Source organism: Argopecten irradians, chromosome 12 (genome assembly GCF_041381155.1).
Source record: "Argopecten irradians isolate NY chromosome 12, Ai_NY, whole genome shotgun sequence".
NCBI classification, from domain to species: Eukaryota; Metazoa; Mollusca; class Bivalvia; order Pectinida; family Pectinidae; genus Argopecten; species Argopecten irradians.
The window spans coordinates 5,533,408-5,594,355 of record NC_091145.1 but is presented as its reverse complement, the minus strand read 5'-3'; the positions used below and the strand labels follow the sequence as shown (position 1 = coordinate 5,594,355).

The window sequence follows — 60,948 nt, the reverse complement described above, 5'->3', positions numbered from 1 at the left end:
ATGTGCAATGGCGGACAGCAAGCGAGATTGGACATTTCACATACATTTCACTACAGTGGACATTTCTGGCATATCACAGTAAAACCAACTAATCTAATTCCATTAGAACTGGTTTGTTTCCGTTATATATGCAAATTTAATTGTACTCTTAGTCTTAATTGTCCCTTTAAAAGCTAATTGACTTGATGATAATGGAAATAAAAAAAAAGAGTTTAGCAGTTGTTGAAAAAAAAAACATATCACACATGGCAATAACTGGAAATGTCAAAATAAGATTTGAAGTATTGAAGAGTCGAATGTTTTAAAAATAGAATGCATTATATTTGTATATTGGAAGTGAATTTATTGTAAGAATTAAGAGTAACAGTACCACAAAAAGACTATAGGTCAACATACTTTCTACCATTCAAGGGTGTTTGCCAAGGTGACGCAATTGGTCCAACACTGTTAAATGTTGTGTTATGGATTAAATGGTTCCATTTCCCAAATCTCAAACCCATTAATAAGGGGAAATGTAGACAACCATTGTGATCCAATCTTATTTCCTCTACGGAAAGTTACCTTTGTCAAATAATAAATCTCAAATCCACCTTAATTGCTTAAATAGAGGGATATATATCATACAATTCATTTAATTTCAATATTACGTCATCTTTTGTTATCAACATTTTAGTCTTTTTTTAATAAGTTTTCATTTTCCTTCAATGAAAATCTATCCACAGAAACCATTTGCGTTGTAGTGCACGCCCAGACTTTAGATTGAAATACAAGTAATTAACCTTCTATCATCGTCTTGTCACGTTTATTTTAATCAATAGACCATTATTGAGGGAGACATTAACTCAGGAACACACTTCTATGTCCCGGACAAACCTCAAATGTCAAATACATATCAATGAAATGTCAATTTCATGATAAATTCACTTCCGTCTTATTGTTCAGCGGCGATGGAACAGTCCCCCATTATAAGTGAAATTACATGTATATTATATACATAGACGGGCTTACCACAATTCTCATGTATTATTCCTAAAATATACTTTAAATGTGTACCTGTGGCTGTACTTAGTGGCTCATCAAGGTCACATGTGCGATGTAGAAAATATAATTAATTACTTCGAATAAATAAACCACTGGTACACAGAGGGTATCCCTATCTAGAAGCTGTTCACATGAAACGTTCATATTAATTTGCAATATTCTGTTTGGAATACACTTAAAATTTTGAATATTCATGACTTATTCCCGGTATGATTTGTATAATGTTTAACGAGTTAGTTTATAAATTCATTTAATTTTTATTTTTTGTTTAGTTGAGCTAAATTGAAAAAAAAAACCTTCTCATGATAATTACTGTAATTATGACTCTTTTTAAATGCATTGTATACACTGATTTTGGAAATAAGTTTTTCTTATTTCTAGTAGATATATACAAATGCAGTTTTTTCACGTCCATATACTTACCTATGCTTACATTATGACAAACTAAAGGACATATTTACGGCCAATTCCCATCTAAACATAAACATATACAGAACTATACATAGACAGGTACTAGACGCACCAGTATTTTATTTCTCTATTGTTTTAGACACAGGGGGAGATCGTTACAACCCTAATACACCGGAAGTGCATCACTACTGTATGAACTAGGCATTATAAGTCATTTTTATGTGTTTATTATTTTGATTGATACGTCTGTACCGATCTCTCGTATTCATTTATAAACCTGATATATCTACAGGTATACAAGTGTGTATTATATTCACCTGTACATATACCTGTCGCAGGTGAGACGGGCTGGAGCCAGTTACACTATAATCTATGTACCTTATTTCCATATATGTTGTTACGTAATGTTATTTCTATGATCATTCACTTTATATCCCTCATAATTACCCACCACATAACGCATTCGTCACGAACAAACGCCACAATGTCACTTGTGAGTCCAGTATAAGCCCGTAGTTTTATATCTATTTTCTTTTATAATTTCTATATAATCACAAGGACTTATAAATCCTTGATAATCATGATTGTGAAATAAAGTACCAGAAACATGTAGATTATATAATATATTATGTTTCTAGCAATACGCAAAGAGATAATATGGTACATCTAATATTGGAAACATTAAGGAAGCAAAAAGGGAATGAAATTAATCTGCAATTGGTTTGAAATTATGGCCCAGACAAAACTAGTAAAACCAAGAGAAAACATGCGTAATAAACAGTGATTTGTGATCCGAAAAACGACTGGAAACTTGAAAAGTGGGGATTAATTGCATCTCTCTGGCATAAACTTTTAAATGTTTTAAATACACTTTTCACACCATGGCCGCGCGTTAATGTTTACCAATTTCATTTCGAAATAAATTACATACTAAACATTACCTATGTGTTATTCACGTATACACATTGGTTTTTCGTCTTTTAAAAAAGTAATATGTTTATTTCACGATTTTCACGCCACGATCTGAAAATAAAATGAAAAACACAATTTAAAACACACAAAGTATTTGATTTTACCAAAGGAAGTGAAATTATATAACATAGTTAAGATGAAAACGTATCATTGATTACAAGTACAAGGAGGTAATTAGTATATAACAACTGATTTGACTAAGAACACATAATTCAGCAGTCTGGAAAACTCGTAATCCGGACGGTTTAGGCTGGAACGAAGGTATCCGGATTATCGAGGGTTGACTGTACTTCATGTTTCATGGATACTTAATGCTTATATCAAACCGAAACTGCTTTTAATTAAAAAGAGTAAATATAAAGTATACTTTCTAAATCTCTGGCTAGATATACAGCAACATAATTCATCATCATACACTGTATGTAATAAATACAATCAACACTTTCTGAACAGCTTTAAAACATGATGGGTCATGATTAAAGGGAAGTGACTCCGACTGAAAATATCTACTAGATATTCCAGAGTTATTCCCCTTGCTGTCAACATCGACTTAGCGTGTACAGCGTTACGTGCTATCATTTCTGTGTAATACGACTGAATTATGGGTTCTTCTTTACGGATCCGCTAAAATAAAGATAATCAAGTTATAAAAAAGGATATAAGATGTAGGTTATTCTTACCGACTTCGCAAACTTTCATCTAAAAGAGATATTTGATTGCCTTCTCAACATATATTTGCATCCCTGGAGTATCGAATATGCATGCGTAATGTACAGAACACTTGAAACTATCACCCAAACTTCAGACTGGTCAAAACTACCTAATTGTACATCCGAAGGCTGGTGTTTGCAAGGGTGATACCATAGGTCCATTTCTGTAAAAGCAAAAATGTAGCTTTAAATATCGATAATGAAATTAATAGTTCATTTCAGTCAGTGTACATCCGGAAAGTGGTTTGTATAATTTGTTAAAGAAAAGAAAGAAGAAAAAATAGATAAAGAAAGAAAGACAGAAATGTATAATGTATGAAAGTCCCCCTGTGAGGGGTATATATTTAGAAGGCTGACCCCGAGGCCCCAACCTTGGTAGCCTTCCAATGTATAAATGTTCTGTGGTATAAAAAATATGCGTATGTACGTGAGAAATGTTTTTGTGTTTATAACAGTCTTATAAAACACTGAAGTTCTTCAAAACTCACGATGTCCATGGTCGTTTGATTAAGAAAGTTATTTTTAGGAAGGTGGATGTTAGTAACAACAGATGTGAGAAAGTCAAAGTTTATGGCATGTTTATAAAACAGTGACGTCTTAACAGGTAAATGACACATGTTAGATTTCACCTGAAGTAGTGATGTTCTGAATGAGAAAGTTATTTAAGTGATATGTTTTTGAGGTGAAAATAAGACCGATCACCGAATCACGGGTGCTACCTGACATCTGTCCACTTGATGTAGTGCTAATTAATGTTGGTTTTTCAACAGCTGAGGTAATTTAGGTACGGCGCTGCGTGTGTGAATGTCTGTATGTTTTGGGGGGCTGCGGTTTAACCGTGTCGTGTCTCCTTGTGATAATGGGGATTATCCTTTTAAAGTGTTACCTCACTGAATCATGCCGCCAAATGAACCCTGATTTAAGTTTGACCCCATCATTTTTGGTAAGTTGTATTACATAAATGATAGTGTTCATTGTCACCAGATTTGTCAGTCGTGTATCTATTTTCGACTACCGTTTTTATAGTTTAGGTTCACGCAAAACTCTGAACTGTAATTTGTTCTAACTGTTCAATCAAACACGATTAAAAGAAAATCATTATCAATTTAATGCCACAAACCATCTCCTTCTTTTTCTTAATCAAATGACAATATCTTAATGGACACTTTGATTTGCGAAGAACGCTGGACAATATTTTAAAACTGTTATACTCGAGTCAGGAGGGGGGGGGGGGGCAAGGTGATGCAAACATGTCTTTTTGCCCGCCATTTTTGCCGACTGAAATGTACTAAAAATGCACATTTGAATGAAAAAAGGATCCTCCTGCACATTTTTCGTACTTCATTTTAGAAAATTTTCCGCTGAGCGGCACATTTCCTAAAACGTTCAAGCACGTAATGTTCAAACCTTTAATAATAAAAATTCAATTTACAAAAACTAAACTAAAATGCCTATCTGTCTATCAAGGGATTCTACTATTTCAAAAAATGTCTCTTAAAAGATTGGTTTTATATGTCTTAGCAAGACAATTAATTCAAAATTATTTTGAGTTACACAATAATGACATGACGACATTCACAATTATCATTTCTAAATACAGGTAATTTTAAATCGAAAAATTGCAATGTTAAGAACTCTTTAAAATCATAAAATACATCGTAAAACTCATCTCATTCTAAATCGTAATATTGTTTAACATTTTAATATTTAATATAATAATTTACAAAACATTGAGTATCTTTGCACCCTCCCTCCCATTACGTTTCATCTTCCTAAGCCACTGCGTCACGAAGCCTGGTTGGATCCCATCCTGAACTCATCAGGTATTATCCATTCCCCGAGAAGTTCCGGATGGGTTGGATCCATGTACACCATAGAAACCCTGCATCCGGCCAGAACGAATATTCTATGCTTTCTGGCCGTCTATAGACGATACCATTATCTACCTAGACGACTTTTGAGCTACAATATTGCACCCAATATCCGACAATAGGAAGAACATTCAAAGTAAATGTTAATATGCTGGACCACGAAAACATTACAGACAAAGCAACGAAGCCAACCCTGATACGTACTAACCTAAAAGGACAGATGAGTCTGGGTTGACGTCAACAAAGTGTGCAGAGCAGATTCAATACACATTCAAATTTAATGCAATTTATTCAGAGAAGATTTTATCGCAGCAAGCTTTATTTTGATATTTTTGCCATTAAGAACATAAAAAACTGAAATTTTTGCAGCCATTTGGAGCGTAACCACCACTTTAATGCGCACACGATCCAAACAACTGATCACAGATTGAAGTTTGTCCCCATTTTCTTGTTAGTTGTATGGGAAAATGTCATTGTCAACAGATTTTTTCATCATTTTTTCATCTAAGTATATTGGTACGAACACATTCATTGATGATCTCATTATTAACTATCGTTTTATAAACCGATTCTTATCAATGCTTTTTACAGCTTATTAAGTTTATGAGAAAATATGACACTGAGAATTATCATTGTAACTTGGTGCTAAACTGGGTCACAAAGCAAAGGGTTACAATGTAATGGATTACAATGTAATGGTTTACAATAAAAGCAATGGGTTACAATGTAATGGATTACAATGTAATGGTTACAATAAAAGCAATGGGTTACAATGTAATGAGTTACAATGTAATGAGTAACAAGTAAGGGTTACAAGTAATTGGTTACAATGTAATGGTTACAATGTAATGGGTTACAATGTAATGAGTTACAATGTAACGGGTTACAATGTAATTGGTTACAATGTAATGGGTTACAATGTAATGGGTTACAATGTAATGGGTTACAATGTAATTGGTTACAATGTAATGGGTTACAATGTAATGGGTTACAATGTAATGGGTTACAAAGTAATGGTTACAATGTAATGGGTTACAAAGTAATGGGTTACAATGTAATGGGTTACAATGTAATGTAATTTACAATGTAATGGGTTACAATGTAATGGGTTACAAAGTAATGGTTACAATGTAATGGGTTACAATGTAATGGGTTACAATGTAATGGGTAATGGTTACAATGTAACATGGGTTACACAATGTAATGGTTACATGTAATGGTTACAATGTAATGGTTACAAGTAATGGTTACAATGTAATGGTTACAAAGTAATAAGGGTTACAATGTAATGGGTTAATAATGACAATAATGGTAATGGGTTACAAAGTAATGGGTTACAAAGTAATGGGTTACAAAGTAATGGTTACAAAGTAATGGTACAAGTAATGGTTACAAAGTAATGGGTTACAAAGTAATGGGTTACAAAGTAATGGGTTACAATGTAATGGGTTACAATGTAATGGGTTACAATGTAATTGGTTACAATGTAATGGGTTACAATGTAATGGGTTACAATGTAATTGGTTACAATGTAATGGGTTACGATGTAATGAGTAACAAAGTAACGGGTTACAATGTAATGGGTTACAAAGTAATGGGTTACAAAGTAATGGTTACAAAGTAATGGGTTACAATGTAATGGGTTACAAAGTAATGGGTTACAAAGTAATGGGTTACAATGTAATGGGTTACAATGTAATGGTTACAAAGTAATGGGTTACAAAGTAATGGGTTACAAAGTAATGGGTTACAATAAAAGTAATGGGTTACAATGTAATGGGTTACAAAGTAATGGTTACAAAGTAATGGGTTACAAAGTAATGGGTTACAAAGTAATGGTTACAAAGTAATGGGTTACAAAGTAATGGGTTACAAAGTAATGGTTACAAAGTAATGGTTACAAAGTAATGGGTTACAAAAGTAATGGGTTACAAAGTAATGGTTACAAAGTAATGGTTACAAAGTAATGGGTTACAAAGTAATGGGTTACAAAGTAATGGTTACAAAGTAATGGTTACAAAGTAATGGTTACAATGTAATGGGTTACAAAGTAATGGGTTACAAAGTAATGGGTTACAAAGTAATGGTTACAAAGTAATGGGTTACAAAGTAATGGGTTACAAAGTAATGGTTACAAAGTAATGGTTACAAAGTAATGGGTTACAAAGTAATGGTTACAAAGTAATGGGTTACAAAGTAATGGGTTACAAAGTAATGGTTACAAAAGTAATGGGTTACAAAGTAATGGGTTACAAAGTAATGGTTACAAAGTAATGGTTACAAAGTAATGGGTTACGATGTAATGGGTTACAAAGTAATGGGTTACAAAGTAATTGGTTACAATGTAATGGGTTACAATGTAATGAGTAACAAAGTAATGGTTACAAAGTAATGGGTTACAAAGTAATGGTTACAAAGTAATGGTTACAAAGTAATGGTTACAAAGTAAATGGGTTACAAAGTAATGGTTACAAAGTAATGGTTACAAAGTAATGGTTACAAAGTAATGGGTTACAAAGGTTACAAAGTAATGGTTTACAAAGTAATGGTTACAAAGTAATGGTTACAAAGTAATGGTTACAAAGTAATGGTTACAAAGTAATGGTTACAAAGTAATGGGTTACAAAAGTAATGGTTTACAAAGTAATGGTTACAAAGTAATGGTTACAAAGTAATGGTTACAAAGTAATGGTTACAGTTACAAAGTAATGGTTACAAAGTAATGGGTTACAAAGTAATGGGTTACAAAGTAATGGGTTACAAAGTAATGGTTACAAAGTAGGTTACAAAGGTTACAAAGTAATGTTACAAAGTAATGGTTACAAAGTAATGGGTTACAAAGTAATGGTTACAAAGTAATGGTTACAAAGTAATGGTTACAAAGTAATGGTTACAAAGTAATGGTTACAAAGTAATGGTTACAAAGTAATGGTTACAAAGTAATGGTTACAAAGTAATGGTTACAAAGTAATGGGTTACAAAGTAATGGTTACAAAATGTTAATGGTTACAACAAAGTAATGGTTACAAAGTAATGGTTACAAAGTAATGGTTACAAAGTAATGGTTACAAAGTAATGGTTACAAAAGTAATGGTTACAAAGTAACAAGTAATGGTTACAAAGTAATGGGTTACAAAGTAATGGTTACAAAGTAATGGTTACAAAGTAATGGTTACAAAGTAATGGTTACAAAGTAATGGTTACAAAGTAATGGGTTACAAAGTAATGGTTACAAAGTAATGGTTACAAAGTAATGGTTACAAAGTAATGGGTTACAAAGTAATGGTTACAAAGTAATGGGTTACAAAGTAATGGGTTACAAAGTAATGGGTTACAAAGTAATGGTTACAAAGTAAATGGTTACAAAGTAATGGTTACAAAGTAATGGGTTACAAAGTAATGGTTACAAAGTAATGGGTTACAAAGTAATGGGTTACAAAGTAATGGTTACAAAGTAAATGGGTTACAAAGTAAGGTTACAAAGTAATGGTTACAAAGTAATGGGTTACAAGTAATGTTACAAAGTAATGGTTACAAAGTAATGGTTACAAAGTTACAAAGTAATGGGTTACAAAGTAATGGTTACAAAGTAATGGGTTACAAAGTAATGGTTACAAAGTAATGGTTACAAAGTAATGGTTACAAAGTAATGGTTACAAAGTAATGGTTACAAAGTAATGGGTTACAAAGTAATGGTTACAAAGTAATGGGTTACAAAGTAATGGTTTACAAAGTAATGGTTACAAAGTAATGGTTACAAAGTAATGGTTACAAAGTAATGGGTTACAAAGTAATGGTTACAAAGTAATGGTTACAAAGTATACAAAGTAATGGTTACAAAGTAATGGGTTACAAAGTAATGGGTTACAAAGTAATGGGTTACAAAGTAATGGGTTACAAAGTAATGGTTACAAAGTAATGGTTACAAATAAATGGTTACAAAAGTAATGGGTTACAAAGTAATGGTTACAAAGTAATGGTTACAAAGTAATGGGTTACAAAGTAATGGGTTACAATGTAATGGGTTACAATAAAAGTAATGGGTTACAAAGTAATGGGTTACAAAGTAATGGGTTACAAAGTAATGGTTACAAAGTAATGGGTTACAATAAAAGTAATGGGTTACGATGTAATGGGTTACAAAGTAATGGGTTACAAAGTAATGGTTACAAAGTAATGGTTACAAAGTAATGGGTTACAAAGTAATGGTTACAAAGTAATGGTTACAAAGTAATGGTTACAAAGTAATGGTTACAAAGTAATGGTTACAAAAGTAATGGGTTACAAAATGGTTACAAGTAATGGGTACAATGTAATGGGTTACAAAGTAATGGGTTACAATGTAATGGGTTAGAAATTAACAATTTCGTTGTTTTGTCGTATAGCGCAATGAACCTTTAATAATCAACGATAATTTTAAAATTATGATGAGAGAAACCGTTTTCGTATTTTGCACAACATTTTACTTCTTGTCCAGGTTAGCTAGACAATTACAAACATTGTACTCAGTAATATGATTTGAAAAACACCCAAAGATTTGAGTGCACAAAAATGTTTACGCTAACAGTAAAATCGCTTTCCATGCCGGTCAGGTGTCTTATTAATTAAAAATGATTGATGACCCATGACCTTATGCAAAATGCACTGAAGGACAGCCTGTTTTCATAAAAAATATTGAAGAGATCGCAAATGACCATTACAAGGACATCAACAACTAAGGAATTCATACATGATAAACAGTAGATTATCGTAGCTGGAGAAATGCCAGGCTCTACCCATCACAACTAGACTGTGAAGTAAAAGTCAAAATGTACGCATGAGTGATTACAAAAGTCTCTGTACGGGAACTGACTACCAGTAATATTTCATGGTCCAGAATTCATCTTTCTCACAGGGAAACCAGCGCAAACGGGTTATGTGACATGTTAGGGGTGAAAAAAATAATGGATTCCGTTTATCATAATAGTGTAAATGGGGAATGTGATGGAAATAGTAAATATCAGGTTGGATTGGACAAGGAAACCACCCCTCTTGCAATGGATAATACCCGTTCAAGTGATCTCCCGACCAACACCGATGTGGAAGACGCGACAGAGAACTTCCGAAATTCACAACAGGATACCAAATTGGCCGAGGTACTTCCGACTGGGACGACAGACGAGGATGTCGACGATTCAAGCTTGCCGCCCAAAATAACGATTGAGGATACGACAACTCCACTGGTCTACAGAATCAAAGACAACCCACCAATTTATCTTACCATTGTGTTTGCAATCCAGGTCGGTATGGAATTTCTCGATCTATATTATATATGGGCTGGCATCAGTCTGATTTATCAGAGTTATGTCCCTTCGTTTCACTCCGTTAGTACTGAAGGAAAAAAAAAAAAAACAAAGGGAGATAACTCACATCATAACGATATATCATGGGAGTTTTTTTTATAATTAATAGAATCATGCTGTGTGTCTTACAAAATTGTTTTCCTAGTGTCAACTCCTTCCCTTGCTTCATCAATCCATATTGTTCAATTAATTATTAAGATATGAGTAATATAAATTGCCAGGAAGTTGTCAGATACTTCTGCTGTTGTTTATACACCTCCAGTTTTACTATCGCCAGCAATCAGAAACCTCTTTTGTTAACTTTTTGAAATTTGTAATCGGCTTCATCATGCAATTCTACTTCTTTCATGCAATGCGCTCAACGGTCATCTCGCTGCTATCATCATAACTTTTTAGTCATATCATCATTCTTTGTAAAACGCATTTTAATTGGCTCAAAACTCACTCCATGCTTTTTCCCAGTCACTTCAGAATTTTAATGGATTTATACTACAGCTAACGATTTCCAATGAAAATATTGTTTGTAAGAACTTTATTTATCAAAACAGAATGGAACCAAACGTAACTATCCTACACAGTTTTGCAAGTTAAAACTACAACATCAACATTAAACATATCGTAATAAAGTAAATTAAAACATCATTATTACACACATTATAACACACATTATTACACACATTATTAGACAAAATAATCCAGAATGTCAAGGTAACAAAATCTACCCCTGGCCAACATCAGCATCAATAACATTGTTGTACAAATATACCACAACATCAGCATCAATGTACAAATATACCACAACATCAGCATCAAAAACATTGTTGTACAAATATACCACAACATCAGCATCAATAACAATGTTGTACAAATATACCACAACATCAGCATCAGCATCAATGTTGTACAAATATACCACAACATCAGCATCATAACAATGTTGTATGAAATACCACAACATCAGCATCAATAACAATGTTGTATAAATACCACAACTCCGCATAACAATGTTGTAACATCAGCATCAATAACTTGTTGTACAAATATACCACAACGTCAGCATCAATAACAATGTTGTACATACAAACATCAGCATCAATAACATTGTTGTACAAATATACCACAACATCACATAAAAACATTGTTTGTACAAATATACCAAAACATCACAAATCAGCATCAATAACATTGTTGTACAAATATACCACAACATCAGCATCAATAACATTGTTGTACAAATATACACAACATCAGCATCAATAACATTGTTGTACAAATATACCACAACATCAGCATCAATAACATTGTTGTACAAATATACCACAACATCAGCATCAATAACATTGTTGTACAAATATACCAAACCACACAACATCATCAATAACATTGTTTGTACAAATATACCACAACATCAGCATCAATAACATTGTTGTACAAATATACCACAACATCAGCATCAATAACATTGTTGTACAAATATACCACAACATCAGCATCAATAACATTGTTGTACAAATATACCACAACATCAGCATCAATAACATTGTTGTACAAATATACCACAACATCAGCATCAATAACATTGTTGTACAAATATACCACAACATCAGCATCAATAACATTGTTGTACAAATATACCACAACATCAGCATCAATAACATTGTTGTACAAATATACCACAACATCAGCATCAATAACATTGTTGTACAAATATACCACAACATCAGCATCAATAACATTGTTGTACAAATATACCAAACATCAGCATCAATACATCACAAATAACCACAATCATTTGTTGTACAAATATACCACAACATCAGCATCAATAAACATTGTTGTACAAATATACCACAAACATCAGCATCAATAACATTGTTGTACAAATATACCACAACATCAGCATCAATAACATTGTTGTACAAATATACCACAACATCAGCATCAATAACATTGTTGTACAAATATCAAAAAACATCCAGCATCAATAACATTGTTGTACAAATATACCACAACATCAGCATCAATAACATTGTTGTACAAATATACCACAACATCAGCATCAATAACATTGTTGTACAAATATACCACAACATCAGCATCAATAACATTGTTGTACAAATATACCACAACATCAGCATCAATAACATTGTTGTACAAATATACCACAACATCAGCATCAATAACATTGTTGTACAAATATACCACAACATCAGCATCAATAACATTGTTGTACAAATATACCACAACATCAGCATCAATAACATTGTTGTACAAATATACCACAACATCAGCATCAATAACATTGTTGTACAAATATACCACAACATCAGCATCAATAACATTGTTGTACAAATATACCACAACATCAGCATCAATAACATTGTTGTACAAATATACCACAACATCAGCATCAATAACATTGTTGTACAAATATACCACAACATCAGCATCAATAACATTGTTGTACAAATATACCACAACATCAGCATCAATAACATTGTTGTACAAATATACCAAAACATCAGCATCAATAACATTGTTGTACAAATATACCACAACATCAGCATCAATAACATTGTTGTACAAATATACCAAAACATCAGCATCAATAACATTGTTGTGTACAAATATACAACAACATCAGCGTCAATAACATTGTTGTACAAATATACCACAACATCAGCATCAATAACATTGTTGTACAAATATACCACAACATCAGCATCAATAACATTGTTGTACAAATATACCACAACATCAGCATCAATAACATTGTTGTACAAATATACCAAAACATCAGCATCAATGTACAAATATACCACAACATCAGCATCAATAACATTGTTGTATAAATTCACCACACTAATAGCGTACAGACAAAATATACAATAACATCAACATAATTAACAGAGAAGGACTTATCAAACATGATATGGTTGCAGCAAGCTCTCCTATCCTTTGCGACCCAGTTGATTATATCCCTCCTGGTGGCCCAGGCGGTTCATGGGGAAGACAATGCCGAATTCCGCGGACACCTACTCGGCTCAACAATGTTTATGTGTGGCTTCTCAACCATGGCCATGTCATTGTTTGGTTCCAGGTAAGTCGAGCATTATTTTAACTTTTGATAATTATTACTAGATTTCGTTTCAATTACCGAAACACGTTTCTGTTTCGTTAACCGACATAAAAGACTAAAATTGTATCAAAAAGATTAATAAAATTATTATTAGATACACCTGGCTATTTTGTTGCAATTGAACAACATTTTAAAGTACCTGTAACATTATGGTAATAAAGGACGTATAAATCCCTGTGGTCATGTAGAGTTATTCTTAGTGTTGCTATTACCGTATCGTAGTGAATGTCTGGTAACGCTAACAAAACAAGGGACGCGTGCTCTTCCGGAGGACAAGGTCTAAATTTCTCAGTAATTGAGTATCTAACGTCTTCAACAAATAACATTTCTTTATTATTAATGTCCTGGACCCGGCTGTCAAAGGATGCTTAGACTTATCACTTGAGTAGTGAAAATTCCATTACTCATTTACTGCAAAATTTATGATTATGTATAGGAGAAACACCTCAAGATTAGTCAAGATCATGGACAATGCGCGGCCCGAAGGGCCGAGCATTGTTCATTATCTTCTCTTACTTAAAACATGGCACTCTGATGTACAATGCTAACTATGGTTATTGTGTAACTAATCTACAGCTACAGGTAAGGCATTCAACTACCTTTGACACTAAACATTTCAAAACAATTGTGTAATGTGTACTCTGGTCATGCATGCATTGCATGAAATTGTCATGAAATTCCATACCAATGTTTTTACCAGAGAATTTTTTTTGTGAGTTTGAATTCCTCTCATTCCTAGTGAAGCAGTACAAGAGGCAACATGGCAGACAGTGCAGACAGATCTTTATGAAGTCAAACTATCTGAAATGAATACCAATTTCCATTAAGATAGTTTATTTTGTGATATGCTAATTTAACCTATCACTATACAAATGTTTCACCTATAGCTGTTGAAACTAATCTACAGCTACAGGTAAACTATGTACAGTGAAAGGTGTACTTATCTACAGACAGAACAAGCACGAGTGACAACAAAAGATGACATCATAGCCATGTTTTAAATCTGCATTAAATTCAGCAAGTAAATAACTGGATTCTTAAAAATCTTACCAAACTTTATTTGATCTCGATTAGAAAATTGCCGTTAAACTGTGATTAGCCTAGTCATCATTTGAACAACCGGGCCCTCATATCATAATTTGCACATTTTTTTTGCTCGACAGGCTGCCGATTTTCCAAGGTGGTTCAGCAGAATACATTATCCCGCTCCTGGTTCTACAGGACGGCGGACAGAAACACAAATGTGGCGTGACAGATTTACCTGGTAAGATGGTTTTCAAATGGCGTTGTTTCCATCTTCATATTTAATTTTACGATCCATATCATGTCTGTAAGGTCATTTTAACTTTGTTGTTGTAGGTATGTGATTAATGTTATGTTTATTTTACATAGAATTGCATAAAACTTCTCATAGTTTTAATTTTTGCGCGACAGAATTTCATGGTATGAACACTTCTATATTCAACATGTCCGACTTTATTCCATTTTGGTTATTTAATCGTTTTACAGTAAAATTTTATCATTTTATTTTGATATTTAGGTACTACAGGTAACTACTCAGAAAACCCATTGTTTTATTCAAACAATACCCTTTACAATTTCACATCAAATACCACGACGATAATGGGCGGAGACCTTCTTCAGGACAACCAGTATGTGGATTACGTTAAGTTACGAGGGGTATGTAGCACACCACACGTGTCGTAGCCTAAAAAGACCTTGTGGATTATTTGACCGCACATTTACTGTAATGTCAATACTGTCATTTTATCGTTTAGGTGAAGAAATTGAGAACAGTCATCAGAAAGGTATATGTGTGATTTAGTGTGATTTATAGATGTCTCTTTGAATAAAAGCATCTTACACCATAGCGATGGAAGCATCTGATTGAAGGTTTAGGATCGATCAGGGAAAAGTTTGCCACAGTTGACTACAAAAAAAAAATAATAATAAAAAAATAAAGAATAAAATGAAATTATAATAATGAAAAAATACTTGAAATTAACACATAGACCATTTGAGAGCTTTTCATGGCAATCTAGACTTAAATGGTATTTGTATTTAAATAACAAAATAATTCATTTTAGATATTTTCTTACCCATCCAATAAGCTCCCTACCAACTGAACATGTTAATAGTCACGTGATAACTGAATCAGACCTCTGCGACCTTAAATGTACTTTTAAATAAATGATTGTTTGATTCACGAGATTTCGAAGGTCAAAAGTTAAACTGAAAAACCTTCATATCAGAATGATACGGGTCCTATTTCAAAAGAAAAATAGGAAGTTAGAACCTCATTTAGAAAAAAGAGGTTGTCGACCAGTAAGTATCATTGAAGAGATTGAGCATAAATCATATAAATTGACAATCCTTTCAGATGATGGGAAGCCTGATGATAATCGGGTGTATTCACACTTTTGTTGGAGTGTCCGGTCTTATTGGGGTCCTGCTGAGGTTTGTCGGCCCAATCACAGTCGTACCGACACTTCTATTGGTGGGCCTATGGGTGGCGAGGATTACTGCCAACATGATATCAGTACATTGGGGTATAGGTGCTATGTAAGTAAAACGTTCCGATTATGTTATTGCTTATTCATCTCAGTGTAATACATTTGTAGATGAAGGACTAATATAAAATAAATATAAAGTGCTCCGCAAAAATGCAGAAGTATTTATTATTATGTTTTAGCCAATTTGTTGCATTTGAATGACGATACAATATAACATTTTCATTAAGCAAATGCAAATCGCATTCTTTAAAAATAAGATTTTCCTATAGAATACAATTATAAAGATGATTCCTTTCAAAGTAGGTCTTGAAGCAACTAATTCCCAATGTTGCTTCATTTGACAATAAAATATAATGAATTGGCAAGGAAATCCATTCACATTTTTACACATACAGCTAAAATAACCAACTAATTTCGACTTAAAATTCTTGTATATAACGTTTAGTCTATTGTTATGTAAAAAGATGATTTATTGTGGCCAAATTGTACTAATAGTCTCCATAGAGCCATTGTTACTTGTAAATCATCCGTCAACTTGCAGGACATCAGCTATTTCCGTCATCTTGTCTTTATGCTTGGGTCACTGGAAGATGCCTCTGCCATTTTGGTCCAAGACGAGGGGATGCCATATAATACGTTCCAATTTTCACCAAACTACTGGAGTAAGTGCAATTGCGTTCTTCTATGAGACTTCAATATATATTCCATATTTGCATATTACAGAGTTATCTGCCCTTGCGGGTAGGTATTGATTGTGACGTCATGAGTTTGCGAGCGTAACGTCATACTTTTCGGATGAAACGACGTGAATTGCGCTCACAAAATAATGACGTAACAATTGATACTACCTGCAAGGGAGCTAACTCTGTAATATGCAAAGACGGAATATTCTATATAAGGAAACGTTTTCAAACGTCATAAAACGGGTCGCGGTGATAATAATTATTTCTAGACCAAAACGTAGTTAAGTTTCAGTCTACACCGGATAGAGTAACAATGCCGGAAACGGAAATACGTATTCTTATAGAACAATACGTTTCAAATCCAGAACTCTCATCTCTTTAACACCCATATAATATGATAAATACGATATTTTATTTCATACTATTCGATGGAAAAGAAATGTTTTTATTGAAAGTATTACATTTTATACAGATATTGATAGCGTTATTATCGGGTTGGTTATTGTGCGCCGTAGTCACGGAAACTGGCGGATTCTCCGACAACCCGAAGGAGCCCGATTATTTCGCCAGGACGGACATAGTGCCTGGAGTGATACAGAATGCTAGCTGGATTTATTTCCCTTACCCAGGTAAATACACTAATTATTGCAAACAGTCAAAAAATAAAAACAATAGAAACAAAACCTAAGGAAAACAACAAAAACTTGTTTTTAAGGTGATTATTAAATCAGAAAAAAAAAACAGAAATCATGTTGACACCGAAAATATATTATTTTACAGATTTAAAATAAAAATAACAGTTCAAAAAGTTGTGGTTATTATTTCGTGCAAGACTTACGAAAGTCATTAATCATAGAAATATGCAATAACTATGGGTTTTGGTGGTTTATTGTTCAAAATGAATATAAAGTACAGTAGAACCCGGTTATAGTGAAGTCTTTTGATAATGGTCATACTCTTCATATTATCCAGATATCCATATAACCAAGGAGAAAGGTAATGTATATGAATGAACAGGGATAATAGTTCATTTCATATACAAGCAGTATTTCAATATAACTGACTTCAAATTAAGAGGGGTCTATTGTAATTAAGTTTATACCAATATTGTTTTACAGGAACACATAATTACAATTAAATTAAACTAATTGCCCCTTTAAATCATTTGGAAACAATTAATCAACATCATTTTTGTTAATTAGGTCAATTTGGGACGCCGTTATTTAGTGGGGACGCCTTCGTAGGATTCTTGATTGCAACCTTGATTAATCTTATGGATTCCATTGCCGATTACTACGCATGCGCAATGGCCTGTAATGTTCCACCCCCGCCTGCCCATGCTGTCAATAGGGGGATCGCGGTGGAAGGTTTTTGCTCTTTTCTGTCAGGGACGTTAGGGTGCGGACACGCCACGGGATCTTATGGCGGAAACATTGGGGCAATACGTATCACAAAGGTGTGTAACCAGAGGCTGTACTGACCAACTTATCTTTCTCCTAAACTAAACTAAAAATTCATATCCAGACATATTTTGTTGAATAATTTTCTCTTTGAGGCATAATTATATTTTAAATTCAATTTTGACATGCCCTCCACCTCTGGGTCGCGAGTTCGAATCCCATGTGGGGCAGTTGCCAGGTACTGACCGCTGGTCGGTGGTTTTTCTCCGGGTTCTCCGGCTTTCCTCCACCAACAAACTTGGCACGTCCTGGCTGTTAATAGGACGTTAAACTAATCAAACAAACAAAAAAAAAAAAAAAAAAACCCCTGAATTTTGACTTTTTGCTATTGACCGTTGGTTTTGTAAGATATGTCGATTTTGAGCCTCGTTTTAGAGCCGCCATCCCATGATACTCTTTTGTGACAGGTAGCGAGCAGGCGTGTGTTCCTTGTCCTCGGTTTCCTGTACATGTTGTTCGGCATCCTCGGGTAGTTCTGCGCCCTGTTCATCACCATCCCCCGCCCAGTCCTGGGAGGTACTATGTTGATAATGGTCAGTATGTTTATTGGAGTGGTCATCGCAAATCTCCACCACGTGGACCTGCGGTCAAACCGGAACTTGGCCATCATGGGGATGGCCATAGCTGTCGGCTCCATAGTGCCGCATTGGATAGAGGAAAACCCGGACCGTCTGAAAACAGGTAACAAATGTTATATCTCAAGACAGATAACAGACGTTATGTTTTAAGACAGGTAACAGACGTTATGTTTTAAGACAGGTAACAGACGTTATGTTTTAAGACAGGTAACAGACGTTATGTTTTAAGACAGGTAACAGACGTTATGTTTTAAGACAGGTAACAGACGTTATGTTTTAAGACAGGTAACAGACGTTATGTTTTAAGACAGGTAACAGACGTTATGTTTTAAGACAGGTAACAGACGTTATGTTTTAAGACAGGTAACAGACGTTATGTTTTAAGACAGGTAACAGACGTTATGTTTTAAGACAGGTAACAGACGTTATGTTTTAAGACAGGTAACAGACGTTATGTTTTAAGACAGGTAACAGACGTTATGTTTTAAGACAGGTAACAGACGTTATGTTTTAAGACAGGTAACAGACGTTATGTTTTAAGACAGGTAACAGACGTTATGTTTTAAGACAGGTAACAGACGTTATGTTTTAAGACAGGTAACAGACGTTATGTTTTAAGACAGGTAACAGACGTTATGTTTTAAGACAGGTAACAGATGTTAGTACGTTATGTTTTAAGACAGACGTTATGTTTTAAGACAGGTACAGACGTTATGTTTTAAGACAGGTAACAGACGTTATGTTTTAAGACAGGTAACAGACGTTATGTTTTAAGACAGGTAACAGACGTTATGTTTTTAAAGACAGGTAACAGACGTTATGTTTTAGAAGGTAACAACTTATGTTTTAACAGACGTTATGGTTTGTTTAACAGACGTTATGTTTTAAGACAGGTAACAACGTTATGTTTTAAGACAGGTAACAGACGTTATGTTTTAAGACAGGTAACAGACGTTATGTTTTAAGACAGGTAACAAACGTTATGTTTTAAGACAGGTAACAGACGTTATGTTTTAAGACAGATAACAGACGTTATGTTTTAAGACAGGTAACAAACGTTATGTTTTAAGACAGGTAACAGACGTTATGTTTTAAGACAGGTAACAGACGTTATGTTATAAGACAGGTAACAGACGTTATGTTTTAAGACAGATAACAAGACGTTATGTTTTAAGACAGGTAACAAACGTTATGTTTTAAGACAGGTAACAGACGTTATGTTTTAAGACAGGTAACAAACGTTATGTTTTAAGACAGGTAACAGACGTTATGTTTTAAGACAGTAACAGACGTAACAGAACAGTTATGTTTTAAGACAGGTACCAGGTAACAGACGTTATGTTTTAAGACAGATAACAGACGTTATGTTTTAAGACAGGTAACAGACGTTATGTTTTAAGACAGGTAACAGACGTTATGTTTTAAGACAGGTAACAGACGTTATGTTTTAAGACAGGTAACAGACGTTATGTTTTAAGACAGGTAACAGACATTATGTTTTAAGACAGGTAACAAATTAAGACAGGTAACAAACGTTAACATTATAGAAATACTTTTGTCGTGATTTTTCTTCCGCATTGATCGGACTCACCATGTCCCATAAACCTACAAGTAAAATCTTGGGATATTACACCGATCAATGCATGTGAGGGGCTTTAAAATCCCTAAAGTTATCTTCGATATTCCAGGGGTTACTATCACTGTCGTAATCCACCTCTGGACTATCTCATAGTAAAACGGAAGGCAGTTTAGAAGAAAAAATCTGACCAATCACAGGACTGCAAAGACTTCCTTTGAAGACTACAGAGAGAGCGACGCCCAACTACAAGGCAACACAGTCAACTTCAATGAACCGTTATACGATTCTTTTGATTTACATCAAATGACTATGACTAAATTACATGTTCTGTTATGTTGCCTCTAGGTTTACTATGGATAGTCCAGTGGTGGATATAACGTCAGTGATAGTAGCCCCTGGAGTATCGAGGATGCCATGACCCCGATAAGTATTATACAGGTTAAAATATTAATTTATTTCGGATAATTAATTGATTTTTAAAAAAATCTGACCATACTTATAGGACGAAACATTAATTCATAATTATAATCATAACTGAGATTTTTTTCTGTGCCTTATTTTCTGTAGGGAACGAAGCCTTGGATCAAATCATCTCGATGTTATTTGGAAATGCGGCGATTGCTGGTACCCTATTGGCGTGTATACTAGATAACACTATCGTTGGTATGGTAATATTTTTTTAAATCATTCAATGTTTTCTATTGTATTTTTATTTACTGATATCTGTCTAGCTATATATATATGCAACAATTTATTTTAGCGTTCTACCGAACAGCATGGATACATTTTTGTAGATCCGGCCTTCGGTTGCCACTTGCCGAAGGGTAAATTGCGCTCCATTGTGCTGTATAGCTTAATATTTGTCTACTTTGTCCCGCATTACTGTTCGTATACTATTATGTAATCGTGTTCGTTTTGTATGTCTTGATAAAGGGGCAGATCGCCTCGAAAATTTGACAATTTTGTTTTGTCCACACGGTTTGAATTACTTCCTTGTCCCATATGAAACAACTTATTAATGTGTCATTTAGATTAATCTAATATCTATGAATTGTACTTTTCCAGTATAAATTACGCGATTGCTTATCATTTTTTCGTAGTTTGTGGTTTCTTTTTTTTTAAATTTTGAATCCATCACCTTTTTGTTATAATCTTTTTTTTTCAATATTATGGTTTGATAGTAAAAATTACCGAAATGATTTATTTTAGATTTTTTAAAAATATATTTAGTTTATTTTACAATATAATATAAATGTTCATAATTCCCTGAATTCGTGAACAGTAAATAACAATTCATATTTTAAATCTATATCCTCCTAAACCTGAGCTACTCTATTAAGATACCACTCTCTATTAAGAGACCGCTTTTCAATATCCATTGAGTGGTCGCTTAAGACAGATTCGACTGTATATAACTTAAAACTACGACACAGATGGTTGTATTATACCACAGAAATAAAAGTTAGACATGTTTTTATTAAAATAAATCTACTTTATAGGAACAGCTGCTGAAAGAGGCTTACTTTCATGGACGGAGGGGGCATCCAGCGGAAGTGATGATAAGAATGACGTCACGTCCAAACAGGAAAAGGAATATTCAGAAGGGTTGGAAGTTTATGAACCTATCGTCCCAAGATGTATGCGGGGTTGGAAGGGGTTTCGGTACATTCCAATAATGCCAAATACGTTTGCGTATCAACAAAATGAATTAGATAAAAAAGAAAGTATATAGGTTGATTTGTACTATTCCTTACTTTACATAAAGAAATCATCGTTTGTTTTACAGGATAGGTCTCGTTCATTTTCTACAACTAAGGACGACAATTTTAGTTTTTAACATCAAGGCCCATTTTCATGAATTTTCCTTGAATTTAAAAAAATCCTTAACTTAAAATTGTGCATAGAAAAGCATTACGGATTTCAAGGACGGCTCCTTAACTTAAGATTTTTCCTTAACTTCCATAATGGACAATTTTAAGTTAAGGAATTCCTTAAAGTTAAGGAATGCTTATGAAACGGAACCCATGATATCTTGAAACTTACGCCGTCCTTAACTTTTTACTAAATGTACAATGTATCTGCGTATCAAACTTAGCCAGTATTTAGCATCTATTTGTATGGGTGTCTTGTACGTCTGGATTTAGATAGCTTCACATTTAAGCCATAATATCCAATCTGGAAACCAACCAAAATTATGTGTAAGAACCATATATATATATATATAATGTTTATGATAATACATAGTAAATGAAATAAAACTACTCAACGATAAGTTGTTGTTTACGATGTTGTTTTCACTCACCAGATCTATCTCTTTAGTCCTCATTGTCACCAAGAATTCACTATACTGTAATATTCGTATGGCAATGTCTTCGATGAATGGCATATTTAGTTATCTACCCATTGCTATTTTTTTCCTTGTCAATAACCTACACAATGTGCGTAGTTTATCATGTTGATTTCCTTAATTTTATATATTTTTTCAATCTAAATAAAATTTTCATGATGCTCTCGCAGATGAAATGAAGTTCAACCAGAAGAACCTTTGATATAAACAGTAAACAATGGAATTATTTTCAATTTCGACATTGGTCACATTTGTACAACAAAGAGGCGCAATTTCAATGATTAAAGTAAGCGTGACTTCGTGTATTTTATTCTGATGATAGTAAATTTAGTTTTTTTTTATAAACAGAACAGATTTTTCGGTATATATTTCAAACTTGAGTGGAAATGGCTACGTGTTTGCGAAAGATATTCCAAGATTTATAATTAATAACATAGCTTTTTTATTCAATCAAAATTGAATAAGATTTTTTTTGTTTCTTGTTTTGTTGCATTGGAAATGATCAACACATCCGTACAGCTAGCCTCAAAATATGAGTAAAAGACAGCAAGATTAATAAATGACACAGAATTACAAGAAAAATCTTCTATGCATCTCGTCTCAAACATTTTTTTTAAAAGAGTTAGAGAAATTTTTGTCAAGATGAAAATTGGATGTGCATGTATCTGCTTAAGCGGTGTTAGAAACAGCTAAGGTAGGAGGCGAGAATATAAGATATAACACGAGTAGTGTCTCCTCAAACGTATGTAAAACAAAACAAATAATTGTAATCTCGAGTATTATATTTCTTAAAAACTTAAAGGTGCATTTTTTTTTAAAGAGACACACCCCACTTACCTGGGACAGCTTATCAGCGATCAGCTGTCACAAAGTATTGTTTGTTTTAAATGATATTTTTCATTTTTAATTGATAAATGAAATTACATATACACTGTCCTCCAAATGTTCTGTTACATATGCAAAAACTCAAAGTCACCACATCCAAATCGGACTTGGGGAGTTTGGCCCCATGACTCAATTGTTTACTGTTAAAGATGCTCCACCGCTGACAAATGGTATTTTTTTTTACTTTCAAAAAAACGAGAGCAGACGATTTAGTATTTTTCTTCAGTTGCAAAAGTTACTTACTTTACATCATTACCACCATTGAAAAGATTGAGCTTCTAATCTTACTTTCAGTTAAAAAAATGAAAAATAATTAATTGCATCCCGAAAAAAATGCGTGTCACTATATCCTATATGAAATGAAGTACTAATTGCGCATGCATTAATGGCGAAATAAATTATATTAAATTAATTTTTTGTGTTAATTAGACATATATATACACGATTAAACACCAATTATTGTTCAAATGATGAATATCATTTTTGCTCTGTCGGCGGTGGAGCATCTTTAATTAATTATGAGCATGTCCTAAATAGAGGTTCCCCCAACAAATGACTGTTTTTTATCATGTCTAACAAACGCGAATTAGTTAATATGCAATTTTTGAAGATACGAGCTTTAGCGAGCATTCAAACTACAGGACATTCAGCTAAGGGACATTCGTATTAAAAAAGACAGTCCATTACAAATCAGGTTAATGTAACATCTATATAAAACTCCGTAGTGGCATGATTTAGTGTTTGTTGAATTATGCGTTTCCAGTAACGATAACGTGACGGCACGTAAAACTCTTCAATTCAAGTCGTGTTTGTTGACAATGTAAACACATAAGCCAGAAATCTTTGAAACGACTGTAAATCAACATATAAGCACGTTCTTTTTATTATACATTTCTAGCTCGATGTTTTACAGTCGAAATTTGCATAGGTAAACAACCGGAGATAGAAAACGCAGAGGTGGAGTGGGTCAAAATAACACACATGTGTACACAAACTAGAACGTAACATGTACCCGTAAAAATATATATAAGTATGTGTGTACCTGAGGGAGAGACTCATACACACTCAACGAGGAAGTAGTTATTTAAAATGGCCGCACATTGTAAACTGGACTACTGAAATACCACGCAGGTTTCCATGGTCAGATACAGTGATACTGTTTTATCAAGGTAAGTAATACCTGTTATGTCTTATCGTGTATGTAGATTTCAGAAAGTCGCTATATAACATGTATTTATCTTAGTACGCACATACCCGTGATGGGTGTTTACGATATGTGTTCTTGTTATTATTGTTGATAGTAGTGTTGGCCTCTATATAAAGTTTGCAGATTAACCTATTAGCGTGAAAGACAAATGAATTAAAACATCGATGGTAATGGTTATTGTATGGCTGTCGTGTATTAAGTGTAGTTAATCATGTGTGGACTATGTTACGAAATGGCTGTCAACTTGACGAAAAACGTGACACGGTTTCGTAACCATGATTCAATACATTTTGTAAACGTGACATCGCACAGTATGGACACGAATAAGAACTTCTATAGAAGTCCATATTTTTGTACGGAAGTCGAATGGGACCAGGACGAAACAAAACAGCGGGGAAGTAAATCGCAATTATCAAATATTTTCATAACATCTAAAAATAGATATGATAAAATTTCCATATCAACTTTTCCTGATGTTCTCCGTAACGACTTTAATATCGCGTCATTTCATCTTGTCATATACTTTCCATTATGGAAGAAAAAATATATAAAGGTCATAGATTGAAATACATATACTATTATACCCAGTAGTACACATTACAATGCATTGATTTATGCACAATAGTCATGGGTGTGTAAAATGATGGAGTACCGACGAGTACATACTACACATGTGGAAAATTTTCTCCGCGCGTAATATTTTGTAAATGTATGAACTATGTAGTCTTATGTCTGACGGTATATCTATTGCAAAAATAACAACACCGCGAAAGTCTTATGCTTGTAAACCGCGAAATCAAGCACTCGCAAAAATATCTACATTTACGGTAATGGACACTGATTTTTCAAGTTTAAGGAAACAGATACTACCTAGCTATACCTAGTCTATCTGACTTAGAACTGCCAGATTATTCAATCATCAATATGTATAGTTGTGCCTTTTCCTTGGTTTTCTTTCTTTATTCTTGATATTTTTGGGCTTGGTTGTGGTTCGATGGATTCTATGTAAGCTATTCATTGTATTTTGTATTCAATTTCTTAATTCATTGTATTTCCATAATTCAACTCCACATGTCCAAGATAACCGATTCATATTCATTCAAGTTCCCATTTTCACAGATTCAAAATCACAAAACCAAGATATCAAATTCAAGATCGAATTATGAACTTCGAAAGCATGACTGCTTTCAGTTTCCTTGAGTTTGCTTTCCATATATTGTTGTATTTTTTCCCATTAAACTTGCCCATATAATCAACAATTATAATAAATAATAAATCGCTTCTTTCATTTCCATCTTGTCCATATAGTCAACAATCATAATAAATAATAAATCAACTCATTTATTTCCAGAAACGTTTTAAAAGCTTTATATATTGTATCAATAGCAATAAATTATCATGTATGCCAACATATTTGACTGTATGATCGAGCAATTAAAGTTTTATTCAGTTTTTCAGGTTTTAATGTTCAGCCACCTCCTACAATGCCGACCGCGACCTACTGTCCCTCTTGGGATGGGAGTGCACTGAAGGTGTACTGTAGTTATGGCTGTTGTGGTAATTTTTCTATAACGACCCCATGTTGTTCATCAGACGACGATTCGTCAGCCTCATTGTAAGTTCTCTCCTCGATATTCCAGCCACAAACATCCTCAATTACTACCACTGTCCTAATATATACTATCATCCTCAGTAATCCAGGGGTTACTATCACTGTCGTTATATCCAAACCATCCTCAATACTCCCGGAAAAACTATCACTGTCGCTTTATCCACGCCATTCTCAATACTCCAGGGGTTACTATCACTGTCATAACATCCACCCCCCATTCTCAATACTCCAGGGATTTGATTTAAAGATATTTTATTGTAATGGGGTTACTACCACTATCGTTATATCCACCCTGGACTATGTACCATAGCAAAACAGAAGGTATTATAGCAGAAAAAAAACAGGCATGCAGTGACAAATTGCGTTATTGGATAATAAACCTCCGTTTTGAAGACAATTGATATATTTCTTTATGATAACACATGAATAATCAGATGTACCAGGAAGTTTATCATTTCATTTTCAGACCACCGTTTAGCATTTTCTTCTATGCGCTTACCGTGTTCATACTGTTCCTGCTGATCGTGTGCTGTGTTGGCAGAGTGGCTCGGCTAAAGAACAGACAGTCTGCCGCCACGACATCCGCCAACAGACGGGCGTCTGCTCGATCTGGCCAACAAAGAATCTCGGTGGATCTTAGTAAGTATGCTTGATGTTCAGTTTTATTTTTCTTTCTTCTTATACCAATAACTAATGGTCCATTTGTTTGTGTAAATACTTTAAAACAACGTCAACCAGCAACAAGAACAACAATAACAAAAACGAAGAAGACGACGATGTTGTATTTTGACATTTATTCATGAGTTAATTTAATTTTACAAGTAGTAAATTAACGACAGTTGCCAAGTTAACGTCAGATTGTTACCATGTTTTATCATTAACTTTATTTTATTATCAACTATTTGAATGTAAATGATGAAAGTAAAAAGGATAAAAGAACGGATAACGCTATCATGGAATTTTTTTTATTTCCTTCTTGTTGCTTCCTCTTAAAATGTTGTTTACAATTTACTCATGGACTTTTGTAATAGTTCCTAAAGAAAGAAAGAAAAAATACAAAAAAAATAAAAAAAAATAATTAAGTATGAATATTTTCAAGTGCTAAGGCGATATTTAACTGATTTTAATTGTTGATATATGCACACGATGTATTTCAAGTGAGCTAATTTAGTAAATTAATCAAAACAGTTCATGTAAGATGTATTTACAATTGTATGATATTTTTTTCAGGTCGCACATTAGTTGTAGCCACGATTGAAAATTTGATAAGAATGGGAAGACAGTCGGATCAAGTGACCAATCAGAGAGCAGAAGATCCTACGCATCCAATCACAGACATGCCTTTGTCTCCGCCTAGTTATGATGACGCAATCAAAACACCGACTATTAACTCACCTCCGCCTTACTCTGAAGTTGTGAATGAGAATGAAAATATTTCCCCACCTAGTTACTGACCAATGAAAATACCGCATTCGGTTCCTATGGTAACTGATTGTGATTGTGATCATCACTAATGTTTTCGAATCATTAGTGCAAAACAATAATTGTCGATATCAATCAAATGTCTTGACAAAATCAAAATTTGTCACTGAAAATTATGTTGTAACCAAAGGAGAAAGTTCATCTGATGTATTTTTATTTTGTGGTTCCCCTAATATTTTCCTTTGAACTCGACAAGAGGTTAAGTAACCCATTGTTCGAGACTGCACAGCAGTTACTTTTTCGTATGTCCCTTTTCTCGTTTCTATGTATTGCGACTAAGTTCAAGAAGAGATCAGACAAAACTCTCTATGTCGCACAGCAAGTGCTATTTCTTATTTCCCTTTTCTTGTTTTTTTTTAGTTTAACTCTTTGAATCTTTCTTCGACAACAGCTGTTTTCTGTAATTTAAGTGATATTTGTATCGGATACTCACCAAATCTTGACGCTTTACGATATTATCGCCTACAATACACTCTGCATTAACTCTGCCAAAATCAAAATTATTGTAAACTATGCAAGAAGTTGGCGGTAGCTTTTAGAGATAATACGGTATAGGTTATAACGCTCATTCACGTATCACGTGATACCCGATAACGTTTGTGCGGGACTATTGTTTCTATTAGTGATGGAATGACGTCACATGACGTTATCGCGGGATAACGTTATTTCAGCGGGAAGATTACAAAGAGTTACGTTTCATCACCACTGGAAATACTAGTCCCGCACAAATGTTATCGGTTATTATGTGGTACGTGAATTAGTCCCATTTCAAGTAATTTTGTACCCCGTTATTGTTACACTGTTATGATATATACAGTACCTATATATTAACATGTCATTGTATTGTAACATGTCATTGTATTGTAACATGTCATTGTATTGTAACATGTCATTGTATTGTAACATGTCATTGTATTGTAGTTTATTGTTAATCGTTTCTTGGTGCTAAAATCACAAAATTCACTTTTTTTTGTTTTGAAGGTTTTTGTGCGTTTATATCGAAACTCATATTTATATACCATGAATCGAGAAAAGCAATGTGTTTTTGCTATATTTGATTTATTTAAATAGATATATCGACGCGTATTGCTTTGTGAATGTAGTTTGCAAATCGATTGTACATTTTGATCTGGTTTTGATTGCTTATAGACTGTGATATATGCTTTCTAATGCTTATCATGTGTATGTTAAAACACTGTTTGAACTTTAGTTTAAACATCACATTGATAATCCATTTTAATGTTTTACTAATTCTGATATTGATGTCAGCGATTTGTCTTTGTGTAATGTATTTTACTCTCAAAAAACGTTATTTATTGTACATGTGTATTTTGTTTTATCAAAACACGAAAGAAAAATGGTCAGCACTGAAACCTTGTTTATGCGCAATTATGTCCCTTGAAATAATACTAATTAATATTCAAGTGTCAAAATGTATCTATTGTTTTTTTATGTGTGCCAGGTGTATCGTAACAACTGCTGACTAAACTATCATTATCATATGCCAATATAAAATATGGATTTTTATTACAGTATGTTTTTATAATACGTCTTACATGATTACAAGATATTTTTTTATATATTTATTATAATAATATATCTTTATCATAATGTATAAGGATTAAAATGTATGGTATGTAATGTATTATATGATGTAAAATAAATATAAATATGAATTGTAGTTACACTGTATAAACGTTGTTTCATCAACAGATGGCAAATTGGCTTGCCATGCTAGGGCACTCTAGCATTTTATATTTGATATATGTAAATTGTATGCGGTATCTTTCAAATATTAAAAGAGCTTTTGTATTATTTTTTAATGAAATAACACGGATAAGTGAAATAAAACATCACACAGATTACACAATCCATAGTTGTCGTATATGGCATTGTTTTTTTTACATGAGGTAGTTATAATTGAAGAATAACAAAGACGCGCGTACATCTGATTATTTTCCTTGTTTGGTATGTTTGAAGAGTGTTTGTAACATGACATTCATTATGAAGTGTAAGGTAAAAATGTAGGTATTATGGTTTTCGTCACGTGATCCTCTGGCTCCGTTTTTAACATGATAGGTAAGGTACATGTTGTCACGTATTCCAATGCACTGTCAGGTTTAAAAAAGTTTTAAATGTATTATTTAGGTGTATTATTTGTTCACTATGTTGACTGAACTTCGCATCAAAGGAAGCTAGCAGTAGATTGTGGTGATACCTCTTGATTGTCTTGACAGGTTGTAGCTACGGTTGTCAAATAGTGGATAACTTTAGAATTTGTTGCTCATTCAAATAGAATATTGGAAAATAATAACCTAAAACATCAAGATGAGACTTCATTGTCATTGACAACACGTACAAAATGATAAACAAACAATTTGAAATAAATGGTTTTAATGTCAAATTTAAGTTCGTTGATTGTTTCATGGGTGTTTTACCTCTACATGCTATTAATATGAAACAAAACAGATCAATGTTACTGCAATAGTAAGAAGAAGGGAGTTAATCTGCATTAGTCAGGCAAGACCGAGGTCGATTATTACTATGTACCCGGTATCACAAGGGAAATACAACCTACGACATCCAATAATTTTCACATAATGCGTACTTTTATTTTTTAAATGTTAAATTAAAACTTGATGCATAATGTACTTTTGTTTTGGTATTTTACCTTTTAAATAACATATGTATTCCTTAGCGGCGTTCCATGGCTCCACTTTGAGGTTGTATTTCGATCCTCTATGGGGCCGATCAAAGGGAAAGAACAATTGATATTTTTAAAATTTAAAAAAAATTAAACAGTGGAAACACCTACAATTATCACATCTGTTATTCACATTCTGCATAGGTTGGTCTCTCTGGCTATAAATACAACAACAGTGCAAGAAAGGTCAATGTCGTTATAGATTGGACTACAGATGGATAAACGTTATCAAGATTTAATTATCGTTTCATTGACCATAACAGCTAGTATTTTTGCTTTGTTATAGACGATATGTATTAAGCTCGTAAGAAACATAATTAGATTTCATTAGCAAGAAAATATTTTAAAGGGCCACTACCTTTCCAAAACGGCTTTTAATTTTTAAAATAGGAATGTAAAACGAGATCAATAATTTTGTAGAGTCGCAGAAGTTATTAACTATACGTTTACTAGCACACTTATCATCACCTTCAGAACTGTTTAATTAGAATAAATAAAATGTTAATTTTCATAACGCGGGTCGTTTTATGTTTCCCGCCGTCGTCCTAAATGCCGCGCGGTAGTTGACTATCACTGCGCCAGACAGCAAAACAGCGACATGAATCTCCACTGTTATCGTACATTAGACAGGAAATTTTGCATATGTTTGGTGTTGTAACCTCATCTTAAGCCATCGATATATATTTTCTTTTGTTATTAATGTTTTTAAGAAACCTTTAAATTTTGCTCCGGAAAGGAAGTGGGCCTTTAAGGAGATATTTGGAAACAATACTTTTTTTATTCTTTGTATCTCTAAAATATAATTACTACCTGTCAATGATGGACAAGGTGACGTGATCAAGATATAAAGTTTGTTTATATTGACCGCTGCCCGTCGAAAACGAATTATTGATTATCGTCTAAAATTATAATAATAATGTAACCAAATTAAACATTATAATACACATATGTATTATAAAATAGATTAGTTATTTCTACCATAGAAAACCTTGGCCTTTAATTAAAAAAATAAAAATAAATAAAAGAAAAGGACATTTCTCATCGGGTGTTGATAACAAGTATAGGTACATCCTTAGCTTTAATTATAGAAGTATGTAGTTAACGAATTACATCCATATATTTTGTTAATCCCAGAAGTCGTAAGCGTAGAGTTGTAATTGATCTCAAGAGTCAAATATAATTTCAAGGTAGGTTGGTCGAACGCTGGAAGGCTTATAACAGCAATTACGCTCCAACATATGTCGACCATTAAGGAAATAAAACATTTCACTGTTCGGAATGTAAAGGAAACTGCATTGAATGTTTTAATGACAGTGTTAAAATATCAAGTTAACACATAAAGAGCTAAGATTCTTTTCCTTTGTTTCGTTTCGTTCGCTGCTCTGACCAGTATGATGCTTTTATAAATTCAGCATTTGTAAAATAATATGAAAAAAGATAACATAGGATTATGTTGTGTAGTTTTCTTTTCGTTTAACGAAAGTTCCAATTTTCTACATTGTAACTGTTTGGTGGGACGGACTTTGGTTTGGCAGACCACAACATGTTTTTATAGTCTTTTTGATAGAGGAAATTAGAACTACAATATTAATAATTTACTACAGTAGTCAGAAAGAAACTGTTCGAAGTGATGTTTCTGAACTTGAATAAAATGAATCAGTCCTTGTCAATCATTTTTTGATTTCTGAGTTACTTTATTGAAATTCACGATGTATTTGTCTCAATAACAGAAACGCAATCAAGGGAAATGTAACGACATGTAAATGTAACGTAATGTAACAAGGAAATGTAACGTAATGTAAATGTAACGTAATGTAACAAAGAAATGTAACGTAATGTAAATGTAACGTAATGTAACAAAGAAATGTAACGTAATGTAAATGTAACGTAATGTAACAAAGAAATGTAACGTAATGTAAATGTAACGTAATGTAACAAAGAAATGTAACGTAATGTAAATGTAACGTAATGTAACAAAGAAATGTAACGTAATGTAAATGTAACGTAATGTAACAAAGAAATGTAACGTAATATAACAAAGAAATGTAACGTAATGTAACAAAGAAATGTAACGTAATGAAAATGTAACGTAATGTAACAAAGAAATGTAACGTAATGTAACAAAGAAATGTAACGTAATGTAACGAAGAAATGTGATGTAATGTAACAAGGAAATGTAACGTAATGAAAATGTAACGTAATGTAACAAAGAAATGTAACGTAATGTAAATGTAACGTAATGTAACAAAGAAATGTAACGTAATGTAAATGTAACGTAATGTAACAAAGAAATGTAACGTAATGTAAATGTAACGTAATGTAACAAAGAAATGTAACGTAATGTAAATGTAACGTAATGTAACAAAGAAATGTAACGTAATGTAAATGTAACGTAATGTAACAAAGAAATGTAACGTAATGTAAATGTAACGTAATGTAACAAAGAAATGTAACGTAATGTAAATGTAACGTAATGTAACAAAGAAATGTAACGTAATGTAACGAAGAAATGTGATGTAATGTAACAAGGAAATGTAACGTAATGAAAATGTAACGTAATGTAACAAAGAAATGTAACGTAATGTAAATGTAACGTAATGTAACAAAGAAATGTAACGTAATGTAAATGTAACGTAATGTAACAAAGAAATGTAACGTAATGTAAATGTAACGTAATGTAACGTAATGTAAATGTAACGTAATGTAACAAAGAAATGTAACGTAATGTAAATGTAACGTAATGTAACAAAGAAATGTAACGTAATGTAAATGTAACGTAATGTAACAAAGAAATGTAACGTAATGTAAATGTAACGTAATGTAACAAAGAAATGTAACGTAATGTAACAAAGAAATGTAACGTAATGTAACAAAGAAATGTAACGTAATGAAAATGTAACGTAATGTAACAAAGAAATGTAACGTAATGTAACAAAGAAATGTAACGTAATGTAACGAAGAAATGTGATGTAATGTAACAAGGAAATGTAACGTAATGAAAATGTAACGTAATGTAACAAAGAAATGTAACGTAATGTAACAAAGAAATGTAACGTAATGTAACAAAGAAATGTAACGTAATGTAACAAAGAAATGTAATTAACGTAATGTAACAAAGAAATGTAACGTAATGTAACGAAGAAATGTGACGTAATGTAACAAGGAAATGTAACGTAATGTAAATGTAACGTAATGTAACAAAGAAATGTAACGTAATGTAAATGTAACGTAATGTAACAAAGAAATGTAACGTAATGTAAGGAAGAAATGTAACGTAATGTAACAAAGAAATGTAACGTAATGAAAATGTAACGTAATGTAACAAAGAAATGTAACGTAATGTAACAAAGAAATGTAACGTAATGTAACAAAGAAATGTAACGTAATGTAACAAAGAAATGTAACGTAATGTAACAAAGAAATGTAATTAATGTAACAAGGAAATGTAACGTAATGAAAATGTAACGTAATGTAACAAAGAAATGTAACGTAATGTAACGAAGAAATGTGACGTAATGTAACAAGGAAATGTAACGTAATGAAAATGTAACGTAATGTAACAAAGAAATGTAACGTAATGTAACAAAGAAATGTAATTAACGTAATGTAACAAAGAAATGTAACGTAATGTAACAAAGAAATGTAACGTAATGTAACAAAGAAATGTAACGTAATGTAACGAAGAAATGTGATGTAATGTAACAAGGAAATGTAACGTAATGAAAATGTAACGTAATGTAACAAAGAAATGTAACGTAATGTAACAAAGAAATGTAACGTAATGTAACAAAGAAATGTAACGTAATGTAACAAAGAAATGTAATTAACGTAATGTAACAAAGAAATGTAACGTAATGTAACGAAGAAATGTGACGTAATGTAACAAGGAAATGTAACGTAATGTAAATGTAACGTAATGTAACAAAGAAATGTAACGTAATGTAAATGTAACGTAATGTAACAAAGAAATGTAACGTAATGTAACGAAGAAATGTAACGTAATGTAACAAAGAAATGTAACGTAATGAAAATGTAACGTAATGTAACAAAGAAATGTAACGTAATGTAACAAAGAAATGTAACGTAATGTAACGAAGAAATGTGACGTAATGTAACAAGGAAATGTAACGTAATGAAAATGTAACGTAATGTAACAAAGAAATGTAACGTAATGTAACAAAGAAATGTAAACGTAATGTAACAAAGAAATGTAACGTAATGTAACAAAGAAATGTAAATTAACGTAATGTAACAAAGAAATGTAATTAATGTAACAAGGAAATGTAACGTAATGAAAATGTAACGTAATGTAACAAAGAAATGTAACGTAATGTAACGAAGAAATGTGACGTAATGTAACAAGGAAATGTAACGTAATGAAATGTAACGTAATGTAACAAGAAATGTAACGTAATGTAACAAAGAAATGTAACGTAATGAAAATGTAACGTAATGTAACAAAGAAATGTAACGTAATGTAACAAAGAAATGTAATTAACGTAACAAAGAAATGTAACGTAATGTAACAAAGAAATGTAATTAACGTAACAAAGAAATGTAATTAACGTAACAAAGAAATGTAACGTAATGTAACAAAGAAATGTAATTAACGTAACAAAGAAATGTAACGTAACGTAACAAAGAAATGTAATTAACGTAACAAAGAAATGTAACGTAATGTAACAAAGAAATGTAATTAACGTAACAAAGAAATGTAACGTAATGTAACAAAGAAATGTAACGTAATGTAACAAAGAAATGTAACGTAATGTAACAAAGAAATGTAATTAACGTAACAAAGAAATGTAATTAACGTAACAAAGAAATGTAATTAACGTAACAAAGAAATGTATCGTAATGTAAAAAAGAAATGTATCGTAATGCATGTTCAAATAGAATCAATATTTAACCTCATTCCGATATGAACATCAGTTATTCATTATGGTCGTGCGTCTGAAGATAAAACACATTAACAAACATAAACAACCACTTACATATCTTCTCATTACATCTAGAGAGAAAAGAGAACAATATTTCCATAATCTATGAACAGTATACTGTAAAGTAAAATATATTCGGGATGTTATATTTTTAAACGTTCTTCAAAATTTTGTTGGAATCGTTTATATTTTTTCAGTTTTTAAAATTCATTTTATTCGTAATGTATTCCAATACAGGGATCGTTGGAAAAACACACCGAGTTTTCGACTCGGGGACTATACCTCGCAAGACAACACTATAGGAGAACTGTTCCCGAGGGAAAGGGCCATAATAGATTTAGTACGTCACATGACATTCATTATGACGTCATATATTTGGTCGCGTGTTCATTCCCGGGGGACTATACTTTGGTATAGTTCCCGTAGTCAGGTATAGTCTCCCGTAGTCAAGAAGGACAGGGAACTGTCGCAAAATAGATCATGGCTGTTATCCAATCGCATTCCTAGTAATTATCATGTGATGTACTAAAAATCGTTAATATCAATTTCGCAAAGTTGCCACGGCATTTGGTTAGTACTCTTCGTGATTATGTGAACATTTGAGCATTGGGACAAGGTCCCGCACTCACACCGTATAGTACACTGTGTATGTGTAGAATTGGAATTGTCGGATACATATTCACAGAATGTGATGTGCGCCTCCATGCTACATTCGCTACTATAAGATGATGAAGAAGTTCCAACCTGAAGATGAAGATAAAACGAAAGCAATGAAACAACAGCGCGAATATACCGTATATTAATTTAATTTTGCGTATACAATATTTCGCGTCTTCGTCAAAATCAATATATTTGCGAATAAGAAAATTCACGATCAAGGGTTGATACATAATCTGTATTTACATTTTGTAATTAGATTTTATACAATCGTTCACGATACATTCAAATCTGCGTTTGAACTCTCTTGCAAAATAACTCGAAAATTTGTATCTCGCAAAAAGTAAAGACTTTACAGCATATACAGGATTACAGCATATCTGTTAGATTAAACACTTAACAGTATATACAGAGTTACAGCATATCTGTTAGATTAAATACTTAACAGTATATACAGAGTCTCAGCATACCTGTTAGATTAAATACTTAACAGTATATATATATATATACAGAGTTACAGCATATCTGTTAGATTAAACACTTAACAGTATATACAGAGTCACAGCATATCTGTTAGATTAAAAACCTAACAGTAAGATTAAACACTTAACAGTATATATATATAGAGTTACAGCATATCTGTTAGATTAAACACTTAACAGGAAATACAGGGTTACAGCATATCTGTCAGATTAAACACTTAACAGTATATACAGGGTTAAAGTATATCTGTTAGATTTAAAACTTAACAGTACATGTATATACAGAGTCTCAGCATATCTGTTAGATTATATACTTAACAGTATATACAGGGTTACAGCATATCTGTCAGATTAAAAACTTAACAGTATATACAGAGTTACAGCTTATCTGTTTGATTAAAAACTTAACAGTATATACAGGGTTAAAGTATACCTGTTAGATTAAACACTTAACAGTTAGATTAAAGAACCTAACATAATCCTAATATGATATTTGGGATACATTGTATTGTCAAGTCCATTAACTTGCTGGGTTTCTTTGTCTGTCGATTAACGCGTAACTTTTTAAAATTATGAAATTGTTTTCTTGTTTTCTTGCCGTGATAATCACATACTACATTGTAAATGTGATTATTTTTGCTTGTGGATCTAAATATCAGCCTTAAAACTGTTCGCGTTGTGATGTTTTCGCGTTGTAGAACAGTCCCATTGTTCATAAGTTCGCGAAAATTTTCACATCGCAAAACAATTTCTTTTTACAGCATGTACAAATTATATAATGAAAAAAATATTATCATGACTTACTTGAACACTCTTCTCTCCGTAGGGAGAACACCCTATCCCTGCACCTAAAATGGTGATGTTAAATTTCCTTGTTGTCACACCAAATAAACTCAGATCGATAATTCTCATCCACAGTAGAAAAGGTGATTCCCCAGGCACGGGCAAATCATAATATGTGTTAAGGTCATCATCCATTAAGTAGGGTACCGTCCGCAATAGGGATTTGTCGTCATCGTTCAAAATGGTGACGAATTGATTCACTGAGGCAAAAATACATATCTCATCATTTATAAGTATTTACAAAGTATTATTTATTGCTTTGTTTTTATTTTTAGTTTGTTACTGTAAACAAGCTTTCGTTCGCGCGCAATTTATTTTCGCAAATTTCGCGAAAGTTTATATCCGCGAATTCTTCAAATATTCTTGCGCAATTATATTCAAAGGTATCTCAATTCAATTTTGAATCCGTGAAAATACTTTGAAATGGAAATCGCAAATTTCGCGAAAGCTTATATCCGCAAATTCTTCAAATATTCTTGCACAATTATATTCATTATATTCAAAGGTATCTCAATTCAATTTTGAATCCGTGAAAATGCTTTGAAATGGAAATCGCAAATTTTGCGAAAGCTTATATCCGCAAATTCTTCAAATATTCTTGCACAATTATATTCAAAGGTATTTCAATTTAATTTTGAATCCGTGAAAATGCTTTGAAACGGGAATCGCAAAATTCGTGAAAGATAGTTGGTTTACAGTATAAATTTTTGCTTCCTCATCAAAAAATTGTTTACACAAAAATCAGTTGTCATTTGAAAAAAAAACAAAAACAAAATTAAAGCGTAAACGAATATTTATCAAGATATCGATTTATTTGTTTATCACTTAAAATGTCAGATGGCTATAACAACACTTTATTAAAAGATGTTTTAACTAAGAACAGTTTTCAAGAGTCTACGTTTCTCTGATTCTGTCTAAACATTTATGCTAAGGTTGTTTTTATTATTTATTTTTACATGCAAAAAGGGAAAAAGTACATTTGGGAACGTTGACCAGTTAATGTTGTGAAGGATTAATTTTTTTACCGAACCACGGACAGTGCCATGCATTTGCTCGCTGAAAATATGACGTATCAATTCTTACATGCATCAGAGAAAAGTTACAGAGTTAATGTTATAATTTACTTACACGGGGTTATGTGTATTGTGACAGCGGTATACATACTACATGTATTGGCCGTTATGCCAAACGCGGTGATAATCTTTGGAGGGTCCACAATGGTTTGTCCACCCTGAAGAAAAAATCAGATAGTTAGCCATCAGCAAAGGATTAATGTAAAACAAAAAATCATCAAATCACATTTATCACATAACTAGCCTGTCCAGCCATGTCATACGGCCATGTCATAAATATCGTAAGACACGTGTGTAATAACACTTTTATGACGTTCACAGGCAAAAAGGCCTAGCAACGAACTGTAGTGTTTTTTTCTTTTTTTTTATTTATACATGTACCTTCGCAAGATACGTTTTTTTTGCTATATATATATACTGTTGGTAAAAATTCGTGCCAGGTCCCTTTGCTCTTTCATGTCTACCAGGTCAAAAGAATAAATTTAAATCATTTTTGTCTTGTAGGCTCCACCCGTCAAGGTAGACTGGGGGGCAGTCAGATCAAAATGTTCAAATGCTATTCAAACCAGTATGACTAATTTTCTTTATAAATTGAACAAAGGATGCTCAATTTTTTTTCTAAACATTCTGAAAACTTGACACCCCGTTCTTTGCGGAAAATATTAATCCCAAGTCCAATGCAATTCACAAAGTTTGTAGAGCATTTTAATGCTCTTCACTCTCTTTTGATAGATATTCGATTCCATCACATGTGTGAGATGGGAAAATTTTGGAAATTTTGACCAATTTTCACAGGGTTTGGAATAATATCATTAATATTTTATTGGCCTTATGTCATAGAATTCCGGGCAAATGTTTTATTCGATTTGCGTCGAAAGTCTTCTTTTGAGACTTGGATTTTTAAAAGACCTTTATGAATACACTGTGGAAGTGACCAGGTTCTAAGCTGTAGTGGTACATTATGTCTCTCGGAAAGATTGTGCTGTATACGAAGATTCTGGTTAGGACAGCTAGGTCGGGGTAATATACCTAAAATAAAGAAATATCATAATCATTTGAAAATTACCTACATTATTGTGCATATGGAGCAAATCGATATTTATAGAATATCATACTCGATATTCCAGGGGTTACTATCACTGTTATCATATCCACCCCTGGAATATGTCATGGCGAAACTGAAAACTCTGTATGCGACAACAGTTGAGACAGGTAGTTTTTTTCATTGAACGGACTGTGTCAATATGCATGTATTACATTATAAACATTGGCTTATAACCTTGATAGTATCTTATATTTTGCATTAGTACATCATACATTAGTGACAAAATACTGGATTCTGGGCCCTTAACTTAAATGTCCCTATAGAAAAGCATTACAAAAGTTATGGGAAAAAAACATCAAAATAAGGAGTAATAAAATTCTGTAATGCTTTCCTATGAAGAATTTTAAGTTAAGGGATTCCTTAAATTTAAGGAATGTTCATGAAACTGGGCCCTGATTGGCTTCATATTAATATGAGTACTATTTGCAATAGTGCCCGTTGAAGTGGGCACTATTGAAGTAGCGCGAAATTGAACCTAAATCCTTTGTGACGTCACACTCACACGGCTTCATTTTCATGTTGCGCTTCGACCAAGACCAAGGCTGTTGTGTGCGAGGATGAAACAGATGTTGCTCTTCTACTCAACACAGTTCACTCGTGTTCTATATTGATCTACTTTTAATCTTCATAAAACTGAATTTCGTTTAAAGAAATAGATTTCTGCGACAATTCATATGTTGTACTTTTAATGTAACATCATGGTGTGGAACTGAAGATAGCGTTGCGTGGTGTCACTTGACGTGCTTCTGTTACGAAAGCATGAAAACGGGTCTCCGAGCATGTGAGGGTGAATTCATTATATTATCGCCTGGTTGAGAGAACACTATAGTCTCATAGTATCGTCTCGTGATGGGATAGCGCCATCGCCTTTGGTTCGGGCACTATTCCATCCCTCGACAATACTATGAGGCAATAATGCCCTTTCAACCAGGCCGTAATAGATAAATAATGCATTCAAATATGGGCTATAATGTCCAACCATAAATAGTGTCATTTAAGGATGAAGTTGGAAATATTTTTTATTATGTTATGGAGATATAATACAAAAATCTGAGTGTATTCTAAATACATCGCAAAGCGTTTTATGATGAGGGAGCACTAACAATTTTGTGTTATATCTCCATAACATAAACATCTATCAAAGTTTATTCTTTTGATTTAATCTTTTTACCTGTAATTCCACATTTATTGACGGACTTTTTTCTTTAAGAAAGTATTACACAGACAGTCGTGTCAACCAATCGAATGCGACAGTTGTTATGTTATGTTATGGGCTGATAATATTTTTAACATTTCAGCCAATGAAAATACTTCTTACAATTTAAGATTATTAATACATGACTAACAAATTCATACTTACGATTTTCGGTTTTTGAATTATGATTTGTTTAGACCAGATAATGGTGTGGTTACTGACAAGCTTGACTGCGATTGCTCCCGGTTCGTCGGTGGTGTTGAAGATATTAAAGTCAGCATACGACGCGATTATTTGGCAATAAATGAAGTTTGCAGTATTCGATACGTTTGCAACTACAAATGCGTAATTACTCAGTGGTGAGATTTCTATGAGAACAGATTCCACCATGTCATCGTCGCGTCTGTAATGAAATATAAAACACAAATTTCTCACTACATATACAGCGTTAACTCGAACACGACAAGCGTTAACTCGAACACGATAAGCGTTAACTCGAACACGATACAGCGTTAAATCGAACACGATACAGCGTTAACTCGAACACGATACAGCGTTAAATCGAACACGATACAGCGTTAACTCGAACACGATACAGCGTTAACTCGACACTTTGTTTAATTTTAAGTCTTTCGTCTTTCCCGAGGAAATTTTCTCAAATCTTTCTAAGTGAACAAACTGATAATTTGAAGTGTTTCGTGGTTCCACTGGCTTTGAATTAACGAGGTTCAAAAATTCATAAAATAAACGACAAATTAATGATGATAAATCACGTGACATTCATTTTGAATAAAGCTATAATGAACTATTTGGTTTGTTGATTGGTACTACAATCTCAAACAAATAGTTTCTATAATGTTTGAAAACCGCAAACGTTAAAAAGTTGTCTTGAATATCAATTAAAACGCACATATAAACATTACACTTCTGATAACGTTTTATAATAATATCTGTTTTGTGATAAATAAAAAAGAATATCATCTTACATTTAGGTCATTCAAAAGAATATTTAAAATAAAACCCCTTTATTTCGATCATGCGATAGATCGGCGGTTCGCACACCGCAGCACCCTCCAAAGTTATCCCGTTCGCTTACTCACTAACAAATGATCAAATACATTCAGCCTATCTTACCTAGTCCGGTTAACTTGGAAATAACCCAAGATGTTATATCCGATCAAAAGGTCAGTTTTGCATATAACGAGTGAATTGTCCAATGTTTCATTATTGGATATTTCTATAGACAAGCGTCCGTAATGGTGATCTTTCCAAGTGATTAGAGTAAGGAGAAGTTCAGTGCTTGCTGTGACGGACTGACCAACCTCAGTTAGGAATACATGTTGAAAAAGCCGGAGGTATCGGGTGTCTGAAACATAAATATCATATAATATTGATAATGTTAATAATATCATATTAATATCAATATGTTAAGTATTTGTTAGTCCTGGTGAAACACAAATAAAAATGATTTAAACCATCACAGTTATGTTTTGGTTTGCTAACGTGACGCTACCCAAATTGGAACACTTTTTTGAAGATAATTGTAAAAAAAATCTTACTTGTGCTTCAATCCCGATTTTTTTCTTAATATTCCACAAATAGATGCATTTATTTTAAATTTCATGATTTGTTTACTTCTCAGCAGTGCATATTTTTATAAATACAGAGCTTGAAAGCATGAACGGTCCAGCCCTATGTTTCAGCAAGCCTCGGGTTTTACAACAGTTTGTGATTCTTGGGTAGAATATCCTTCTCCTTCATATCCATATTTAAAAGAGTCTTATAGTATTGTGCTATTTTCAGTAGAACTATTTATTTCTAGCGTTCATTACTGATTATATCTAACATCTTTGCTTTACAGTGACAATATAGGCTTCTGGGACCACGTGTATTCTGTATGCTTTACATAAAGATGTTAGACTTTTTTTCTGATTATTGCAAGTAAATATTGAGATAAAATCAAACAAAATATAGAATACTATATATTTTTTTCTATAAATGTTAAATTAAAAAGCCAAGGAAAATTAGCAAGTTTGAAGGCAATAACATAATTTTACTGTATAGACAAGTTGTCTTCATCCTCAATACTCAAGGGTTACTATCACTGTCGTTTTATCCAACCCCTGGAAAATCTAAAGATAATTCAGGAGGAAAATCCTGATCAATCACCGACGCAAAGAAATTACATAGGAAGGATGAGGAATTTCAAGGCCAGTACAATATACATCTTATACACAAGTTCAGGGTTGGATATGATTATAGTGATAGTAACCCTTGTGGATCGATAATATTAGATTTTTAGAAAAAGGCATAATAAAAATAATTTCATTACTAGGAAATACTCCTCGTCTGTAACGTTGAAATAAAACTTGATTGTTTGGGGTGATTCAGCACCAAAATAGCTAATATTCGCTGTAAGTTCGTGCGAGGAAAAAGCCATGGCGATTTCAGGACGAAGCATAACAGTTATTTCAAAACCAATCGTGTGGTTATCCTCTGTTTCGCTGTCTGCATTGGGTATGCTGATGACATCAATCACGGCTTGTTTGGAGGGCATTTTCCATACGGTCAGGAATGTCATGCATGGAATACCATTCCCCATGTGAGGCGACACGCGGACAGCTTGTAGTATCAATCCGTCTCCACCGGGCCCCGCATATCGTCGTGTGGAAACAGTCAGTGTGTATGTTACGAAAGTATTTGGAGGCGCCTCCCAGAAAATTGAAGCACTACTTTTTCCTCCATTAGGTAGAGAGGAAGACTGCAAGGAACCTGTGAGGTTTATCTTCGGGATCTGTAACAATCAATGTCCATGGCTATATATATAGAAAAGTGTTTGCAACTTCGACAAAACTGGAACATAATGTCAACTTATATACTGTAAACCGGAACATAATGTCAACTTATATACTGTAAACCGGAACATAATGTCAACTTATATACTGTAAACCGGAACATAATGTCAACTTATATACTGTAAACCGGAACATAATGTCAACTTATATACTGTAAACCGGAACATAATGTCAACTTATATACTGTAAACCGGAACGTAATGTCATCTTATATACTCTAAACCGGAACATAATGTCAACTTATATACTGTAAACCGGAACATAATGTCAACATTTACGGTGTAAACCGGAACATAATGTCATCTTATATACTCTAAACCGGAACATAATGTCAACTTATATACTATAAACCGGAACGTAATGTCATCTTATATACTCTAAACCGGAACATAATGTCAACATTTACGTGTAAACCGGAACATAATGTCAACTTATATACTGTAAACCGGAACATAATGTCAACTTATATACTGTAAACCGAACATAGTGTCAACTTATATACTGTAAACCGGAACATAATGTCAACTTATATACTGTAAACCGGAACATAATGTCAACTTATATACTGTAAACCGGAACATAATGTCATCTTATATACTCTAAACCGGAACATAATGTCAACTTATATACTGTAAACCGGAACATAATGTCAACTTATATACTGTAAACCGGAACATAATGTCAACTTATATACTGTAAACCGGAACATAATGTCATCTTATATACTCTAAACCGGAACATAATGTCAACTTATATACTGTAAACCGGAACATAATGTCAACTTATATACTGTAAACCGGAACATAATGTCAACGTTTACGCTGTAAACCGGAACATAATGTCAACTTATATACTCTAAACCGGAACATAATGTCAACTTATATATCTTAAACCGGAACATAATGTCATCTTATATACTCTAAACCGGAACATAATGTCAACTTATATACTGTAAACCGGAACATAATGTCAACTTATATACTGTAAACCGGAACATAATGTCATCTTATATACTCTAAACCGGAACATAATGTCAACTTATATACTGTAAACCGGAACATAATGTCATCTTATTATACTGTAAACCGGAACATAATGTCACACTGTAAAACTGTAAACCGGAACATAATGTCAACTTATATACTGTAAACCGGAACATAATGTCAACTTATATACTGTAAACCGGAACATAATGTCAACTTATATACTGTAAACCGGAACATAATGTCAACTTATATTCTGTAAACCGGAACATAATGCCAACTTATATACTGTAAACCGGAACATAATGTCCGAACTTGTCAATATACTATAAACCGGAACATAGTGTCAACTTATATACTTTAACCGGAACATAGTGTCAACTTATATACTGTAAACCGGAACATAATGTCAACATTTACGGTGTAAACCGGAACATAATGTCAATTTATAAACTGTAAACCGGAATATAGTGTCAAAATGCGAACATTTGGGAAGTGGTTTTAAAGTTGTGCAGTCTATGAAATCTAATAGTATTAATAGTATTATCTGTTGACAAAATCACTTGTATTAAAAAACGTCATCGCATAATTTTCATTTGTTCGCTTGTTTCAAACCGTTTTGTGTTGAACTATATTCAGAAGCTGATGCTATGGCTGTTCCGTCTATTGAACTTGGTGACGTCAACTCTAGCGCAAGCGGGAAATTTAAAGGATATACGTGTATAGTTTTGAATTCGAATGATCGTAATGGAAATATAAGTAATAAACTGTTACAAGATTGGACATACAGTTGATATGAAGCCCATCCGTCCGAAAGATAAATATTCATGGCGCCCTAACGGACGCCATTCTGGTTTAGGGCAATATACTCATGTCACATGAAGCTGTATTGAATGGTTACCCATGCAATAAAGTCCCATGACGTCATAGCGTCAACACATTTTCTAGGTACAGTTTGCGTTGAAAATATCATGAATTTTTCATGTATGGAGAATTGACTTGCAGTCGCGAGCTTTTCAAATTGATTTCAAAATGGCGGAAAATGATAGCAGTAAAATTGCAATAAAACGTCGAGGTATGAGAGAAAAATACTCTTTCATGCGTGGATATGAAGGATAGGGATATTCTACCCTCGGGATCACAAAATGTTGTAAAACCCTCGGCAAGCCTCGGGTTTTATAACATTTTTTGTCCCTCGGGTAGAATACCCCTATCTTTCATATCCACATATATGAATGAGTCTTATATTATTTGGCGAAAGTTATTATCCACAAATCACTTGTGAAACGAAAATCGCAATATTTAGTTACCGCAAAAGAAAGTTGCTTTACAGCACACTGTTGATTTTATCATGTACACAAAATACGTACGAGCACCTCGGTCAGGATGTTAAATTCTATTGTAGCTCGTGAGATTGTCTCCGTATCAACTTCCAAGGAAACGTAAAATAAGATGGTCTTATAAGGTTCAGCATATTCCGTCGCCAGTACAGTAAATTCGAATTCTATTGTGAAATCATCGGACGATACATTAGCATCATATGCCGCTGAAATTGAATAAATGGAAACAGTATTAGTCTCTAGGACAACAGTAATGCTTCGAGTTAAACGATAATTCGAGTTACTAAAATGTAAATAGGAACCATTAAATTACTTTGAAGTTTAATTTAGAAATATTTAATTGTAATAACCGACAAATGTATATAATTGTATAAACTCTTTTGCCACAATATGGCACACAATGTAGTATTGCATATAGAATTCAAATTACTTTGTAATACGTATTCTTTCGAATTACATTAGTCTAGATAGTTAAAACTATTTATCAATAGATAGAGTGTATTGAAATAACAGATGCTTTATTAAGTTGCATTTTACTTCATTCCCAAAATTACTTGGGTAGAAATACAAAAGACTGTCGACTTCTCAGAATGTTGTGTTCAGAAACAAACAACCTTTCTTTAAAACAAGAGGCCCATGGGCCTTAACGGTCACCTGAGTTAGAATAAATAATGAAATAAATAAATAATGAAACAAATTAAAGACATATAAACACTATATGCTGGGCCTTGAAGTTGGTCAGTGATTTATAAATTTGACCTTTTTAGACTATGAAGAGTATTTGCTTCCATCAAACCGGTGAACTTAGAGGTATTTTTTGAAATTTTAATCAATTTGACCCTGTTTGGTCCTGCCCCTCTAGTCCCCCGGGGGTCATCGAGGACGGATATGGATGTTAAAATGCTACATCTTAGGCTAATAATTCTAATCAAGTTTGACTAATTTCCTACGAAAATTGGGCAAATAATGTTCACAAATATGTTTTTCCTATATAAACTTAAGTAAACTTGACCCCTCCCCAGGGGGTAACGTGAGACCCCAAGGTCATATAATTCACAGTTTTTATAAAACACCTGAAGACCTTTCCATCTATAATTATTTGATTCTACTATATCCAGAATTTTAGAAGATTTTTGAAGTTTTAGCCTATTTGACCCTTTTTTAGCCCCGCCCCTCTGCCCCCAGGGGGTCGGCCAGGACCAATGTGGATATGATATTAAAATGCTATCTCAGGCTAATAATTCTAACCAAGTTTGACTCATTTCCTATGAAAATTGAGCAAAAAATGCTCATTAATGTGTTTTTCCTATATAAACTATAGTAAACTTGACCCCCTCCCCAAGGGGAAACAGGAGATCCCAGGGTCATATAATTTACAATTTTTATAAACAAACTTTAAGATATTTTCATCTATAAAGTGTATTTGATTATACCATTTCCAGAATTTTAAAAGAATATTTTTGAAGTTTTAGCCTATTTGACCTTTTTTGGCCCCGCCCCTCTGCCCCCAGGGGGTCGGCCTGGACCAATATGGATATAATATGGATATGATATTATAATACTATCTCAGGCTAATAATTCTAACCAAGTTTGTCTCGTTTCCAATGAAAATTAAGCAAAAAAAGCTCATAAATGTGTTTTCCCTATATAAACTGTATAGTAAACTTGTCCCCCTCCCCAGGGGGAAATGTAAGACCCCAGGGTCATATAATTCACAAATTTTTGTGAAGGACATTAAGACCTTTCTATTTATGAAAAGTAAAGTTTTTTTCTACTATTTCCAGAATTTCAGAAGAAGATTTTTGAAGTTTTAGCCTATTTGACCCTTTTGTTGCCCCGCCCCTCTGCCCCAGAACCAATGTGGATATGATATTAAAATGCTATCTCAGGCTAATAATTTTAACCAAGTTTGACTCGTTTCCAATGAAAATTGAGCAAAAAATGCTCATAAATGTGTTTTCCCTATATAAACTATAGTAAACTTGACCCCCTCCCCAAGGGGAAACGTGAGACCCCAGGGTCATATAATTCACAATTTTTGTAAAGGACCTTAAGACCTTTCTATTTATGAAAAGTATTTGATTCTACCATTTCCAGAATTTCAGAAGAAGATTTTTGAAGTTTTAGCCTATTTGACCCCTTTTGACCCCGCCCCTAAGGCCCCTGGGGGTCAGTCATAGAAAATTTGTTAATAGGATTATATGGCCATCTCATACTGATAATTCTGACAACATTTGACTCATTTCCTATTACAAATGACCAAATTATGCGCAAAAATGTGTTTTCTCAATATAAAGTATAGCAAACTTAACCCCCTCCCCTGGGGGAAACTAGATACCCCAGGGTCATATAATTCACAATTTTTGTAAAGGACCTTAAGACCTTTATATCTATGAAGAGTATTTGATTCTACCACATCTGTGAGTAGAGAAGAAGATTTTTGAAATTTTACTCAATTTTACCCCTTTTGGCCCCTCCCACAGCCCCCTGGGGGGTGGGGACCATATAATTCACAATTTTGATTGGCCTTATGCCTTAGAAGGTTTGTGCAAAATTTCATTGAAATTGCTTCAGCAGTTTTGGAGAAGAAGTCGAAAATGTAAATTGTTTACGGACATACGACGGACGACGCACGACGCACGACGACGGACAAAAGGCGATTAGAATAGGTCACTTGAGACTTCGTCTCAGGTGACCTAAAAAAACAACCAAGAGGTTTTACCTGAAAACTTTTATCTTCAAATCGCGATTGGTTATATATATTTTTAATTACTATGAAAATGAAGTGAACAGACGCAAGAAAGAGTTATGAACAAAAATTCGTTATGTAAAATTTGTTAGACACATGGTTATATTACTTAAGTTATATAGCGATTAAGTCGGGGATTAATTGAACATGGACATTGGTTTGGGCAGTTGTCGGCATCACACAGTCAGTCGTTTTTTATACTCCGTGTTTTCCTCCACATATCCTATTACTTCTTTTATGTCTAGTTTCAATACAAAGGAAAACACAACACACATTTAAATAACACAACACACAATTAAATAACAAAACGCAAAACTAAATAACACAACACACAATTAAATAACAAAACGCAAAACTAAATAACACAAAACAAAAATAAATAACACAACACACACTTAAATAACACAACACAAAATTAAATAACACAACACATAATTACATAACACAACACACAATTAAATAACATAACTCACAAATAAATAACACAACACATAATTAAATAACATAACACACAATTAAATAACATAACACACAATTAAATAACATTGTTTACCCTTATTTGGCAAGATACCAAAAGTCGTATTTCGTATATTCGAGATCGAGATACATGGATCCCAGTCATCTGATTGGCGCACTGTCGTATTGATCATGTCTCTGTATATAGCCCCGACAGACTGTATACTCGTGGATACATGTCGGAGTGCTGTGCTACTGCTGGTGTTAAATACAACCTTATACGAGGATAACGGCTCTCGAAACATTGCCTTTACTTGGACTTGTCTCAGAGTCTTAGTTGGCATTTCTACAGAAGCGGGAGCTGATAGGTTCGATTGAAACGACGAATTCTGGAATTCATAGAAATGTGACAATAGATTATCATAAAAGCAAATTATTAATCGAATCCAGTTGGCTTCGTTTTACAATTCAATTTCCCATTCTTATCTATCTTTCGATATCCTTATAAGAACAGTCGAATTTTAATTGGGGTTCTTATTTAAATTTCACTACGATTCAACATGAACTGCTGATTAAGATTGAAGTTACTTGACTTTAAAACGCCCATTTCTATTCCCATTAGTTCACAATTGTTAATATTCTGAATACGTATTGTACTGAGGGTGACTTTTGTTCGAGTGTCAAGTTTCGAGTCAACATTTTCGAGTTTCGAGTCAACATTTTCGAGTTTCGAGTTAACATTTTCGTGTTTCGAGTCAACATTTTCGAGTTTCGAGTTAACATTTTCGAGTTTCGAGTCAACATTTTCGAGTTTCGAGTCAACATTTTCGAGTTTCGAGTTAACATTTTCGAGTTTCGAGTCAACATTTTCGAGTTTCGAGTCAACATTTTCGAGTTTCGAGTTAACATTTTCGAGTTTCGAGTTAACATTTTCGAGTTTCGAGTCAACATTTTCGAGTTTCGAGTCAACATTTTCGAGTTTCGAGTTAACATTTTCGAGTTTCGAGTCAACATTTTCGAGTTTCGAGTTAACATTTTCGAGTTTCGAGTCAACATTTTCGAGTTTCGAGTTAACATTTTTGAGTCAACATTTTTGAGTTTCGAGTCAACATTTTCGAGTTTCGAGTTAACATTTTCGAGTTTCGAGTCAACATTTTCGAGTTTCGAGTCAACATTTTTGAGTTTCGAGTCAACATTTTCGAGTTTCGAATTAACATTTTCGAGTTTCGAGTCAACATTTTCGGGTTTCGAGTTAACATTTTCGAGTTAAGAGTCAATTTTTTCCTTTATTGTATGTAATCATGACATAATAATCACCCAACATACTCTAATAATTAATGACATATCCTTCAAATGTAATAATAGTGGAATATATATGAGCTTAAAGATGCTCCACCGCCGACAAATGGTATTTTTCACTATCAAAAACATGAGCAGACGATTTAGTATTTTTCTTCAGTTACACAAGTTACTTACTTTACACCATTACCACCATTGAAAAGTTTGAGCTTCTAATTTTACATCCAGTTAAAAATATGAAAAATAATTAATTGCATCCCGAAAAAAATCCGTACCACTATATCCTATATGAAATGAACTACAGAATGCGCATGTACCAAAGGCAAAATAAATTATTTTATATTATTTTTTGTGTTAATAAGACTATTATATACACGATTAATCACCAATTATTGTTCAAATGATGAATATCATTTTTGGTCTGTCGGCGGTGGAGCATCTTTAAAGAAATATACATGAATCTGTCAAATAGTTCGATTTTGATTGGTCAGCACTCGGCGCCCCTCGTGCTGACCAGTCGAAATCTTACCCCTGTGTTCGAAAATACCTATTATTCCAAACATATATGTGACAATGTTATTCCAGGGATCTAGATATAACAATTCTAGAAACATTTTTCGTCACACTTTCATCACAAAAATAGAGCTAACGTCTTAATCGATGACGTTACACATGACGTCATCGATTTGGACACAACAGTTACACCAAAGATCGATGAATGAACCGACTGTAGTGATGTCTTTTAACCCATTTTCTCAGATTTCTCCCATACTTTAAAACCCTACCAGGCCTTAGATAAACATGGGTGCTAAAAGGACGTCAGAAAATAGTTTCCGCTTATTTCTTTTTTCTCAATAGCTTAATATATGACCATTAATGTCAGTCATCTAAAGAAGTGATGCCGATTTTGTTACAGGCCACGATGACCGATATAGCATGGAGCATTTGTAAATCATTTGAACGGGTTATTTTTTCTTTTATCACAAAACGAATGTTTTAAACTTGCATTTCATAAAATTTTACACCAACTTTACAACTCACCTTTATTGTCCTGATTATGAGTGCTGATTCCAAATCGAAGGTTGCGTTTTGGAAAGCTAACGTTGCAGTGACAGTTCGAGTGGAGTTGTCGTTAACACCTGCTATATTTACCAAGAGGTAGTCGACCGTGATGGTCAACAGACACAAGGCACACGGTTCGGGAGCTGACGGTGGCACAATCAGTTGACGGTCACATCTAGTGATTCCAAAATCATATTTTGCCCAAGATGTGAAAGAAGCAATCTGGAAATAAAAGTAAAGGGTGTTATAACATCTGTATTCATGTGTGTGTTTCAAGATTAATATGATCTTACGATCTTACATGAGTCTGTCAAGTGGACAGAAATGTATATTGCAACTGTCCCTGCTTTATCCGCCAATACTTTATCGATTCACGTGAATTTACTCTATATCTGACAGAACGTTTTTCCTAACTTGACCCCTAACTTTAGCCTTCTGGTGATTGAAACGTCATGCAGTCCCGCTAAAAAGTGACGTCACATTCACCTGAACGACGTCAATTTTACGATATCGAAATCCCTGTATTGCGGTATCATCTTACAAATGACTCATTAGGAAATTATTGCTTTTTTAGTATTTCCATGTTGTTTCAGTAATGTTATACTTTGAGTCTAAAAACAGAATTACTGGAAATGTTTGCGAAGGCGCTTATGCATTTCCCACAACAGCTCATTCAGGTTTAGTGAATTAATCTTTTCCTGCACAGCAAAGTAGCATCTCGCTTCAAGCGAAACAAAATAAATAGAAAGATCTAATTCTGACGGGTGTCGTCACATAAAGTTCCCCCAATCTCCACAGAGCCTAATTTGACAAGAGTGACCTCCCCTGAATGATGACGTAACATTGTTTAACCGGTAAATAAATTCTATTTCGCAGAAGAAAAATGCCTTTTGAAAAGTCACATAATTAAAAGTTAATATATTAGGCATAATAATGCCTATAATTGTATAGGATTTGTGTTCTCAACCATGTTCCTTTTTGTTCAATTTTGACCAATTGCATGCCGTGGCAGCAATCTTGATTTCTGGTCTGTAAAAGTTACCCAAAAATGACCTCAAAATAGTTTTATGTCACTAGTAACAGTATGATCTATAACTTAAAAATAAAATAAAAATGAACTTGGACCCAAAACGGATACCTGCTGACCAGTGAATAAAGGAGATAACTCTTACTGGTTTTTAGAAAATTTGACACAGTCACAATTTTTTTTTACTCATAATTATGGTATTTTGCACTTTAAAAAATTATAATCTGATTTAAACTACATATTTAAACCGATTCCAGGCAAATCGGACCGGTAGTTAAATATCTATAAGGGAGAGAGTTACTGCCCTTGATTCGGAGTGATTGTTATTTACGTCAGAGACTATTTTTTTCGATTGAAAACTAGCTTGTAAGCTCCTTCAGGTTACAGATCGTTCCAACTAGTGTTAGAATCCACTGGCCGCGACGGGATTGTGTGTATATCCAAGAAATGAACTTTATTTGGAAGTTACAAGTGTCTGTTGTGGTCCGTTGGGAAATCTTCTCCCTACTGTAATGATAGCTACTGGTACTAGCACAAGTACAAATCTTCTACAAAGACCAATGTCTTTAATATGCGTCCACAATTTCCTTCGGGGGATTAACTACGGTGATATTCTAAAAGGAACGGACAGGTTAGTGAATGGAGAAAAAATAAAATCTATACAGAACACCGAAACAAAGTGCATCATAACACTGACTAATACCGACTCAAACCAAGATGCTCATCGGAAATCTGGAAATTCTCAACCAAACTCTAAGAGTATTTGAAGTGGAAAAGAACATGCCGAATGTGACCATTAAGGACGCGCCATGTCAAATTGTCGGACACTGCGATATCTTCATTTATGTCTCAATTCGGAGAAGTGTTAAATGGATCAGTAAAACAGGGAACTATACGAGGAACAAACATTGAAAACGGTACAAGGTACGTACAAATGTTGAAATGTAAACCCCAGCTCACCTTAACAATATATTTTGGTCGATTCCAAGTACGGATCTTTGCTGACAATAATAGAACACCTTGCTTTAGGTGTGGCAACACAGACCATCCATATTTCAAATGTGTCCAAAAATCTACATCTGTCAGACTAAAAACATGTTTTAATTGTGGTGCTCATGATTACATGATCAGGGACTGTGATAAAGTCGTGAAAGACAAACGGATTTGTAATTATTGTGGCGAAGAAGGGCATATTGAAAAGCTGTGGGAGAAAAAAAACAACTGACAAGGTCGTAGAAAAATTTCGGTGATTATGCACACGACATCTTAGACGGGCAAACCAATGGCGACGGTGTTGAATCAGAAACGAAAATAATTCATCAAAATCTGAAACTGAAACCTAAAACTGGGCCGACTACACTGTTTGTGTACTTATTGTATTGGAGCTTCCAACTGTACTCGTTTACAGGCTGTTAGCACAATTGACAGAGATCCCGAGCTTTTTAAGAACTGTACCTGTAGACTGCACACGTTAGTAGTACAATATTGTATAATGTAATTAATGTAATAGCAATTTATATGTGGTATTAATATTTGAGTATTAATTAAATTATATTAAAAACAAAACTTAATGAAATTAGAATAAAAACTAACAAAACTAATTAGATAATTAACTTTATTCTTGTATGAAATTAACATCAGTTATTCATGATATCGTTTATTTATAATTTCAATACAGTGTTGCTTATCTATTTTTTAACAACAATTAACAGAAGCTGCGTTGGCCGAAATTGGTGTTTGATGTTTGTAGATTTATTTGTAAAGAAATTTAAGGTGTTATTCAGTGGCGATATGATGAAATCATTAGACAATCACACATTAGAATTACTTCTCACAAGCAGACCAGCTATAATAAACAAACTAGAAACAGCACCACCCATAGGGAAAGCAGACCACGACATTATCTACACTGTAATAGATGTAAGATTAAAAAGCACACAAACCACCACAAAATATATTCTTATACAACAAAGAAAACTGGGACAATATTCCTCAACAACTCATCACTCACAAACACAAACTCCCATGGATAACTCAAGAAATACGCAGAATCTCTTACATATGCAGACGCCTCAACAAAAAATTCAAAACAGCCCACGAAAACTCATACCCCAATACAAATTAGTGAAATCACAATTTTGAAAACAAACAAGAAATGCCTACCTTAAGTACAACGAACAGACGATAACACATCAAAACAACAAATACTCCACCAAAAGTACATCAAATCAACAGAGAAAGAAAGCTCCAACATCACAGCACTTAGACATAACAGACATCTCTGCACTGATACTACCAGAAAAGCAAACATCCTAAACGAGCAATTCAAAGCAGCATTCACCACATAACAAAATCAACATATTCCAGACAAAGGTCCCTCACTTCACCCAAAAATGCCAGACATACACATCACGGTACAAGGCATCAGTATATACCACAAAACATCAACCCACACAAGGCATCAGGACCTGACAACATACACGGCAGGGTTCTTAAAGAACTCCGTGACATCACAGCTACAATCTTAATCTTCACATGCTCACTATCAACCGGCACACTACCCCTGGACTGGAAACAAGCACACGTCACACCTATACATAAAAAAGGGGATAAATATAACGCAATAAACTACAGACCCATATCACTCCCATGCATTACATCAAAACTCATGGAACACATCACCACAAGTTCAACTATGACATATCTGGAGACCAACAATATATTATACGACTTACAACATGGGTTTAGACCCTCCAGATCATGTGAACCTCAACTAATATGATTTATACAAGACCTCGCACAAGCAAACAACAACAAAACACAAACAGACATCATCATAATCGACTTTGCCAAAGCATTTGACAAAGTCCCCCCCACTAAAATATTACAGAATCACAGGGAACACCCACACATGGATCAAAGACTTCCTCACACATCGCACACAGAGAGTAGTCCGTCCTTGAGGGAAAACACTCAAATAAGATACCAGTTACATAGGGGTCCCTCAAGGTACCTGTTTGGGACCAATACTTTTCCTCATATACATTAACGATTTCCATGAATACTTGAAACATCGCAAACTACCTCTCTTTGTCTTTGCCGATGATATCATTATACACAAGCAAATACACAACCAGCAGGACACACTACAGCTACAAGCAAACTTACATGCAGTTGCATACTGGGCACAGGATTAGCTTATGTCATTCCACCCAGACAAATGTAACATCATTAGCATCACACCAAAATGAAACAAAATACACCATAACTACACACTCTTAAATCACACATTAAAACATGTTCAGGACAGCAAATACTTAGGGGTTACACTGCAACACAACCTATGCTTGGACAAACAAATAAACAACATCACTTCCAACGCAAACAAATCACTAGTCTTCCTGAAACGCAACCTTAAAATCAACTCACCACACATAAAAGAACATGCATACAAGGCACTCACTAGACTCAAACTGGAATACTCCTCTTCCGTATGGGAACCCTACCACACACACCAGATCACACCAGGTGAAAAAATACAACGCAGAGCAGCACGCTACATACAAAACAGATATCACAATACAAGTTCAGTAAAAGACATGATACACCAACTAAAACTACTATCACCACACACACAGAGAATACAGTCTATACTTATACTTCTGTACATAATCACACACCAACTAGTCGCAGCCAACACACAAATACTCACCAAAACAGACAACAGAACGATACATCTCTGCTGCCAACTACACGTACAAATACTCCTTCTTCCCACAAACAATTACACAATGGAATCTCTTACCGGTAGCAGTAGTACAAAGCACAACACTCGAGGACTTCAAGTCACACATCCCATACACGGTCCTTGAAGCCCTCACATCCGTTTAGATACTACAAATGTTTTTATAGTTTTTATCTTATATAGCGCACTGAAAAACTAAAAAAAAACTTCTACGATGGCCCATATCAGCTGACATATTACACTCACAAGTTGTATGCGTAAAATGTACATATACATGGCCCATATCAGCCGACATATTACACTCACAAGTTGTATGTGTAGAATGTACATATACATGGCCCATATCAGCCGACATATTACACTCACAAGTTGTATGTGTAGAATGTACACATACAATTTACTTTACTGACAGTCTACACTCCAAACTTACATGTGTAGAATGTACATGTTCATGTACAAGATGCCAGTTTACTTAAGCATATACATGTACAATTTGCCATTTTACTCTGGATTTCTACACAGTGATAAACTTCAACCGAAAAAAGATACAGTACAGGTTCGGACTACTTCTAGTTCACGCTTCAATAAGATTTTGCGTCATAAGTTGACGGATTTCAATATAACAATAAAGAGTTTTTATTAGATCCAATTAAATATGTATTTTACATCAAAACAAATGATGTGTTCAAGCATTGTAACGGTAATAAACAACAAAATGATTCGCTGGTCGGGGCTACAACCGGAGGGCTTTCCTCAAGAATGTTCGGGGAATTCCATAGTTACTTCAGTAGTACATGTGTGTACGGTCACTTATTTCACCTAAATATTCAGAACATCTGATTGTCAGTGAATAATTCTTGGAGCATCTAAGCGAACAATAGGTGAACAGATCATGTACAGGTTTCCAGAAAGAAAACATTGCAGGAAGCCTATCCGAAACAGTATCATCAGCGTTACCACCGTTAGCATTCAAAATAGGCCTACACTCACGCAAACACTTGTCTATCATCCGTACAATAAAATAAAAGTCTATGAAGAATTAAGTCTATATCGCGTTCGTAGACCGATACATACATGACAAACATTTAGCAGCTCAACGGTCATACCATCAATAGGCTATATCACAGTAACTTTCCTCGGTTGAAAATCAAATATGGCGGTTCGCTCCACTTCGGACCGCATCACTACCCTGACAACGATACCGTACCGCTAGTCGTTCCGCCTCGGTTATCTCAATTTTTATTCGAAATGGACTTTATTGATATATTATTAAATTGAAAAAAAATAAAAATAGCTGCAAGGTGTCATTGGTATATTTCAAACCAAACTGCAGCTATAACATTCAACAATCGGAACTATATCTTCGGTCATCCTGACTAACGTAGTTACCCAACTTAGCAACCATCACCGTTTTAAATTTGACGTAAAAGTATACTTATTTATGTAAATATATAGGAATGAACATTGTTTTGATTGCGTTAAAGGTGGTATGAACGCAATGGGATACAGACATATTACATATTGTCTGTATCCCATTGCGTACTTAAAATAAGAATTAACTTTCTTATTAGATAAAACTTAAAAATAACAAAGATTTTCGTGAACTAAATCGTCAATATTGGTTGGTGTGGCTACAGATACAAAAATAACAATAAGATAAATTGAGCTTGCCTTATTTTCGTTGGTCTTTGTTGATGTATACACTTTTCCCGCTGTTGTTAGTTGGATGTCCTTGTCACTGACGATGACATTGTCTATAACCACAGACGTATCAGCAGGAGTCACCACGTCAAACGTCATATTGAACTCCGCTCTAGTTAGTATACACAAATCATACTCAAGAGTCGTGACTCTTCCCGGGTAGATTTCACTTCCATCATCCGTGCATATACTATAACTGTATGGAAGGTCATTTGACGTCTCACATTTTCTTGAGTCTGTTTTTTAAATGACCAAACAATTGAGTTGTCTCCCCTTACCTGACATATTTGATGGCAATATTAACTACCTTGCATATATACTCAATGTAAATTAATTATTTGCAATTACAAATATCAATTTATTTTGAATGGATATGAATGATTGAGAGGTAATGATGAATAAATGATGAATATATCTGTAAATAATGTGAAAGCGGTGAAAGAGTTCAAGATTAGTATAATCTATTTAGATATGGAAATTTATGTGCAAGCCCTTCTGTGAAAGGATCATAATGTTATTTATATGTCTATTGAATAAAAAAAAATGAAAAAATGAACAAACAATAAGAGATACCAGTGATGTATTGATGCTTACAGTCAAACGAAAAAAGGATATTTCTGCTTTTTCTGCTTTCTCCCTTCCTTTTAAATATTTGATCCACACAGAAACAATACACATAAAGTCTGCATAGCAGCAGAACACTTCAATTGTCAATTTTTAATGGCCATTAACAGTTGAATTTGCTCAAAAATGGATACCGGTATGCTAAACTGTGGACCAAGCATACCCGAACAAATGATATGAAGTTTGAAAAAATGACATTTTTGGGATAAGTTCCATGAAACAATAGGCACAACGATGCCGTAAGAGGTCCCCATATATGGAATTTCCGGCAGATCTCTTTAGTAGTTTTTGAGAAAGAATTAGTAATAACAAACCAAAATTAACAAAAGCAGCGTCTGGGTCAGATTACAATAGGCATATCTAGGACAAAATGAGACCTAAGCGATGAAATACTTTTTACGAAATAGTGATAGTTACAATGATCAAAATCAAAATATAACTGTCTGTCGGCCATCTTGTTTGTACATCAGTTACACTATTCGATAGGTTCAACTAGGTTTCAAGAAAAAAAACCTGTATATGGAATTTCAGGAAGATTAATTCAGTACATTTAGCGATAACAAACTTATAAGGTAAACTTTCATGATGTTAACGGACGACGAAGGACGAAAAAAGCGGTTTGTATAACAAAACGAAAAAAAAAAAAAAAAAAAAAAAAAAAAACATAAAACTTTAAAAAACACAAATCGATTTCTGTACATAAAGACTATTTCATGGTGCCTGGCGTTATCTAATTTTCTAATTACTCATGGAGTAGGTTAATATCTCCAGCACACGGCAGATAACATTTAATATGCCGGTTGTTTGAGATAATAAGCCCAGAGCTCGCATTTATTAAAATGGAAAATAAAATAATATTGGGCCACCGTAATTTCTCCAACATTTTAGCTGTTAGCAAACTGGGAATTTATTTCAGCTACAGCATAACTGAACACTATATTATTTAGTTTAACGGTCTTTTTTTCAATTAAAAAAAAACCAAATATGTGTAATAGGTCGATCACACAATATGTTATGTCGACTACTTCTGATAATATGTAAACAAATAATACATAGAAAATTATATACCACCGTTAAAATAGGTTTTGTGTACAAGTATTTTTTTATATGTGACTGCAATATCATTGACAATGGTGGGTGTTAATTCTGTTACATTTAAACAGCTATAAAATAATAAGATATAAATATCAAATAATATGATTTTATAAAGTGGTTACATACCTGATCCTTGGCCTGTACAATAACAGATCAAAGGTCCTAACCATGAGAACAAAAGTAAAAGTGCCATGTTGTACCCCATGCTAAGTTTGAGATGCATTTCCACAGAATAAGCTTTTTTTCAAACAGTTGAGATATCGATGAACTACGAAAATAATTGAGATTTAAATAACTGAAAGTTATATGTGCCGTAATTTTCATATTCATGAATCAAGAAGAGCTTTTAATATGTCATTCACCTTTAAAAGGTACCAACATTTTGAGAATTACAATACTTAAGATGAATTTGTTTAAAATTTCCGAAGCAATATAAGATTTCAAAACGAAGATTGGAAGTAATGCCGAAACTCATTATATTTACGTCTATAATTGCAGTGAAATGAGTAATACTGTCAGACCGAGAAGCCAAGCTGTGGTCAACATTTTTTTTCATTTCACATTATACACTGATATCAATAAATTATTTTAAAAGTGACCTCTTCAGATGCGTTTTCATCTAAACATACTTGATGCATTAAAACCAGAACTTTTCTGGCGAATAAATTCTGTGCTGTAACTAATGTTTGTAAGGCATTATGAATGTTTGTCCATGCCTTCGAATGTTTTTACAGCTTAATTCATCAAGACTTGTTTATAATGGTTTTCAATAGATAAGTGAAGAAAAGAAAAACATATCAAAATTTTCGTCCAGATACGGCACATATAACGTTAAGAGTATCGAATGTAAAAAAAAAAGAAATTTTAGAAGAAGCCTGCTGCCACCAAATATCTGCACGTGTAATCCAGGGTTCTATTCTGTTTGCAATCTTCAACCAGACTAACTTACCTCACGAAGTTGTGTAACCTTATACCTTATACGTGTCGTGTATATAATCAGTAATATTTATAGATCTCTTGAGGCTTTGCGTGCATCCAATAAAATGGATTCATTATTAATATGGAGAAAAAAGTACGCAGGCTTCCTAATCCTAAACGATTGTTTCATTTAAAAAAAGTAAATTGAAAACGTTTTTAATTATTATCTTTGTTAATCACTAAAGTAATTAGCTACCCGTTAG

At 33.5% G+C, this 60,948-nt stretch overlaps 4 protein-coding genes across 8 annotated transcripts; 3 read left to right on the top strand and 1 right to left on the bottom strand.

The window, feature by feature from the left end:
• Window positions 1-9,948: 9,948 nt before the first annotated feature.
• Window positions 9,949-15,663, top strand: LOC138336602 (solute carrier family 23 member 2-like). Its single transcript, XM_069286123.1, has 4 exons — window positions 9,949-10,284; window positions 13,290-13,447; window positions 14,650-14,750; window positions 15,027-15,663. The coding sequence occupies exons 1-4, from the start codon at window positions 9,949-9,951 to the stop codon at window positions 15,191-15,193; spliced, it is 762 nt and encodes a 253-aa protein (XP_069142224.1). The 3' UTR covers window positions 15,194-15,663.
• Window positions 15,664-16,540: 877 nt separating this feature from the next.
• Window positions 16,541-22,558, top strand: LOC138336451 (solute carrier family 23 member 2-like). The gene is made up of 6 exons (XM_069285958.1): window positions 16,541-16,661; window positions 17,155-17,311; window positions 17,885-18,138; window positions 18,550-18,823; window positions 20,867-20,962; window positions 21,799-22,558. The coding sequence occupies exons 4-6, from the start codon at window positions 18,664-18,666 to the stop codon at window positions 22,029-22,031; spliced, it is 489 nt and encodes a 162-aa protein (XP_069142059.1). The 5' UTR covers window positions 16,541-16,661; window positions 17,155-17,311; window positions 17,885-18,138; window positions 18,550-18,663; the 3' UTR covers window positions 22,032-22,558.
• A 1,912-nt stretch (window positions 22,559-24,470) lies between these two features.
• On the top strand, window positions 24,471-29,704 carry LOC138305164 (uncharacterized). Of its 2 annotated transcripts, none has more exons than XM_069245582.1 (4): window positions 24,471-24,700; window positions 26,197-26,353; window positions 26,817-26,989; window positions 27,581-29,704. In XM_069245582.1, the coding sequence occupies exons 2-4, from the start codon at window positions 26,223-26,225 to the stop codon at window positions 27,802-27,804; spliced, it is 528 nt and encodes a 175-aa protein (XP_069101683.1). In that variant the 5' UTR covers window positions 24,471-24,700; window positions 26,197-26,222; the 3' UTR covers window positions 27,805-29,704. The 2 variants fall into 2 exon arrangements, with proteins under 2 accessions (XP_069101683.1, XP_069101682.1); XM_069245581.1 differs by having other exon boundaries at window positions 24,476-24,700; window positions 26,189-26,353.
• Window positions 29,705-35,166: 5,462 nt separating this feature from the next.
• Window positions 35,167-49,596, bottom strand: LOC138336984 (uncharacterized). 4 transcript variants are annotated; one of them, XR_011210513.1, is made up of 9 exons: window positions 49,312-49,596; window positions 46,040-46,215; window positions 43,164-43,625; window positions 41,966-42,197; window positions 40,997-41,234; window positions 39,441-39,560; window positions 38,587-38,689; window positions 37,420-37,658; window positions 35,167-36,220 (listed from the first exon to the last, which is right to left on the bottom strand). XR_011210513.1 is itself a non-coding variant. In XM_069286635.1 (4 exons), exons 1-4 carry the CDS (start codon window positions 49,556-49,558, stop codon window positions 42,159-42,161), a joined length of 924 nt encoding a protein of 307 aa, XP_069142736.1. In that variant the 5' UTR covers window positions 49,559-49,596; the 3' UTR covers window positions 41,840-42,158. The 4 variants fall into 4 exon arrangements, 1 of the variants encoding a protein (XP_069142736.1); XR_011210512.1 differs by having other exon boundaries at window positions 38,587-39,560; XR_011210514.1 differs by lacking the exon at window positions 39,441-39,560.
• Window positions 49,597-60,948: the final 11,352 nt, after the last annotated feature.

Excerpts from the sequence above, each read along its gene's own strand:
- LOC138336602 (XM_069286123.1), top strand. The coding sequence starts at position 9,949 with ATGGATTCCGTTTATCATAATAGTGTAAATGGGGAATGTGATGGAAAT. Across the intron at positions 10,285-13,289 it reads CCATTGTGTTTGCAATCCAG|CAAGCTCTCCTATCCTTTGC; the intron begins GTCGGTATGGAA and ends ATATGGTTGCAG. Across the intron at positions 14,751-15,026 it reads TGGCGTGACAGATTTACCTG|GTACTACAGGTAACTACTCA; the intron begins GTAAGATGGTTT and ends TTTGATATTTAG.
- LOC138336451 (XM_069285958.1), top strand. The coding sequence starts at position 18,664 with ATGTTGATAATGGTCAGTATGTTTATTGGAGTGGTCATCGCAAATCTC. Across the intron at positions 18,824-20,866 it reads CCCGGACCGTCTGAAAACAG|GGAACGAAGCCTTGGATCAA; the intron begins GTAACAAATGTT and ends TATTTTCTGTAG. Across the intron at positions 20,963-21,798 it reads ACTAGATAACACTATCGTTG|GAACAGCTGCTGAAAGAGGC; the intron begins GTATGGTAATAT and ends TCTACTTTATAG.
- LOC138305164 (XM_069245581.1), top strand. The coding sequence starts at position 24,669 with ATGGTCAGATACAGTGATACTGTTTTATCAAG. Across the intron at positions 24,701-26,188 it reads AGTGATACTGTTTTATCAAG|TTTTTCAGGTTTTAATGTTC; the intron begins GTAAGTAATACC and ends AGTTTTATTCAG. Across the intron at positions 26,990-27,580 it reads AAGAATCTCGGTGGATCTTA|GTCGCACATTAGTTGTAGCC; the intron begins GTAAGTATGCTT and ends TATTTTTTTCAG.
- LOC138336984 (XM_069286635.1), bottom strand. The coding sequence starts at position 49,558 with ATGCCAACTAAGACTCTGAGACAAGTCCAAGTAAAGGCAATGTTTCGA. Across the intron at positions 46,216-49,311 it reads TGGTATCTTGCCAAATAAGG|CGGCATATGATGCTAATGTA; the intron begins GTAAACAATGTT and ends ATTCAATTTCAG. Across the intron at positions 42,198-43,163 it reads CAGACGAGGAGTATTTCCTA|ACACCCGATACCTCCGGCTT; the intron begins GTAATGAAATTA and ends TTTATGTTTCAG.